At 43.9% G+C, this 72,089-nt stretch overlaps 2 gene segments (V, D, J or C); both read left to right on the forward strand.

The window, feature by feature from the left end:
* Nucleotides 1-23,298: 23,298 nt before the first annotated feature.
* LOC134975920 (Ig heavy chain V region 6.96-like) lies at nucleotides 23,299-23,842 on the forward strand. The segment is given in 2 exon segments: nucleotides 23,299-23,344; nucleotides 23,463-23,842. Coding segments are annotated over 2 exon segments (426 nt in total).
* A 5,307-nt stretch (nucleotides 23,843-29,149) lies between these two features.
* On the forward strand, nucleotides 29,150-54,199 carry LOC134976529 (immunoglobulin heavy variable 3-33-like). The segment is given in 3 exon segments: nucleotides 29,150-29,163; nucleotides 51,074-51,129; nucleotides 53,841-54,199. Coding segments are annotated over 3 exon segments (429 nt in total).
* The last annotated feature ends 17,890 nt before the right edge of the window (nucleotides 54,200-72,089 follow it).

Raw genomic sequence — 72,089 nt, forward strand, 5'->3', positions numbered from 1 at the left:
CTATTTTGCTCACTTACAGTACCGTACTGTAGGTTGCATTTAGCGTAAAGAATCGCTCCTGCAGATGTACTTTGATTTATGTGAAACCTGTGTGCATCCTTCCATTGGATGTACTGTATTGGAGAGAAAAAAAAAAATGTTAAAGTGAATGTCACGGGAACACATTAAAAATAAGGTTGGCACTTCCTTCCCATTGGTGTTGGTTTACAGTATGCCGTAGTGTACTCGGACGCTCATGTAATTGCATTTCAAAGGCACAGTATTTTCCATCGTCTCCCCCCTACCCCCATCGCCCTTCCCCCCTGGGGGCCTGCACAGGGAGGAAATTCAGGTCCTGTGCAATGCACAAACGCTGAAGATCTACAGTACTGTTTTGCTTAGTTGGTAGCGTCAGAATACACTCATTTCATTCACGCTGTTTGGGTGCATTTAGCGTAAAGAATCGCTCCTGCAGATGTACTTTGATTTATGTGAAACCTGTGTGCATCCTTCCATTGACTGTCTTACAATGTAAATAAAATAATACAGTGCATTATTACAGAAAAAAAAAAAAAAAGAAAGAAAGCACATCATGTCTCGAACCCTGGACCCCCAGTGAGGGAGGTGGGAGCCTTCACCCCTAGCCCACGATGCCTCATGAGAGATTTCTAATTTCATGTGTGAAAGTACTGCAAACAGCGCCCGGCCCTCGCCCCATTGCTGTTGGTTTATGCCTTAGAGGACTCGGACGCTCGCATTTGTAAAGCACGGTGTTTTCCTCCGCCTCCTGCTAGCCTGTTGCCCTTCCCCCATGGGAGCCTGCACAGATCATGCAGTAGACAGGGAGGGAATGCAGGTCATGTGCAATACACAAACGCCCACTGTAGTACTATTTTGCTCACTTACAGTACCGTACTGTAGGTTGCATTTAGCGTAAAGAATCGCTCCTGCAGATGTACTTTGATTTATGTGAAACCTGTGTGCATCCTTCCATTGGATGTACTGTATTGGAGAGAAAAAAAAAATGTTAAAGTGAATGTCACGGGAACACATTAAAAATAAGGTTGGCACTTCCTTCCCATTGGTGTTGGTTTACAGTATGCCGTAGTGTACTCGGACGCTCATGTAATTGCATTTCAAAGGCACAGTATTTTCCATCGTCTCCCCCCTACCCCCATCGCCCTTCCCCCCTGGGGGCCTGCACAGGGAGGAAATTCAGGTCCTGTGCAATGCACAAACGCTGAAGATCTACAGTACTGTTTTGCTTAGTTGGTAGCGTCAGAATACACTCATTTCATTCACGCTGTTTGGGTGCATTTAGCGTAAAGAATCGCTCCTGCAGATGTACTTTGATTTATGTGAAACCTGTGTGCATCCTTCCATTGACTGTCTTACAATGTAAATAAAATAATACAGTGCATTATTACAGAAAAAAAAAAAAAAAGAAAGAAAGCACATCATGTCTCGAACCCTGGACCCCCAGTGAGGGAGGTGGGAGCCTTCACCCCTAGCCCACGATGCCTCATGAGAGATTTCTAATTTCATGTGTGAAAGTACTGCAAACAGCGCCCGGCCCTCGCCCCATTGCTGTTGGTTTATGCCTTAGAGGACTCGGACGCTCGCATTTGTAAAGCACGGTGTTTTCCTCCGCCTCCTGCTAGCCTGTTGCCCTTCCCCCATGGGAGCCTGCACAGATCATGCAGTAGACAGGGAGGGAATGCAGGTCATGTGCAATACACAAACGCCCACTGTAGTACTATTTTGCTCACTTACAGTACCGTACTGTAGGTTGCATTTAGCGTAAAGAATCGCTCCTGCAGATGTACTTTGATTTATGTGAAACCTGTGTGCATCCTTCCATTGGATGTACTGTATTGGAGAGAAAAAAAAAATGTTAAAGTGAATGTCACGGGAACACATTAAAAATAAGGTTGGCACTTCCTTCCCATTGGTGTTGGTTTACAGTATGCCGTAGTGTACTCGGACGCTCATGTAATTGCATTTCAAAGGCACAGTATTTTCCATCGTCTCCCCCCTACCCCCATCGCCCTTCCCCCCTGGGGGCCTGCACAGGGAGGAAATTCAGGTCCTGTGCAATGCACAAACGCTGAAGATCTACAGTACTGTTTTGCTTAGTTGGTAGCGTCAGAATACACTCATTTCATTCACGCTGTTTGGGTGCATTTAGCGTAAAGAATCGCTCCTGCAGATGTACTTTGATTTATGTGAAACCTGTGTGCATCCTTCCATTGACTGTCTTACAATGTAAATAAAATAATACAGTGCATTATTACAGAAAAAAAAAAAAAAAAGAAAGAAAGCACATCATGTCTCGAACCCTGGACCCCCAGTGAGGGAGGTGGGAGCCTTCACCCCTAGCCCACGATGCCTCATGAGAGATTTCTAATTTCATGTGTGAAAGTACTGCAAACAGCGCCCGGCCCTCGCCCCATTGCTGTTGGTTTATGCCTTAGAGGACTCGGACGCTCGCATTTGTAAAGCACGGTGTTTTCCTCCGCCTCCTGCTAGCCTGTTGCCCTTCCCCCATGGGAGCCTGCACAGATCATGCAGTAGACAGGGAGGGAATGCAGGTCATGTGCAATACACAAACGCCCACTGTAGTACTATTTTGCTCACTTACAGTACCGTACTGTAGGTTGCATTTAGCGTAAAGAATCGCTCCTGCAGATGTACTTTGATTTATGTGAAACCTGTGTGCATCCTTCCATTGGATGTACTGTATTGGAGAGAAAAAAAAAATGTTAAAGTGAATGTCACGGGAACACATTAAAAATAAGGTTGGCACTTCCTTCCCATTGGTGTTGGTTTACAGTATGCCGTAGTGTACTCGGACGCTCATGTAATTGCATTTCAAAGGCACAGTATTTTCCATCGTCTCCCCCCTACCCCCATCGCCCTTCCCCCCTGGGGGCCTGCACAGGGAGGAAATTCAGGTCCTGTGCAATGCACAAACGCTGAAGATCTACAGTACTGTTTTGCTTAGTTGGTAGCGTCAGAATACACTCATTTCATTCACGCTGTTTGGGTGCATTTAGCGTAAAGAATCGCTCCTGCAGATGTACTTTGATTTATGTGAAACCTGTGTGCATCCTTCCATTGACTGTCTTACAATGTAAATAAAATAATACAGTGCATTATTACAGAAAAAAAAAAAAAAAGAAAGAAAGCACATCATGTCTCGAACCCTGGACCCCCAGTGAGGGAGGTGGGAGCCTTCACCCCTAGCCCACGATGCCTCATGAGAGATTTCTAATTTCATGTGTGAAAGTACTGCAAACAGCGCCCGGCCCTCGCCCCATTGCTGTTGGTTTATGCCTTAGAGGACTCGGACGCTCGCATTTGTAAAGCACGGTGTTTTCCTCCGCCTTCTGCTAGTCCTCCATTCCCATTATGCATTAGCGAACTCAGACGCTCATATATTTTAAAAGCACGGTGTTTATACATTGTACTGTACATTCTTCCTTTTACACAATTACTGTAGTTGCGTCTCCATACACATACAGTACTGTACTCCATACTTTTTCCACCGCCTCCCGTTACGCCTACAGTATTGCCAGAGCTGTAGATCAATCCGCCGCTATACTGTACGATCGAAAGTACTGGATTAGTGGAGCATTAGCCACACAGTGGTGGAGATGTGTAATGCATGATGAGTATCTAGATCGTCTCAACGCGCCTGCCTGTGATTAAACTCAGCTATCGCCTTAGCGTGGCTAAACGCCCGTCTCGGCGGAGAAACAGTCAAGATAAAGGTGGCTACATCTGTACATACATAGTTTAGGTTCACTAGATCTACAGTAGGATGCTCTACAATCAGTAGGTTGACAGTGAAAAGGTAGACAACATATATATATTTTTTTGTGTCAGTTTTCGACGCCAGGGCACAGGGAACCCCAATTAGTGTACCGCATCCCCTTGCTTCGTGTAAATTACTATTCCCAATCGTAGTTCACGTGGATGATTTAAAAAAAAAAAAAACTATTTGAGACTGTTGACCTTATGCATGTATATTAGAGATGTGCACTTGAAATTTTTCGGGTTTTGTGTTTTGGTTTTGGGTTCGGTTCCGCGGCCGTGTTTTGGGTTCGACCGCGTTTTGGCAAAACCTCACCGAATTTTTTTTGTCGGATTCGGGTGTGTTTTGGATTCGGGTGTTTTTTTTTAAAAACACTAAAAAACAGCTTAAATCATAGAATTTGGGGGTCATTTTGATCCCAAAGTATTATTAACCTCAAAAACCATAATTTCCACTCATTTTCAGTCTATTCTGAATACCTCACACCTCACAATATTATTTTTAGTCCTAAAATTTGCACCTAGGTCGCTGGATGACTAAGCTAAGCGACCCTAGTGGCCGACACAAACACCGTGCCCATCTAGGAGTGGCACTGCAGTGTCACGCAGGATGGCCCTTCCAAAAAACACTCCCCAAACAGCACATGACGCAAAGAAAAAAAGAGGCGCAATGAGGTAGCTGTGTGAGTAAGATAAGCGACCCTAGTGGCTGACACAAACACCGTGCCCATCTAGGAGTGGCACTGCAGTGTCACGCAGGATGGCCCTTCCAAAAAACACTCCCCAAACAGCACATGACGCAAAGAAAAAAAGAGGCGCAATGAGGTAGCTGTGTGAGTAAGATAAGCGACCCTAGTGGCCGACACAAACACCGGGCCCATCTAGGAGTGGCACTGCAGTGTCACGCAGGATGGCCCTTCCAAAAAACATTCCACAAACAGCACATGACGCAAAGAAAAATTAAAGAAAAAAGAGGTGCAAGATGGAATTGTCCTTGGGCCCTCCCACCCACCCTTATGTTGTATAAACAGGACATGCACACTTTAACCAACCCATCATTTCAGTGACAGGGTCTGCCACACGACTGTGACTAAAATGACGGGTTGGTTTGGACCCCCACCAAAAAAGAAGCAATTAATCTCTCCTTGCACAAACTGGCTCTACAGAGGCAAGTTGTCCACCTCATCATCAATCTCCGATATATCACCGTGTACATCCCCCTCCTCACAGATTATCAATTCGTCCCCACTGGAATCCACCATCTCAGCTCCCTGTGTACTTTGTGGAGGCAATTGCTGCTGGTCAATGTCTCCACGGAGGAATTGATTATAATTCATTTTAATGAACATCATCTTCTCCACATTTTCTGGATGTAACCTCGTACGCCGATTGCTGACAAGGTGAGCGGCGGCACTAAACACTCTTTCGGAGTACACACTTGTTGGAGGGCAACTTAGGTAGAATAAAGCCAGTTTGTGCAAGGGCCTCCAAATTGCCTCTTTTTCCTGCCAGTATAAGTACGGACTGTGTGACGTGCCTACTTGGATGCGGTCACTCATATAATCCTCCACCATTCTTTCAATGGTGAGAGAATCATATGCAGTGACAGTAGACGACATGTCCGTAATCGTTGTCAGGTCCTTCAGTCCGGACCAGATGTCAGCATCAGCAGTCGCTCCAGACTGCCCTGCATCACCGCCAGCGGGTGGGCTCGGAATTCTGAGCCTTTTCCTCGCACCCCCAGTTGCGGGAGAATGTGAAGGAGGAGATGTTGACAGGTCGCGTTCCGCTTGACTTGACAATTTTGTCACCAGCAGGTCTTTCAACCCCAGCAGACTTGTGTCTGCCGGAAAGAGAGATCCAAGGTAGGCTTTAAATCTAGGATCGAGCACGGTGGCCAAAATGTAGTGCTCTGATTTCAACAGATTGACCACCCGTGAATCCTTGTTAAGCGAATTAAGGGCTCCATCCACAAGTCCCACATGCCTAGCGGAATCGCTACGTGTTAGCTCCTCCTTCAATGTCTCCAGCTTCTTCTGCAAAAGCCTGATGAGGGGAATGACCTGACTCAGGCTGGCAGTGTCTGAACTGACTTCACGTGTGGCAAGTTCAAAGGGCATCAGAACCTTGCACAACATTGAAATCATTCTCCACTGCGCTTGAGACAGGTGCATTCCACCTCCTACATCGTGCTCAATTGTATAGGCTTGAATGGCCTTTTGCTGCTCCTCCAACCTCTGAAGAATATAGAGGGTTGAATTCCACCTCGTTACCACTTCTTGCTTCAGATGATGGCAGGGCAGGTTCAGTAGTTTTTGGTGGTGCTCCAGTCTTCTGTACGTGGTGCCTGTACGCCGAAAGTGTCCCGCAATTCTTCTGGCCACCGACAGCATCTCTTGCACGCCCCTGTCGTTTTTTAAAAAATTCTGCACCACCAAATTCAAGGTATGTGCAAAACATGGGACGTGCTGGAATTTGCCCATATTTAATGCACACACAATATTGCTGGCGTTGTCGGATGCCACAAATCCACAGGAGAGTCCAATTGGGGTAAGCCATTCCGCGATGATCTTCCTCAGTTGCCGTAAGAGGTTTTCAGCTGTGTGCGTATTCTGGAAAGCGGTGATACAAAGCGTAGCCTGCCTAGGAAAGAGTTGGCATTTGCGAGATGCTGCTACTGGTGCCGCCGCTGCTGTTCTTGCGGCGGGAGTCCATACATCTACCCAGTGGGCTGTCACAGTCATATAGTCCTGACCCTGCCCTGCTCCACTTGTCCACATGTCCGTGGTTAAGTGGACATTGGGTACAACTGCATTTTTTAGGACACTGGTGAGTCTTTTTCTGACGTCCGTGTACATTCTCGGTATCGCCTGCCTAGAGAAGTGGAACCTAGATGGTATTTGGTAACGGGGGCACACTGCCTCAATAAATTGTCTAGTTCCCTGTGAACTAACGGCGGATACCGGACGCACGTCTAACACCAACATAGTTGTCAAGGCCTCAGTTATCCGCTTTGCAGCAGGATGACTGCTGTGATATTTCATCTTCCTCGCAAAGGACTGTTGGACAGTCAATTGCTTACTGGAAGTAGTACAAGTGGGCTTACGACTTCCCCTCTGGGATGACCATCGACTCCCAGCAGCAACAACAGCAGCGCCAGCAGCAGTAGGCGTTACACTCAAGGATGCATCTGAGGAATCCCAGGCAGGAGAGGACTCGTCAGAATTGCCAGTGACATGGCCTGCAGGACTATTGGCATTCCTGGGGAAGGAGGAAATTGACACTGAGGGAGTTGGTGGGGTGGTTTGCGTGAGCTTGGTTACAAGAGGAAGGGATTTACTGGTCAGTGGACTGCTTCCGCTGTCGCCCAAAGTTTTTGAACTTGTCACTGACTTATTATGAATGCGCTGCAGGTGACGTATAAGGGAGGATGTTCCGAGGTGGTTAACGTCCTTACCCCTACTTATTACAGCTTGACAAAGGCAACACACGGCTTGACACCTGTTGTCCGCTTTTCTGTTGAAATACCTCCACACTGAAGAGCTGATTTTTTTGGTATTTTCACCAGGCATGTCAACGGCCATATTCCTCCCACGGACAACAGGTGTCTCCCCGGGTGCCTGACTTAAACAAACCACCTCACCATCAGAATCCTCCTGGTCAATTTCCTCCCCAGCGCCAGCAACACCCATATCCTCCTCATCCTGGTGTACTTCAACACTGACATCTTCAATCTGACTATCAGGAACTGGACTGCGGGTGCTCCTTCCAGCACTTGCAGGGGGCGTGCAAATGGTGGAAGGCGCATGCTCTTCACGTCCAGTGTTGGGAAGGTCAGGCATCGCAACCGACACAATTGGACTCTCCTTGTGGATTTGGGATTTCGAAGAACGCACAGTTCTTTGCAGTGCTTTTGCCAGCTTGAGTCTTTTCAGTTTTCTAGCGAGAGGCTGAGTGCTTCCATTCTCATGTGAAGCTGAACCACTAGCCATGAACATAGGCCAGGGCCTCAGCCGTTCCTTGCCACTCCGTGTGGTAAATGGCATATTGGCAAGTTTACGCTTCTCCTCTGACAATTTTATTTTAGGTTTTGGAGTCCTTTTTTTACTGATATTTGGTGTTTTGGATTTGACATGCTCTGTACTATGACATTGGGCATCGGCCTTGGCAGACGACGTTGCTGGCATTTCATCGTCTCGGCCATGACTAGTGGCAGCAGCTTCAGCACGAGGTGGAAGTAGATCTTGATCTTTCCCTAATTTTGGAACCTCAACATTTTTGTTCTCCATATTTTAATAGGCACAACTAAAAGGCACCTCAGGTAAACAATGGAGATGGATGGATACTAGTATACTTATGGATGGACTGCCGAGTGCCGACACAGAGGTAGCTACAGCCGTGGACTACCGTACTGTGTCTGCTGCTAATATAGACTGGATGATAATGAGATGAAATCAATATATATATATATGTATGTATATATAATATCACTAGTACTGCAGCCGGACAGGTAGATAATATATTTATTAGGTAATGATGACTGATGACGGACCTGCTGGACACTGTCAGCTCAGCAGCACCGCAGACTGCTACAGTAAGCTACTATACTATAGTAGTATGTACAAAGAAGAAAGAAAAAAACCACGGGTAGGTGGTATACAATTATGGATGGACTGCCGAGTGCCGACACAGAGGTAGCTACAGCCGTGGACTAACGTACTGTGTCTGCTGCTAATATAGACTGGATGATTGATAATGAGATGAAATCAATATATATATATATGTATGTATATATAATATTACTAGTACTGCAGCCGGACAGGTAGATAATATATTTATTAGGTAATAATGACTGATGACGGACCTGCTGGACACTGTCAGCTCAACAGCACCGCAGACTGCTACAGTAAGCTACTATACTATAGTAGTATGTACAAAGAAGAAAGAAAAAAAAAACCACGGGTAGGTGGTATACAATTATGGATGGACTGCCGAGTGCCGACACAGAGGTAGCTACAGCCGTGGACTAACGTACTGTGTCTGCTGCTAATATAGACTGGATGATTGATAATGAGATGAAATCAATATATATATATGTATGTATATATAATATCACTAGTACTGCAGCCGGACAGGTAGATAATATATTTATTAGGTAATGATGACTGATGACGGACCTGCTGGACACTGTCAGCTCAGCAGCACCGCAGACTGCTACAGTAAGCTACTATACTCTATAGTAGTATGTACAAAGAAGAAAGAAAAAGAAAAACCACGGGTAGGTGGTATACAATTATGGATGGACTGCCGAGTGCCGACACAGAGGTAGCTACAGACGTGGACTAACGTACTGTGTCTGCTGCTAATATAGACTGGATGATTGATAATGAGATGAAATCAATATATATATATGTATGTATATATAATATCACTAGTACTGCAGCCGGACAGGTAGATAATATATTTATTAGGTAATGATGACTGATGACGGACCTGCTGGACACTGTCAGCTCAGCAGCACGCAGACTGCTACAGTAAGCTACTATACTATAGTAGTATGTACAAAGAAGAAAGAAAAAAAAAAACCACGGGTAGGTGGTATACAATTATGGATGGACTGCCGAGTGCCGACACAGAGGTAGCTACAGCCGTGGACTAACGTACTGTGTCTGCTGCTAATATAGACTGGATGATTGATAATGAGATGAAATCAATATATATATATGTATGTATATATAATATCACTAGTACTGCAGCCGGACAGGTAGATAATATATTTATTAGGTAATGATGACTGATGACGGACCTGCTGGACACTGCCAGCTCAGCAGCACCGCAGACTGCTACAGTAAGCTACTATACTCTATAGTAGTATGTACAAAGAAGAAAGAAAAAAAAAAAACACGGGTAGGTGGTATACAATTATGGATGGACTGCCGAGTGCCGACACAGAGGTAGCTACAGCCGTGGACTAACGTACTGTGTCTGCTGCTAATATAGACTGGATGATTGATAATGAGATGAAATCAATATATATATATGTATGTATATATAATATCACTAGTACTGCAGCCGGACAGGTAGATAATATATTTATTAGGTAATGATGACTGATGACGGACCTGCTGGACACTGTCAGCTCAGCAGCACCGCAGACTGCTACAGTAAGCTACTATACTCTATAGTAGTATGTACAAAGAAGAAAGAAAAAAAAAAAAAACACGGGTAGGTGGTATACAATTATGGATGGACTGCCGAGTGCCGACACAGAGGTAGCTACAGCCGTGGACTAACGTACTGTGTCTGCTGCTAATATAGAGTCTAGACTGGATGATAAATTATTGATAATGAGATGAAATCAATATAATATCACTAGTACTGCAGCCGGACAGGTACTATATATATTTATTATGTAATGACTGATGACGGACCTGCTGGACACTGTCATGTCAGCACAGCACCGCAGACTGCTACAGTAAGCTACTATAGTAGTATGTATAAAGAAGAATGAAAAAAAAAAACCACGGGTAGGTGGTATACAATATTATATATATATATATATATATATATATATATATATTATATACAATTATATATATATATATATATATATATATATATTAAACTGGTGGTGATTGATTATTAAACTGGTGGTCACTTCAGGTCACGTTGCAACTTGCAACTAGTACTCCGAGGCCTAAGCAGACAATCACAAAATATATTATTATACTGGTGGTCAGTGTGGTCACAACAATGGCAGTGTGGCACTGACTCTGGCAGCAAAAGTGTGCACTGTACGTTATATGTACTCCTGAGTCCTGCTCTCAGACTCTAACTGCTCCCCACTGTCAGTGTCTCCCCCACAAGTCAGATAATACACTTACAGTCACACTATCTATTATCTAATCTAGTATAAAATATCACTTCAGCAGCAAGTAGTATAGTAGTATACAGTATAGTAGTACTCCTCCTAATAATGCTCCCCAAAATACTGTGTCTCTCTCTTCTCTAAACGGAGAGGACGCCAGCCACGTCCTCTCCCTATGACTCTCAATGCACGTGTGAAAATGGCGGCGACGCGCGGCTCCTTATATAGAATCCGAGTCTCGCGATAGAATCCGAGCCTCGCGAGAATCCGACAGCGTGATGATGACGTTCGGGCGCGCTCGGGTTAGCCGAGCAAGGCGGGAAGATCCGAGCCTGCTCGGACCCGTGTAAAAAACCTGAAGTTCAGGTGGGTTCGGATTCAGAGGAACCGAACCCGCTCATCTCTAATGTATATATGACCATATATATATATATATATATATATATATATTATACTGTATGTGTGTGGAGCCAGCACTCACAACTGGTATAAGGTAGTATTCAGTTGTCAATAACGTAACAGGTGGTGTATGCTTCATATAAGCAAAGGGTGGAGGGAGATTGAGTTGGTTGAAGGTAGGTGGGTAGCTATGCCCTCCATGGTGCTAGCCACACCCCACGGCACAGACCACACCCCATGGCAAAGACCACACTTCCATATCTATAGTCACACCCCCACAATGCTGGGCACACACCCCAGTGGCAGCGCACAATAGGCCTTTTATAAAATTCAGCTCCAGGCCAATGAGGACCTTAATCAGGCAGTGTGTGCGTGTACATATATATCCACACTCACATTTCTATATATGCTGAGTCCAAATATATTAATTATATATGCACATATAAATATATATATGTAAATAAATATATACGGAAATATATATATACCTTTATTAAACAGTGTCTCAGACTGGAAGACTGTGACCTCATCTCAGTTGGGACTTGGGGGGGATCAGACACGCTGCTTCTGCCAGGTCGCCTTCATGGAGCTGTTGCAACTGACTTGGCTCAGGGCTATGCGCACGGTGGAGTATGTAGTCTGTACTTAGTATGCTACAGCCAGCTGCCAGAATGCTGCTAGCCTTCTGGGCATAGTAGAGACAGGGTGGCTCATTTTTTACATCAAATGCCATGACATCATGTGGCACGGAGGTGCCGAGGCTCTTTGCGTATGTGGTGTAGGGAGGGCTTGGGAAGACTTCCACTGTGTCACCATCGTAGGGAAAATATCTACGGTGGTGGAGGGGGGGAGTGGGGGTGTTGGGGGCGGGGCTCTGTGCACTCATCATACTGGGCTAGTGCCTTCTCTGTTCCCATCACACTGCACCAATATCTCAGGTGTCAACCTGCACACTGGAAGAGTACCCCTGTGCGCACACAAAACTGGCACCAGCCCCTCTGATACCACAATCACACTGCACTAGTTCCCCCTGTGCCACAATCACTCTGTGCAAGCCCCTCCATTACTCGCATCACATTACGCAACCCCCCCCCCCCCCCCCTGGGACCCTATCACATTACAGCAGACCTTCCTGGGCCACAATCACACTTTCCAAGTTCCTTCTGAACCTCCATCAACTGCGCCAGCCCCTCCTGTGCCCAGAAAATTATATTGTACCCCTTTTCCCTACAATCACATTATCCCATCCCAACCTATGTTGCCATCACACTGCACCAGCCCCTCCTGTTTTCCTACTACATTTATTACCTTTCACATTACATTTCTTGACAGCCACACTGCACAGTATTGCATGTGTGTGATGGCAGCAGTGCCAAGTGCTTGTCCCGCCCCCTGCATGATATCATGCAGAAGGTGGGGCTTGCAATATGAGGAAGAGGATGTTCTGCACAGCTCAGACAGGGAGCATGAACAGTTAGCTGCACGATCAGTGATACTGACTGCGTGGCTACGGAGTTTTGTTACAAAATGCTGCCCGATCGCTGCAGCCAGTCCAGTTTAGGGGTGAGCACAAGCTACTGTGGGGACAACGCAATGCTGCCAGTGTTTTTTTCTGTCAACACTGGCTGCATTCCAGGGGAGCATGTGTGCCTATTTTCAATGGGGGTCCTGGAGCTGTAGCTCCATCCGCCCCATTGTTAATCCGGGCCTGGTTCCATACACTTATTCAGTCTCCACCACCGACTGATAGTTCTGTTCATTTTGGGGGTAAGCTGGTACTGTTGCCAGTGTCATAAGTCCTGGTGGGCATCCCAGTACCGGTAGACATATAAAGTCTTAAGGGAAAAGTGGCTCTTATAGGCAAGAAGACCTGCTGTGTGTTACTCTACGAGTCTTACACCCAGGCGTCCAGAGCTATCGTCAGAAGATCGACTGCGTGTCAAGTTATTCCTCATCCGTCATGTCAAGATTCTCATCTCTCCATCAACTCTCTTCAAGATTCTATTCAGGTACATCTCTCCATTCATAACAATAACTCACTACAAAATCTCTAATCTTTGCACTCATCATCTCCCATATTGATTATTGCAGTAGTCTCCTAACTGATCTTCCCAAAAATAGACTCTCAGCACTACAACCCATTGAATGCAGCTGCAAAGCTGATCTTCTTCACCAACTGTTCATCATCTGCTGATCTGCTCTATCAGTCTCTAACTTGGTCACTGGTACTGTATTCTCCCATATTCAATATTAAATACTATGTAAAACTGCACTAATAATTTAAGCGTCTGTTCAATCAGCTGGATCAAGTTAACAAAATTACTGCCTGCATGCAAGAGAAAAAGTGGAAGTTTCACTCATGCTGTACCCCTTTTACATCGATCTTTTGAACTGGGTTATTGCCAGGTCAAAAGGGGTCTGTCCTGGGTCTGACCCAGTTTGGAACCATGTTCCAAATCATGGGTCAGACCATGGACTTTGGTGTAAAAGGTGGTATAACATACTTATATCCAGTATTAAAGGAGGAAATTGCACTGGAGTGCTGTTTGCATACTGTACTAACAAGAAATTTTCAATTAGATTATTATTTGCTTTAATAAGCTAATTAACATTTGTGTATGATTGCTTTAACTCTGGCTTGCATTGCTGCATAATAATTGCTTACATCCAGGGCCGTAACTACGTGTGTGCCAAGTGGGCTTGGCACACAGCGCAATTGCCCTGAGGGCGCACGGCCAGCGGCATGTAATGAGTCAAATTGACTCATTACATGCCGCCTGTTCTGTGCTGTGTGCTGCCACGCTGTGGAGGGAGAAGAGAGCAGCGCCGGGCAGGTGCGAAGGAGGAGGAGGGAGGGGGACTGGAGCGCAGCAGCTCTATTTCATTGGTAGTAAGATGTGGTTCCTCCATCCCAGCATCCACAGCAGCGCCAGGCAGCCAATACGGAAGAAGAGGGGACTGCTGCAGCGGCGCTTACTACCAATGAAATAGCGCTGCTGCGGCTCCAGTCCCCCTCCCTCCTCCTCCTTCTCACCTGCCTGCACCGAGGAAGCTGCACGAGGAGCCAGTCAGCGGGGAGATGGTAAGTCTCTCTCTCTCTCTCTCTCTCTCGGACACCGTCTGCCATAATGTGTAAAAAGGGGGCCTGGCTGCTGCAATGTGTAAAAAGGGGGCCTGGCTGCCGCAATGTGTAAAAAGGAGGACCGGCTGCCGCAATGTGTAAAAAGGGGTACACCATCTGCCGTAATATGTAAAAAGGGGGTCTGGATGCCTCAATGTGTAAAAAGGGGACTGGCTGCCGCAATGTGTAAAAACGGGACTGGCTGCCGCAATGTGTAAAAAGGGGGACTGGCTGCCGCAATGTCTAAAAAGGAGGACTGGCTGCTGCAATGTGTAAAAAAAAGGGCCGTCTGCCGCAATGTGTAAAAAGGGGCTGGCTGCCGCAATGTGTAAAAAGGGGGACTGGCTGCCGCAATGTGTAAAAAGGGGGACTGGCTGCCACAATGTGTAAAAAGGGAGACTGGTTGCCGCAATGTGTAAAAAGGGGACTGGCTGCCGCAATGTGTAAAAAGGGGGAATGGCTGCTGCAATGTGTAAAAAGGGGGACTGGCTGCTACAATGTGTAAAAAGGGGGACTGGCTGCCGCACCGTGTAAAAAGGGGGACACCATCTGCCGTAATGTGTAAAAAGGGGGACGCTGTCTGCCGTAATGTGTAAAAAGGGGGACTGTCTGCCGTAATGTGTAAAAAGGGGGCCTGGCTGCCGCAATGTGTAAAAAGGGGGCCTGGCTGCCGCAATGTGTAAACAGGGGGACTGGCTGCCGCAATGTGTAAAAAGGGGGACTGGCTGCGGCAATGTGTAAAAAGGAGGATGCTGGCTGCTGCAATGTGTATAAAGGGGGACACCATCTGCCATAATGTGTAAAAAGGGGGACGCTGTCTGCTGTAATGTGTAAAAAGGGGGACTGTCTGCTGTAATGTGTAAAAAGGGGGACGCTGTCTGCCGTAATGTGTAAAAAGGGGTACTGTCTGCCATAATGTGTAAAAAGGGGGATGCTGTCTGCCGTAATGTGTAAAAAGGGGGACGCTGTCTGCTGTAATGTATAAAAGGGTCTCTACCTGGTGTAGTGGCGCTACTGTGCAGCGTAATTTGAATAATGGAGACTACTGTGCACCGTAGTATGAATTGCTATTATTTTGTGGCCACGCCCCTTCCCCATAAAGCCACGCCCCTATATATTTTTCACGCGCCTATGCTGCCCCTATCTTACATGGGGGGGGGGGTGCCAATGTCGTTTCTTGCACACAGCGCTAAAATGCCTAGTTACGCCACTGCTTACATCTCTGCGGATTTATACTGGTTTTCCACCTAAATCCTGGGTCTAATCCAAGATTAGGCACACAGTTCCCAGTTCCAGATTAACCTCCACATGGGCCTGGAGCTGATATTTATAAAGGGTCTATTGTGTGCTGCACAGTGGGTGTGATTAGCGCCACAGAGAATTTCTCTCCGTGTGGGCAGGGGTGTGTGGTGGCATACTCACTACATCACTACAGTGCATCAGTCCTTGGGTGACTGGCTTAGGTGTGCGCAGGATCTAGAAACTGGGGTGTGTGGGACATACTCCCTCCCCCAACACATACTGACCTGACCTTCTCATCCTCTGCAGGGCTCCCCTGCATGTCAGGCACTCTGATGTCTCCTTGATGAAAATGCTGCTATGCTTTTTTCATCAGGCACTGCTGCAGAAATAACCTCTTTTCTTCACAGCTGGTGAGAGGTACAGGTGGCGAGAGGGGCAGAAACACAGGTGGTGAAGGGAGCAGAGCCACAGGTGGAGAGGGGGGCAGAGATATATTTGGAGAGGTAGACGGAAGTGTAGATTGAGAGAAGGTAGAGACACAGGTGGAGAGGGGGGCAGAAATAAAGGTGGAAAGTGTGCAGCGATATAGGTGGCGGCGCAATGTGCACACGCGACGTACTTTCACAACAGCCGATGTAGTTTTACACAAGATCTAGCGAGGCTTTTCATTCGCAATGTCCGCCAATGTCCGCCGCAGAGTGATTGACATGAAGTGGGCATTTCTGGGTGTCAACTGACCATTTTCAGGGAGTGTTCGGAAAAACACAGGCGTGCCAGGAAAAACGCAGGCATGGCTGGGAGAACGCAGGGTGTGTTTGTGATGTAAAATCCAGAACTGAACAGTCTGAAGTGATCGCAAGCGCTGAGTAGGTCTGGAGCTACTCTGAAACTGCACAATTTTTTTTTGTAGCCACTCTGCGATCTTTTCGTTCACACTTCTGCTAAGCTAAAATACACTCCCAGTGGGCAGCGGCATAGCGTTTGCACGGCTGCTAAAAACTGCTAGCGAGCGATCAACTCTGAATGACCCCCACAGTTTGCTATATTGCAAAAAAACATCAAACACTTTTGGATTTCCTTTTGCTAGACTCTAATGGGAAGAAATCCCTTTGTGCCTTTTTCCGGGCTTTCTCAATACCTGTTGCAAAATTGAGACAAACTCCTCACTGCTTATTGTGGGGTATTCGCAGTCTGGGTGATGCCACTCTGGGAAAGCCAAGTCACAGTCTCCTTAGTATTTTGCAGGAACCTGAGTTTCAGACATTGACATAGCTAGATCTGATGCATTGATTTCGGGAGGAACCCCCAAACTCTGCGCTGCAGTCGTGTTGATCACTTCCTCAGTGTGCTTTCTTGGTCAGCTGCACTGAAGTCAGCATGATCAAGGTAGAAGGCTGTTGTTGATAAAAACATTCCATCACACTTTTCGCCTCCCTGGACTCTTCTCCATCTTCATCATATTGGTCTGGTTGCTGGTAATTAGGTGAATAACCTCTGCGATGTGGATAGCGCCAATAACACTTGCGTTTTGATGCATATCTGCTGCCTTTTACCGAAACACCACCAGGACCAGTGACATTTGTTACCTATAGATCTTTTTCTCCATTGATGACATCAAATTCCACAATTTCAGAGTCAGCCAGAATGGCACTTAAAAAAATAGTCCCCAAACAGCACATGGTGCAAAGAAAAAAAGAGGCGCACCAAGGTCGCTGTGTGACTAAGCTAAGCGACACAAGTGGCCGACACAAACACCTGGCCCATCTAGGAGTGGCACTGCAGTGTCAGACAGGATGGCACTTAAAAAAATAGTCCCCAAACAGCACATGATGCAAAGAAAAAAAGAGGCGCACCAAGGTCGCTGTGTGACTAAGCTAAGCGACACAAGTGGCCGACACAAACACCTGGCCCATCTAGGAGTGGCACTGCAGTGTCAGACAGGATGGCACTTAAAAAAATAGTCCCCAAACAGCACATGATGCAAAGAAAAAAAGAGGCGCACCAAGGTCGCTGTGTGACTAAGCTAAGCGACACAAGTGGCCGACACAAACACCTGGCCCATCTAGGAATGGCACAGTTCTTTGCTGTGCTTTTGACAACTTAACTCTTTTAAGTTTTCTAGCAGGAGGATAAGTGCTTCCATCCTCATGTGAAGCTGAACCACTAGCCATGAACATAGGACAGGGCCTCAGCCGTTCTTTGCCACTCCGTGTGGCATATTGGCAAGTTTACGCTTCTCATCAGACGCTTTCGATTTTGATTTTTGGGTCATTTTACTGAGCTTTATTTTTTTGGATTTTACATGCTCTCTACTATGACATTGGGCATCGGCCTTGGCAGACGACGTTGATGGCATTTCATTGTCTCGGCCATGACTAGTGGCAGCAGCTTCAGCATGAGGTGGAAGTGGATCTTGATCTTTCCCTATTTTACCCTCCACATTTTTGTTCTCCATTTTTGAATGTGTGGAATTATATGCCAGTAATATATCAATAGCAATGGCCTACTACTATATATACTGCGCACAACTGAAATGCACCACAGGTATGGATGGATAGTATACTTGACGACACAGAGGTAGGTAGAGCAGTGGCCTTCCGTACCGTACTGCTATATATACTGGTGGTCACTGTCAGCAAAACTCTGCACTGTACTCCTCCTATATAATATACTGGTGGTCCCCAGTGCCCACAATAAAGCAGTGTGAGCACAGATATATGCAGCACACTAGCCACAGATATGGAGTGTTTTTCAGGCAGACAACGTATACTGGTGGTCACTGGTCAGCAAAACTCTGCACTGTACTCCTCCTATATAATATACTGGTGGTCCCCAGTCCCCACAATTAAGCAGTGTGAGCACAGATATATGCAGCACACTGAGCACAGATATGGAGTGTTTTTCAGGCAGACAACGTATACTGGTGGTCACTGGTCAGCAAAATTCTGCACTGTACTCCTCCTATATAATACAGCTGATCCCCAGTCCCCACAATTAAGCAGTGTGAGCACAGATATATGCAGCACACTGAGCACAGATATGGAGTGTTTTTCAGGCAGACAACGTATACTGGTGGTCACTGGTCAGCAAAATTCTGCACTGTACTCCTCCTATATAATACAGCTGATCCCCAGTCCCCACAATTAAGCAGTGTGAGCACAGATATATGCAGCACACTGAGCACAGATATGGAGTGTTTTTCAGGCAGACAACGTATACTGGTGGCCACTGGTCAGCAAAACTCTGCACAGTACTCCTCTTATATAATATACTGGTGGTCCCAAGTGCCCACAATTAAGCAGTGTGAGCACAGATATATGCAGCACACTGAGCACAGATATGGAGTGTTTTTCAGGCAGACAACGTATACTGGTGGTCACTGGTCAGCAAAACTCTGCACAGTACTCCTCCTATATAATATACTGGTGGTCCCCAGTGCCCACAATTAAGCAGTGTGAGCACAGATATATGCAGCACACTGAGCACAGATATGGAGTGTTTTTCAGGCAGACAACGTATACTGGTGGTCACTGTCAGCAAAACTCTGCACTGTACTCCTCCCATATAATACAGCTGCTCCCCAGTCCCCACAATTAAGCAATAAGCACAAATATTATTAATAAACGGAGAGGACGCCAGCCACGTCCTCTCCCTAACATTTCCAATGCACAAGTGAAAATCGTGGCGACGCGCGGCTGCTTATATAGAATCCGAATCTCGCGAGAATCCGACAGCAGGATGATGACGTTCGGGCGCGCTTGGATTAACTGAGCCATACGGGAGAATCCGAGTATGCCTCGGACCCATGTAAAATGGGTGAAGTTCAAGGGGGTTCGGTTTCCGAGGAACCGAACCCGCTCATCACTATTAATTATACAGGTAAGTGGTTGTGACATCTCTTTTCCCTTAGAACTTCCCGGTTCTTGATTCTTCACAAAGAGGTGAGTATAAAAGCTTCCAAAGTATGAACTACTTATATAACTCTAAACATTAGTTTATTTAGCACGCAGTTTGCAATAGTAAACTTTGCGAAAATGAATAAACACAAGTAAAAGACCATTTACAGTACCATTCATCAATTTCAAATTGTAACAATGTATTTCACACTAAGGTCGATAAACTCATTTTATTAAACCTCATCCAGTTGTCTGGACTCCTTTGTTCTCTTCTTAATGAGTAGATACCTAAATTTAGACATTTAAGCATATACAGTAGGCTGTATGTGACCATAAATGCAATCTTACATAACCCTCTTGAGGCTATATGAAACAGTATTACTTTACAAATATACTTTACCTTTACATCAATACTTTTCTATTAGCTTCTACGATTACCCGAAGACTTCCCACACAATGGAGTTTGGTTGGGTACTGCTTTGCCAGTGTCATTTAGAATACCCGTGTAATAAATGAAGAAACTGTTGGGGTTATTCCAAATAATCCATTTTCAGTTACTGCTTATTAACACTTTAGTTCCTTCCTTTTAAATTACTGTAGTATGCAATAGGAGGATTTATTATTCTGGAAAGACTAGAATAGGATTAACAAATGTAGATAATAGTCACTCTGTGGCTGTGGCTAGGGCCATCCGAAATGCTTCCACAGGAAAGAGTTAGTCTGTATTGCTAATCCTGACATTAACTGAGAGGGGTATTCTTAAGGTCAAACTCTCTTCTCCCATTATCTTGCATACTGTTGGTACCAACTTAATTATCCAAGAATTTATGGATACACTGGTTTACCAAATAACTGCTGTTATAGTTGAATTATCACAGGCAAAAGGTTCCTGACAGAAATGCAGAATGCTGTAGACTAAGAGTATGACATACTGTAGGTTCACTATGGATTCTGTCTGCTGCAGCTTTTCCGGCACTGATATATGAGATAAATTTGCTATAGTATTTTTATACACTGCAGTGTAAGTTCTAGCTGATCTAATTAACAGTCAATGTAATAAGTGCACTTATTAATACTGAGGTGTTTAAAGGTGACTTGCTGGGAAAATAGTGTTTCTACACTGAAGTATAGCATTAATGCTGCTTTCAATATACCTCTCCACAGTGGCGGAACAAGCAAGCGGTGGGCCCAGGTGCGACAAAATGCTTTGGGCCCCCCCCCCCCCCCATCCAAGTCCACCCCAGGGGCAGTGCGCGCCGTAGGCGCGCGCAAAAATACATAGTGGCGTGGCTTCGTGGGGAAGGGGTGTGGCCACAAAATAATACCAACACAGTAGTCTCCATTATTCAAATTACGCCGCACAGTAGCACCACTACACCAGGTAGAGACCCTTTTACACCTTACAGCGAACAGATTCCTCTTTTTACACATTACTGCAGACAGCGTGCCCTTTTTACACATAACGGCAGACCGCGTGCCCTTGTTACACATTACGGCAGACAGCGTGCCCTTTTTACACATTACAGCAGACAGCGTGCCCTTGTTACACATAGCGGCAGACAGCGTGCCCTTTTTACACATTACGGCAGACAGCGTGCCCTTGTTACACATTACGGCAGACCGCGTGCCCTTGTTACACATTACGGCAGACAGCGTGCCCTTGTTACACATTACGGCAGACAGCGTCCCCATTTTTACACATTACGGCTGGCAGATTCCCCATTTTTACACATAGCAGCAGGCAGATTCCCCATTTTTACACATAGCGTCAGGCAGTCCCCCTGTTTTACACATAGCGTCAGGCAGTCCCCCTTTTTTACACATTACGGCAGGCAGATTCCCCTTTTTACACATTGCGTCGGGCAGATTACCCCTTTTTACACATAGCGGCAGGCAGTCCCCCATTTTTACTCCTTGCGGCAGGCTGATTCCCCCTTTTTACACATTGCGGCAGGCAGTCCCCCCTTTTTACACATTGCGGCAGGCAGTCCCCCCTTTTTACACATTGCGGCAGGCAATCCCCCCTTTTTACACATTGCTGCAGGCAGTCCCCCCTTTTTACACATTGCTGCAGGCAGTCCCCCCTTTTTACACATTGCGGCAGGTATGCCCCCCTTTTTACACATTGCGGCAGGTAGTCCCCCCTTTTTACACAGTGCAGCAGGTAGTCCCCCATTTTTACACAGTGCGGCAGGTAGTCCCCCATTTTTACACATTGCGGCAGGCAGGCACAAGAAAGAAGGAAAGAAAGAAGGAAAGAAGGAAAGAAAGAAAGAAAGAAAGAAAGAAAGAAAGAAAGAAAGAAAGAAAGAAAGAAAGAAAGAAAGAAAGAAAGAAAGAAAGAAAGAAGAATTATACTTACCCTCTCCGCTGGCTCAGGCTCCTCGGTGCAGCGTCAGAGACGATTCCCGGGCTGGAGAGAAGGAGGAGGAGGGAGGCTGAGAAGGGAGCCGCAGCAGCGCTGTGTTACTGGTGGAGGCGCTGCTGCTGCTGCCCCTCTGCTTCCCTATAGGCTGTTCTCGGAAGACAGCCTATAGGGAAGCAGAGGGGCAGCAGCAGCAGCGCCTCCACCAGTAACAAAGCGCTGCTGCGGCTCCCTTCTCAGCCTCCCTCCTCCTCCTTCCCCCGTCTGTAGTACCGCTGCTCCTCTCCTCTCCTCTCTTCGCCGGGCGGCTGTGCGCTGCGGGCAGCGGTTGCCCGCAGCGCACAGCGGCATGTAATGAGTCAGTTTGACTCATTACATGCTTGGGCCCCTGGACAGAGGCGGGCCCCAGTGCAGTGCACTGCCTGCACTGCCGGTAGTTCCGCCTCTGCCTCTCCACTTGCTACGGCTGTAACTGGATTCCTGCAGCCTTATATGGCGAGTGGCTCCACCTCACAGTCTGCCTCTCCAAGTCTCTCTCTGTGATGAGGCAGTTGTCTATCTGGAGCAGGCCACTTCTCCGCACTATCAACAGGCTCCACCTCTGGGGCAGATCAGCGACACCTCACGCCCAATGTCACCAGGGCCCCCAAGAGGGTCACGGCTCTGCTTTCACTCACAAGCATTGCCAGCCATCAACTCACAGCTCAACCAGTCTCTCACAGTTTTACATCAGGACCACTCTGCCCAACTGTCACTTGCTGTACCACCTGACACCGGTCATGTGATGTTTACCTGACTTCCTGAGCAGCTGCAGAGGCTGCTTGGAATTGTCGCCTGTCTCTGTAATGAAACACTGCATACAATTCATGCGCAGAAGCCAACCCCTCTTGTTCTGACCTGGCTGCTGCCTCCCAGAGTCGGCAGCCACAAAGTTGGCAAGTACATTGTCATTAAAATCTGAGTTTATGACACATATAATATCTAATATATATCAGCTGCCTGTAAGTAAGCTAATACAAATTATTATTTCAAATACCTAGTATTGTTTCACTTCAGTGTGTCTGATGGTGTCAATGTAATGAAATATTCTTCTGAATGGGAGCACTTGGAAAACCCAGTGAGATGCAGTTACTGTAAGAGTGTTTTATTAGTTGACAACAAGATAACAAAATGTTTGCTCTTTCACATATGGATTTTAGCAGTACCTAGGATCTCCTGGAATTTATCTGTGGGCTGAGCTTTTAGCCATGTGGCTCTGACTCTATGGAACTCACTACCCCTCATAGCACGAGAGGCCCCCACTCTAGAATCCTTCAAAACAGACTCAAGACTTTTCTGTTTACTCAAACATTTCCTTAATGTCCCTTTAGTATCTCCATGCTCTCTGTATTTTACGAAAAGCTTTTTGGAGCTCCATTGTTTCTGTACTGTATTATGTTCATTCTTTCTGTTAAGCACCTTGAGTCCTATTCGAGAAGAGCTATAAGGAAAGGTTATATGCAAATCATGTAACATCATTTCCTATTCAGGAACATCTTGTTATACTTAAAGACAGAGCTAATGTTATACTGATCATCTCATAAAGTGTCAATTACAGCTAAACACAGCAACAATGAAGGCTGCACTGGGCTTATTTATATCACTAACATGTTTATCAGGTGAGACCCATATGAGACTTTTCCTTGGTGATTAAAACAGTTTGCTAATAAATACATTATCATTATTACTATAGAGATGAGTTTGTGACGCTATCAATTTCTATTGTTTATATTCCAGGTGGTGTCCAGTGTGATGCCCAACTTGTCCAGTCATCAGACCCAGTGCTGGTAAAGCCTGGAAACTCCCATAAACTGTCCTGTGAAGGATCTGGATACACTTTCAGCAGCTATTGGATGTACTGGGTTAGACAGTTTCCTGACAGAAGGTTACAATGGGTGTCTGCTATTAGTGGTGACGGGTCGAGCACACGCTATCTTGATTCTGTTAAAGAACGATTTACAATCTCCAGAGATAATAATAAGAACATGCTACATCTGCAAATGGCCAACATGAAAGCTGAAGACACTGCTGTGTATTACTGTGCTAGAGACACACTGGTAGAAAACATCCCATGTCTGTGTCAAAAACTTTATGACAATTCTTTGTTATATCTGTAGGTGGCAGCACATACTGTATAAAGAGGATATTATAGGATAAAGTGGATGAAAACACAAATGTGGAATGAACAGAATAATTGCAGTATATATATATTTAAATTCATGCAGCAATACATTTGTAGTTGTAATATATATTACCACATGTATTTTATTGGTTGTACTTACTGTACAAGCATTATAATTTGTACAAAACAATTAACACATGTAGACAAAACAAAGATTGGATATCTTATGCGCCCAACATTTGATAAGATAAAACAGATACTTATTCATAAGAGAGTTCTCAAGTCGCAAGTCCAAAACAACAGTTCTCCTTCGTCCTTCCTTTAGGTTAGAAGACCCAAGTCTTTTCCTCCAAACATGAATACCGTAAAAGGCAATATAGGGAGAGAAAAGGAAAATCCAATGTGTAGTACAGTCTCTTTTACTGGTCAGAGATGAAATCAATTCTGAAAGGATGGGGTCCTTTGAAGTGAATTCCCACTCTGTGTACGGTCTGTATTAGAGGACCACCCAAATCAACGTGATGGTGTATATTATATCATGCTCACTTTGTGGCTTACATAAAACAAGTGTTCTCATGCACATAAAGGTATCTTTTTCTTTATATGTTACTTCTCCCAGTTAATTCCCATGTGATGCTCAAATGGTCGACTAGAGGGTCAGCTTACATGTGGCTTACTTGTAACAAGTAGATGTAATCATATAAAGGTATCTTTTAGTTATATTTCTCCAGAAGGTCTGGTGTTTCCATGGACTCCCCTCCAATGGATGTTCAATACAATTGGTAAATGAGAATAATGGTACCAGGTGTTTTCTAATAATCAAGAGAAGCGATTTCTAATGAGCTTACACTTAAGCTTACTTGTGACAATTCGATACAATCATGTAGCGTTTTCTTTTCCTCTCTGCTCGAAAACAGCCAAACTCCAAATAAACGTTCACCGTATGACAATCATACAACGATAAATTTATTGATAAAAAAATGTAATTAAAAACATGAAACTATAAAAACAAATGATAACACCACGATGTTAAGACCAAACTTAACCAAGGGAAGATGTAACAACAAAACCCAGCTGGATAGGTAAATCACACAATAGGGCCCTCATGTGCTCACCATTCCTGCCGAGTACCTTAGGTAGATGGTCTGGGTGTATCTGAGAATGAAAAAAACTCCACCAACGCGTTTCGACTAGTAATGTCTTCCTCAGGGTGGATATCAGATCCAAGAGCAGTCTATTTAACCTCTGGAGAGCCCGCCCATTTAATTGGAATGATTGATACATATTGCAAATATTATAGTGTCTGGGGTGCCCAGATTAGGGTTATTGTTATTAAAAGGTGATTACACCTACTAATAGACGAGTGAGCGTGTTAAGTCATAAGTAAATCGTGATCAGAGAAACATAAATGACAATAAATCTAAACGACATAGTTGTCATAGCAACCCCTGTTAAATAGTGTCGCTCCGTTGTTAATCCAATCGGAGCGGGCCTTTCATACCTAAGTCCGGATGTTGTCTCCGGAGAACGGTGACATACTTTCATAGTATGCCTTTCACCGATCTCCGGAAGTTAAACGGAAGTGCGTCAGACTTCCGGGGAAATCACGAAGGCGGAAAAACACATAGATTCTGTGCGTTCCACATACAAATTGCGTTCCACCTCATTACGGAAGTGGTGATCGCCACCAGGGTGGACAATACAAGGCATATTATGTGGTTCACATGTCCCCGGAAGTATAATAGATGTTCCATTAAACGGAATAGCAAAACCAACATAAACATTACATATTTCACATAAAGTGTATGAAAACCAGGGCAATAAAGTACATGAATGAATGAGATGGGATAAATGGAAAGTAGATAATCAGAGGAACCATTTCAATTCAAACTCTGCATTTAAACCTGTAGGGATAAGTGATTTCATCATATGTATACATTTCATTTCTGATTGGGCTAATAAAGTTTGAGTATCTTTTTTCCTCCAGTTGCCAATTACTTTCTTAATGCCTATAACCATAGATATGGAATCCAAAGAACAGTTGTGGTGATTTTTGAAGTGGTTGGATAAATTATGTTTATCCAAACCTTTCTTAATATTGCGTGAGTGTTCTCCCCACCTTTCTTTGAGTGATCTTGAGGTACGTCCTATATATTGTAGATTACAACTGCACTGGATCATATATATGCAGTTTTTAGTATCACATGTCATAAATTCCTTAATGGGATATTTAATACCGGTTACTGTTGAGATGAATTCAGTGACCTTTTTAGGTGTTCCTTTATGTGTTCTACACATGATACAATTTCCACACCTGTGGAACCCGAGGGTTTTTATTCTCCCCATTTTCTTCTCGTGGAGTGCACTTTTAACCAGATGGGATTTAATATTTTTAGCCCTTCTGTATACAAATTGTGGTCTGGCCGGAATCAGTTCCTTTAATAATGGATCACTGGTAAGTATGTGCCAGTGTTTTTTGATTACTTTTTCTATGTCCTTATGTTGGTTGTTATATTGGGTAATAAAAGGAACTGTTTTAATGGTGGTAACCGTTTTATTTTTATATTCTAATAAGGGTAAACGGTCCAAAACTTTGAAATCCTCAACTGTTTTCTGTATCTCCTCTTCTGTATATCCTTTTTCTACAAACCTCATTTTCATCTCTGATGCTTGTTCCTCAAATATTTGTTTATTAGACCAATTTCTTTTAATTCTCTGTATCTGACTTCTCGGGATCCCCTTTAGCCAACTCGGATGATGATTACTATCTCTTGGTATGTACGTATTGTTGTCAGTCGGTTTGATGTAATTTCTTGTTTCTATTTGATTATTTTCAATATATATACAGAGATCCAAAAAATGAACTTCCTTTGGACTTATTTCAAAGGTGAGGTTGATGTTGTAGGTATTGTTATTTAGGGTTTCACAGAAGTTCTTTAATTCTATCTCATCCCCAGTCCAAACAAACAGGATATCATCAATATACCTTCTCCACATTTTTATATTCTTTAAATAGATATTATTATTCCAAATGTGGTGGTCTTCCCAATATCCCATGAACATATTTGCATAGGCAGGTGCAAATCGTGTGCCCATAGCAGTGCCTAATATCTGCTGGTAATAGTGGTCCTTAAACCAGAAAAAATTGTTCTTCAAAATAAATTCAATAGATTCTTTCAAAAAATCAATTTTTGTTTTCTCCATTGTGCTTTTCTGTAAAAAATATTCCACTGCATTAATGCCCATATTGTGATCGATAATGGAGTACAGGGAACTTACGTCTGCCGTTACTAAGAGACATCCCTCCTCCCACGTTAGAGCATTAAGAATATTTAATATATTGATGGTGTCCTTCAGGTAGGATTTAATACCAACTACCTCTGGTTGAAGATGGTGGTCGACGAATTCCGAAAGGTTGGCTGTGATGGAATCCGTGCCAGCAACAATCGGTCGTCCTGGAGGATTGTTCACATCCTTATGGATTTTCGGAAGTAAATAGAACACTGGAAGGCTTGGATTCTGGTTGATGATATATCCCGCTTCTTTTTCAGTAATGGTATTGATAGACTTGTATTTATTGATTAATGATTCTATTTCCTTTTGTATTCTTAAACTCGGGTCTCCTCTTAATACTTTATATGTGGTTCTGTCATTTAATTGCCTTAGGGCTTCCTGTTCATATTTCTCTTTGTCCATAACGACAATACTACCCCCCTTATCCGCCGGTTTAATAATGATGGTTTCATTTTCCTCCAAGGATTTCAATGCCTCCCTTTCCTTTCTAGTGATATTCGGATGTCTTTTGTTTTTAGGTAGAATCTTTTCCAAATCTTCCCCTACCAGCTTATTGAAAGTTTCCACATAACAACCTTTTGAATGAGTTGGAAAAAATATGGATCTCGGTTTAAAGATGTTTCTGATTTCTGAACTGGCTTCTCTTTGCGTGACGAAAAACCTCTTAAGGGTCAAATTTCTAGTGAATTTTTGCAAGTCCACGTAGGTGTTGAATTTATTCATTCTGTTGTCCGGGGCATATTTCAAGCCTTTCTGTAGTACTGTGATTTCGTCTTCCTTCAAGGGATAAGAACTGAGGTTGAAGATCCTATTATCTACGGTCCTTATTATGGGGGGGTGAGTAGTAGTATTGGTACTTTCCAATGCTGCTATAGGGAGGGTATTGATGGGATTATTTTTCTTTTCAATCCCTTTCCCTCTTTTCCCCCTCTTTTTGCGTTTGTTTGTGCGGATTATCTTCTTATCATTCTCCCTCTGTTCCGCCCTAAAAAAGCCTCCTGTCCTAATTTCTCGTATCTATTCCTGGTGGGTACCGGAGACACAATTTCCTCATTGGCATGATATTCATCCATTACGATGAAATCCCTAGAATTAATTTTCTCAAAATTCCTTCTGCCTGCTCTGGATCTCTATCTCTGAGGTTCTTCGTGGCTTTCTTCATAACGATTTCTATAGGTTTTAGGGATATATTTTCTTTCATAATGTTGGTTATTTCTACGACTATTCTCATATCTCCAATTATTACTCCTATCATCAAATCTGTTGTAATTTCTATGTCGTGTAGTGCGAATAGGAGTCCGTGAAATACGATGGTTGTCCTCCATCCGTAGGTTTTTTGTTTTATGTGGTTGTCGTGGGACGGTAGTTTCTTGATATCTCCGTGGCATGATCTCTGGTTCCACAGTGGCTCTGCTGGAAGTGCAACTACAACTTCTAGATCTAATAGATATACAGTCTTCTTCCCTGGTTTCCTCTAATAATTTCTTATCTCTGAAGAATTTTCTTTGTTTTCGCTGAATGATTTCTCGTTCCTTAGTCTTAACCTTTTGTTCTAAAATGTTCTCCATTTTTTTGTATTCCTCCTTTTTATTGAAGGGCTCTACCAGAACGGTTAATTCTTTGATCTTATCTTCTGTTTGTTCTAAAATCCTTTTTCTCTCCCTTATAATTAGGTACATTAATGCGAAAGAACATGTATCAAGGATCTTTTTCCAAGCCTTTTTGAAATCTTCAGTTTCAAATTGGTTGGACGATTCTTTGTGTAATACTAAGCCCTTCGGTATCATATTCACTCCCATGTATTTCTCTAGCGTGGCAATTTCCCACCAAATGTTACTTTCTTTTATGAGTGTTTTCTCTAGACTATACATATTTCTCTCTAGGCTCGGTTCTATAGGTTCGTTAGCATCATTCCTTTCAGTCAAAAACATGTTATCTAAAAGAAATTTCCTTTTTTCTCTGTATCCTAACATCCTGCCGCAGGTGAGCACTATTGATAACACAGATAATGGCAAATAACAAGTAAGTGGACCCCTGCGCTGGATAATGTAGGCAGCAATTGGATATCTACCAGTGTTATCAAAACTGGAAAAGGCAATAATAGACAAAACAAAGATTGGATATCTTATGCGCCCAACATTTGATAAGATAAAACAGATACTTATTCATAAGAGAGTTCTCAAGTCGCAAGTCCAAAACAACAGTTCTCCTTCGTCCTTCCTTTAGGTTAGAAGACCCAAGTCTTTTCCTCCAAACATGAATACCGTAAAAGGCAATATAGGGAGAGAAAAGGAAAATCCAATGTGTAGTACAGTCTCTTTTACTGGTCAGAGATGAAATCAATTCTGAAAGGATGGGGTCCTTTGAAGTGAACTCCCACTCTGTGTACGGTCTGTATTAGAGGACCACCCAAATCAACGTGATGGTGTATATTATATCATGCTCACTTTGTGGCTTACATAAAACAAGTGTTCTCATGCACATAAAGGTATCTTTTTCTTTATATGTTACTTCTCCCAGTTAATTCCCATGTGATGCTCAAATGGTCGACTAGAGGGTCAGCTTACATGTGGCTTACTTGTAACAAGTAGATGTAATCATATAAAGGTATCTTTTAGTTATATTTCTCCAGAAGGTCTGGTGTTTCCATGGACTCCCCTCCAATGGATGTTCAATACAATTGGTAAATGAGAATAATGGTACCAGGTGTTTTCTAATCACAAGTAAGCTTAAGTGTAAGCTCATTAGAAATCGCTTCTCTTGATTATTAGAAAACACCTGGTACCATTATTCTCATTTACCAATTGTATTGAACATCCATTGGAGGGGAGTCCATGGAAACACCAGACCTTCTGGAGAAATATAACTAAAAGACACCTTTATATGATTACATCTACTTGTTACAAGTAAGCCACATGTAAGCTGACCCTCTAGTCGACCATTTGAGCATCACATGGGAATTAACTGGGAGAAGTAACATATAAAGAAAAAGATACCTTTATGTGCATGAGAACACTTGTTTTATGTAAGCCACAAAGTGAGCATGATATAATATACACCATCACGTTGATTTAGGTGGTCCTCTAATACAGACCGTACACAGAGTGGGAATTCACTTCAAAGGACCCCATCCTTTCAGAATTGATTTCATCTCTGACCAGTAAAAGAGACTGTACTACACATTGGATTCTCCTTTTCTCTCCCTATATTGCCTTTTACGGTATTCATGTTTGGAGGAAAAGACTTGGGTCTTCTAACCTAAAGGAAGGACGAAGGAGAACTGTTGTTTTGGACTTGCGACTTGAGAACTCTCTTATGAATAAGTATCTGTTTTATCTTATCAAATGTTGGGCGCATAAGATATCCAATCTTTATTTTGTCTATTATTGCCTTTTCCAGTTTTGATAACACTGGTAGATATCCAATTGCTGCCTACATTATCCAGCGCAGGGGTCCACTTACTTGTTATTTGCAATTAACACATGTAACACATGTAAACTTTCACGAGCAGGGCCCTCTTCCCTTGTGTTCTTACGTCTCTTACAAAACCTATCTTCTTTTCAATACTCCTTTTGATGGTACCACTCTGATACTTATTTCAGTGTTGTCTGCTGATGCAGCCATATTTATATACCCTATACTTGTTCTATATTGTATTGTACTGTAAGTCACTGTTTTCTTGTTTTTACTTATTTGTTTATGTACTCTGTAATTGGGTGCTGCGGGTCCCATCTGGCGCCATATAAATAAAGGATAATAATAATAATAATAATAATAATAATAATAATAATAAAATACTTAACATAAATGCAGTGTATTAAATGTTATTGGGAAAGAAGGATACTTGGGTGCACTAGGAAGGTGATAGTGCAATTTAAAACATATTAACCTTTATTGGTATTTATTAATATACGTAGTCACACAGACAAAGATTGCAAAATATGTAAAAAAAAAGAAGGTTAAAATAAAATATAACAAATATACTGGTACGGTATATGCAAAAGAAAAAAACTAATTAAAATTCGAAAAATAGCCATAAATCTTCTGCCTGTAAATCAGCTGAACAGGACTGTAGCAGGGCGACCAGAGCACCCTAAGGATGCTTTGGGTGACTTAGTTTCTAGAGTATAGGGTGCTATTCCAGACATGCTGCAAGTTAAACATTGGTGTTATGGGGGAACAATAGTGCAACCTTCTAGGCCCTAGTTATGCCCCTGAGAATAAGAGTAAAACTGGGTAGACACTGGCTGAAATATTGTCTGTTCAAGCAAATGGCTGATATATCATGAGCCGTTGATGGGTGTGTACACCCATCCGATATGTCTGTGAATGACGATCACAAACATATTGCTACGTTGTGCAGGACAGCCAATGGCAGATATGACTGAAGATATATCGCCACATATGGCAGGGTGTACCGCAGTCTGCAAATCACTCATACACTTGCTGCAGGGGAGCAGATGTCACAGTTGGGCATGCAAATTCAAATGCCCACCCAGCTGGGGATCCTGACTAACATGTCAAGCGTCTGATCGATAAGTGTGCACACTTACCTTGATTGGCTGCTTAGGTGGAGCAATGGCGGGTCTGCAGATGTGTAGGTCAGGTGTGTAACCAGCCTAAGTTAGATGACTGGATTTCTAAGTACTGAATAAAATATAATGATTCTGGTTCTATTCACTGAAGTGTAAGCTATACACATATATGTCTAATGTGGTGAATCTCTCTAAAGACCTGCTAACAAACTGTGTAGTCAAATAAAATTGCCTCATAGAAGATATCACTGTCTGATGTGACTTACAATTACCCACCAGATCAGTGAAGTATGTAGACAGCAGTGACGTGCGGTCAGGGTAGGTAGCGGAAACAGACCCTCACCTGTCATACTCCAGTATACTCAAGAGTTTTTACTTTAAAAATTATTAGAATAATAGAAGGAAGATATTTAGAACTTATAAATATCAGCGTTATATTATTCTAATCATTTTTATATTTAAAATTCACCACGGGCCTGATTCAGAGATGGACGGAATTGCAGAGCTGCACACAAGCGGCTTTGTAATACTGTCCACCAGAATACAAATGCTGCAGGAGGCGTCTATATGAAATAGTGATGAGCGGGTTCGGTTTCCGAGAAACCGAACCCTCCCGAACTTTACCCTTTTTACACGGGTCCGAGCCATACTCGTATTCTCCCGTATGGCTCGGTTAACCCGAGCGTGCCCGAACGTCATCATCCCGCTGTCGGATTCTCGTGAGATTCGGATTCTATATAAGCAGCCGCGCGTTGCCGCCATTTTCACACGTGCAGTGGAGATGATAGGGAGAGGACGTGGCTGGCGTCCTCTCCGTTTATTTATTGTAGAAGAGACAGTTGATTGCTTGTTTATTACTAATTGTGGGGAGGATAGGGAAGCAGCTGTTAGGAGTACAGTGCAGAGTTTTGCTGATAAGTGACCACCAGTTTTTATCCGTTCTCTGACTGAAAAAAATGCTCCATACCATATCTGTGCTCAGTGTGCTGCATGATATATCTGTGCTGAGTGCTCACACTGCTTAATTGTGGGGACTGGGAAGCAGCTATAGCAGGAGTACAGTGCAGAGTTTTGCTGACAGTGACCACCAGTATACGTTGTCTGCCTGAAAAACACTCCATATCTGTGCTCACAGTGTGCTGTTTTATTGTGGGGACTGGGGACCACCAGTATAATTAATATTATATAGGAGGAGTACAGTGCAGAGTGCACTGCTGTACCTACCTCTGTGTCGTCACTCGTCATCCATTAAGTATACTATCCATCTACATTGTATACCTGTGGTGCATTTTAGACTAGTTTAGCAGTTTGCTGACAGTGTCCACCGGTATACTATATATAGCAGTACGGTAGGCCACTGCTGTACCTACCTCTGTGTCGTCACTCGTCATCCATTAAGTATACTATCCATCTACATTGTATACCTGTGGTGCATTTTAGACTAGTTTAGCAGTTTGCTGACAGTGTCCACCGGTATACTATATATAGCAGTACGGTAGGCCACTGCTGTACCTACCTCTGTGTCGTCACTCGTCATCCATTAAGTATACTATCCATCTACATTGTATACCTGTGGTGCATTTTAGACTAGTTTAGCAGTTTGCTGACAGTGTCCACCAGTATACTATATATAGCAGTACGGTAGGCCACTGCTGTACCTACCTCTGTGTCGTCACTCGTCATCCATTAAGTATACTATCCATCTACATTGTATACCTGCAGTGCATTTTAGACTAGTTTAGCAGTTTGCTGACAGTGTCCACCGGTATACTATATATAGCAGTACGGTAGGTCACTGCTGTACCTACCTCTGTGTCATCACTCGTCATCCATTAAGTATACTATCCATCTACATTGTATACCTGTGGTGCATTTTAGACTAGTTTAGCAGTTTGCTGACAGTGTCCACCAGTATACTATATATAGCAGTACGGTAGGCCACTGCTGTACCTACCTCTGTGTCGTCACTCGTCATCCATTTAGTATACTATCCATCTACATTGTATACCTGTGGTGCATTTTAGACTAGTTTAGCAGTTTGCTGACAGTGTCCACCGGTATACTATATATAGCAGTACGGTAGGCCACTGCTGTACCAACCTCTGTGTCGTCACTCGTCATCCATTAAGTATACTATCCATCTACATTGTATACCTGTGGTGCATTTTAGACTAGTTTAGCAGTTTGCTGACAGTGTCCACCAGTATACTATATAGCAGTACGGTAGGCCACTGCTGTACCTACCTATGTGTCGTCACTCGTCATCCATTAAGTATACTATCCATCTACATTGTATACCTGTGGTGCATTTTAGACTTGTTTAGCAGTTTGCTGACAGTGTCCACCGGTATACTATATATAGCAGTACGGTAGGCCACTGCTGTACCTACCTCTGTGTCGTCATTCGTCATCCATTAAGTATACTATCCATCTACATTGTATACCTGTGGTGCATTTTAGACTAGTTTAGCAGTTTGCTGACAGTGTCCACCAGTATACTATATATAGCAGTACGGTAGGCCACTGCTGTACCTACCTCTGTGTCGTCACTCGTCATCCATTAAGTATACTATCCATCTACATTGTATACCTGTGGTGCATTTTAGACTAGTTTAGCAGTTTGCTGACAGTGTCCACCGGTATACTATATATAGCAGTACGGTAGGCCACTGCTGTACCTACCTCTGTGTCGTCACTCGTCATCCATTAAGTATACTATCCATCTACATTGTATACCTGTGGTGCATTTTAGACTAGTTTAGCAGTTTGCTGACAGTGTCCACCGGTATACTATATATAGCAGTACGGTAGGCCACTGCTGTACCTACCTCTGTGTCGTCACTCGTCATCCATTAAGTATACTATCCATCTACATTGTACACCTGTGGTGCATTTTAGACTAGTTTAGCAGTTTGCTGACAGTGTCCACCAGTATACTATATATAGCAGTACGGTAGGCCACTGCTGTACCTACCTCTGTGTCGTCACTCGTCATCCATTTAGTATACTATCCATCTACATTGTATACCTGTGGTGCATTTTAGACTAGTTTAGCAGTTTGCTGACAGTGTCCACCGGTATACTATATATAGCAGTACGGTAGGCCACTGCTGTACCTACCTCTGTGTTGTCACTCGTCATCCATTAAGTATACTATCCATCTACATTGTATACCTGTGGTGCATTTTAGACTAGTTTAGCAGTTTGCTGACAGTGTCCACCGGTATACTATATATAGCAGTACGGTAGGCCACTGCTGTACCTACCTCTGTGTCGTCACTCGTCATCCATTAAGTATACTATCCATCTACATTGTATACCTGTGGTGCATTTTAGACTTGTTTAGCAGTTTGCTGACAGTGTCCACCAGTATACTATATATAGCAGTACGGTAGGCCACTGCTGTACCTACCTATGTGTCGTCACTCGTCATCCATTAAGTATACTATCCATCTACATTGTATACCTGTGGTGCATTTTAGACTAGTTTAGCAGTTTGCTGACAGTGTCCACCGGTATACTATATATAGCAGTACGGTAGGCCACTGCTGTACCTACCTCTGTGTCGTCACTCGTCATCCATTAAGTATACTATCTATCTACATTGTATACCTGTGGTGCTTTTTAGACTAGTTTAGCAGTTTGCTGACAGTGTCCACCAGTATACTATATATAGCAGTACGGTAGGAAACTGCTGTAACTACCTCTGTGTCGTCACTCGTCATCCATTAAGTATACTATCCATCTACATTGTATACCTGTGGTGCATTTTAGACTAGTTTAGCAGTTTGCTGACAGTGTCCACCGGTATACTATATATAGCAGTACGGTAGGCCACTGCTGTACCTACCTCTGTGTCGTCACTCGTCATCCATTAAGTATACTATCCATCTACATTGTATACCTGTGGTGCATTTTAGACTAGTTTAGCAGTTTGCTGACAGTGTCCACCAGTATACTATATATAGCAGTACAGTAGGCCACTGCTGTACCTACCTATGTGTCGTCACTCGTCATCCATTAAGTATACTATCCATCTACATTGTATACCTGTGGTGCATTTTAGACTAGTTTAGCAGTTTGCTGACAGTGTCCACCGGTATACTATATATAGCAGTACGGTAGGCCACTGCTGTACCTACCTCTGTGTCGTCACTCGTCATCCATTAAGTATACTATCCATCTACATTGTATACCTGTGGTGCATTTTAGACTAGCTTAGCAGTTTGCTGACAGTGTCCACCAGTATACTATATATAGCAGTACGGTAGGCCACTGCTGTACCTACCTCTGTGTCGTCACTCGTCATCCATTAAGTATACTACCCATCTACATTGTATACCTGTGGTGCATTTTAGACTAGTTTAGCAGTTTGCTGACAGTGTCCACCAGTATACTATATATAGCAGTACGGTAGGCCACTGCTGTACCTACCTCTGTGTCGTCACTCGTCATCCATTAAGTATACTATCCATCTACATTGTATACCTGTGGTGCATTTTAGACTAGTTTAGCAGTTTGCTGACAGTGTCCACCGGTATACTATATATAGCAGTACGGTAGGCCACTGCTGTACCTACCTCTGTGTCGTCACTCGTCATCCATTAAGTATACTATCCATCTACATTGTACACCTGTGGTGCATTTTAGACTAGTTTAGCAGTTTGCTGACAGTGTCCACCGGTATACTATATATAGCAGTATGGTAGGCCACTGCTGTACCTACCTCTGTGTCGTCACTCGTCATCCATTAAGTATACTACCCATCTACATTGTATACCTGTGGTGCATTTTAGACTAGTTTAGCAGTTTGCTGACAGTGTCCACCAGTATACTATATATAGCAGTACGGTAGGCCACTGCTGTACCTACCTCTGTGTCGTCACTCGTCATCCATTAAGTATACTATCCATCTACATTGTATACCTGTGGTGTATTTTAGACTAGTTTAGCAGTTTGCTGACAGTGTCCACCAGTATACTTTATATAGCAGTACAGTAGGCCACTGCTGTATCTACCTCTGTGTCGTCACTTGTCATCCATTAAGTATACTATCCATCTACATTGTATACCTGTGGTGCATTTTAGACTAGTTTAGCAGTTTGCTGATAGTGTCCACCAGTATACTATATATAGCAGTATGGTAGGCCACTGCTGTACCTCCCTCTGTGTCGTCACTCGTCATCCACTAAGTATACTATCCATCTACATTGTATACCTGTGGTGCATTTTAGACTAGTTTAGCAGTTTGCTGACAGTGTCCACCAGTATACTATATATAGCAGTACGGTAGGCCACTGCTGTACCTACCTATGTGTTGTCACTCGTCATCCATTAAGTATACTATCCATCTACATTGTATACCTGTGGTGCATTTTAGACTAGTTTAGCAGTTTGCTGACAGTGTCCACCGGTATACTATATATAGCAGTACGGTAGGCCACTGCTGTACCTACCTCTGTGTCGTCACTCGTCATACATTAAGTATACTCTCCATCTACATTGTATACCTGTGGTGCATTTTAGACTAGTTTAGCAGTTTGCTGACAGTGTCCACCAGTATACTATATATAGCAGTACGGTAGGCCACTGCTGTACCTACCTCTGTGTCGTCACTCGTCATCCATTAAGTATACTATCCATCTACATTGTATACCTGTGGTGCAGTTTAGACTAGTTTAGCAGTTTGCTGACAGTGTCCACCGGTATACTATATATAGCAGTACGGTAGGCCACTGCTGTACCTACCTCTGTGTCGTCACTCGTCATCCATTAAGTATACTATCCATCTACATTGTACACCTGTGGTGCATTTTAGACTAGTTTAGCAGTTTGCTGACAGTGTCCACCGGTATACTATATATAGCAGTATGGTAGGCCACTGCTGTACCTACCTCTGTGTCGTCACTCGTCATCCATTAAGTATACTACCCATCTACATTGTATACCTGTGGTGCATTTTAGACTAGTTTAGCAGTTTGCTGACAGTGTCCACCAGTATACTATATATAGCAGTACGGTAGGCCACTGCTGTACCTACCTCTGTGTCGTCACTCGTCATCCATTAAGTATACTATCCATCTACATTGTATACCTGTGGTGCATTTTAGACTAGTTTAGCAGTTTGCTGACAGTGTCCACCAGTATACTTTATATAGCAGTACGGTAGGCCACTGCTGTATCTACCTCTGTGTCGTCACTTGTCATCCATTAAGTATACTATCCATCTACATTGTATACCTGTGGTGCATTTTAGACTAGTTTAGCAGTTTGCTGACAGTGTCCACCAGTATACTATATATAGCAGTATGGTAGGCCACTGCTGTACCTACCTCTGTGTCGTCACTCGTCATCCATTAAGTATACTATCCATCTACATTGTATACCTGTGGTGCATTTTAGACTAGTTTAGCAGTTTGCTGACAGTGTCCACCATATAATTCCACACATTAAAATATGGAGAACAAAAATGTGGAGGTTAAAAAAATAGGGAAAGATCAAGATCTACTTCCACCTCGTGCTGAAGCTGCTGCCACTAGTCATGGCCGAGAAGATGAAATGCCATCAACGTCGTCTGCCAAGGCCGATGCCCAATGTCATAGTAGAGAGCATGTAAAATCCAAAACACAAAAGTTCAGTAAAATGACCCAAAAATCAAAATTAAAAGCATCTGAGGAGAAGCGTAAACTTGCCAATATGCCATTTACGACACGGAGTGGCAAGGAACGGCTGAGGCCCTGGCCTATGTTCATAGCTAGTGGTTCAGCTTCAAATAAGGATGGAAGCACTCATCCTCTCGCTAGAAAAAAGAAAAGACTTAAGCTGGCAAAAGCACAGCAAAGATCTGTGCGTTCTTCGAAATCACAAATCCCCTAGGAGAGTCCAATTGTGTCGGTTGCGATGCCTGACCTTCCCAACACTGGACGGGAAGAGCTTGCGCCTTCCACCATTTGCACGCCCCCTGCAAGTGCTGGAAGGAGCACCCGCAGTCCAGTTCCTGATAGTCAAATTGAAGATGTCAGTGTTGAAGTACACCAGGATGAGGATATGGGTGTTGCTGGCGCTGGGGAGGAAATTGACAAGGAGGATTCTGATGGTGAGGTTGTTTGTTTAAGTCAGGCACCCGGGGAGACACCTGTTGTCCGTGGGAGGAATATGGCCATTGACATGCCTGGTCAAAATACAAAAAAAATCAGCTCTTCGGTGTGGAATTATTTCAACACAAATGCGGACAACAGGTGTCAAGCCGTGTGTTGCCTTTGTCAAGCTGTAATAAGTAGGGGTAAGGACGTTAACCACCTCGGAACATCCTCCCTTTTACGTCACCTGCAGCGCATTCATCATAAGTCAGTGACAAGTTCAAAAACTTTGGGTGACAGCGGAAGCAGTCCACTGACCACTAAATCCCTTCCTCTTGTAACCAAGCTCCTGCAAACCACACCACCAACTCCCTCAGTGTCAATTTCCTCTTTACCCAGGAAAGCCAATAATCCTGCAGGCCATGTCACTGGCAAGTCTGACGAGTCCTCTCCTGCCTGGGATTCCTCCGATGCATCCTTGAGTGTAACGCCTACTGCTGCTGGCGCTGCTGTTGTTGCTGCTGGGAGTCGATCGGCATCCCAGAGGGGAAGTTGGAAGACCACTTGTACTACTTCCAGTAAGCAATTGACTGTACAACAGTCCTTTGCGAGGAAGATGAAATATCACAGCAGTCATCCTGCTGCAAAGCGGATAACTGAGGCCTTGGCAGCCTGGGCGGTGAGAAACGTGGTTCCGGTATCCATCGTTAATTCAGAGCCAACTATAGACTTGATTGAGGTACTGTGTCCCCGGTACCAAATACCATCTAGGTTCCATTTCTCTAGGCAGGCGATACCGAAAATGTACACAGACCTCCGAAAAAGACTCACCAGTGTCCTTAAAAATGCAGTTGTACCCAATGTACACTTAACCACGGACATGTGGACAAGTGTAGCAGGGCAGACTCAGGACTATATGACTGTGACAGCCCAGTGGGTAGATGTATTGCCTCCCGCTGCAAGAACAGCAGCGGCGGCACCAGTAGCAGCATCTCGCAAACGCCAACTCGTTCTTAGGCAGGCTACGCTTTGTATCACCGCTTTCCAGAATAGGCACACAGCTGAAAACCTCTTACGGCAACTGAGGAAGATCATCGCAGAATGGCTTACCCCAATTGGACTCTCCTGGGGATTTGTGACATCGGACAATGCCAGCAATATTGTGCGTGCATTACATCTGGGCAAATTCCAGCACGTCCCATGTTTTGCACATACCTTGAATTTGGTGGTGCAGAATTATTTAAAAAAACAACAGGTGCGTACAAGAGATGCTGTCGGTGGGCCGAAGAATTGCGGCCCACTTTCGGCGTTCAGGCACCGCGTACAGAAGACTGGAGCACCACCAAACATACCTGAACCTGCCCTGCCATCATCTGAAGCAAGAGGTGGTAACGAGGTGGAATTCAACCCTCTATATGCTTCAGAGGATGGAGGAGCAGCAAAAGGCCATTCAAGCCTATACATCTGGCCACGATATAGGCAAAGGAGGTGGAATGCACCTGACTCAAGCGCAGTGGAGAATGATTTCAACGTTGTGCAAGGTTCTGCAACCCTTTGAACTTGCCACACGTGAAGTCAGTTCAGACACTGCCAGCCTGAGTCAGGTCATTCCCCTCATCAGGCTTTTGCAGTAGAAGCTGGAGACATTGAAGGAGGAGCTAAAACAGAGCGATTCCGCTAGGCATGTGGGACTTGTGGATGGAGCCCTTAATTCGCTTAACCAAGATTCACGGGTGGTCAATCTGTTGAAATCAGAGTACTACATTTTGGCCACCGTGCTCGATCCTAGATTTAAAACCTACGTTGTATCTCTCTTTCCGGCAGACACAAGTCTGCAGAGGTTCAAAGACCTGCTGGTGAGAAAATTGTCAAGTCAAGCGGAACGTGACCCGTCAACAGCTCCTCCTTCACATTCTCCCGCAACTGGGGGTGCGAGGAAAAGGATAAGAATTCCGAGCCCACCCGCTGGCGGTGATGCAGGGTAGTCTGGAGCGAGTGCTGACATCTGGTCCGGACTGAAGGACCTGCCAACGATTACTGACATGTCGTCTACTGTCACTGCATATGATTCTCTCACCATTGAAAGAATGGTGGAGGATTATATGAGTGACCGCATCCAAGTAGGCACGTCAGACAGTCCGTACTTATACTGGCAGGAAAAAGAGGCAATTTGGAGGCCCTTGCACAAACTGGCTTTATTCTACCTAAGTTGCCCTCCCACAAGTGTGTACTCCGAAAGAGTGTTTAGTGCAGCCACTCACCTTGTCAGCAATCGGCGTACGAGATTACTTCCAGAAAATGTGGAGAAGATGATGTTCATTAAAATGAATTATAATCAATTCCTCCGTGGAGACATTCACCATCAGCAGTTGCCTCCAGAAAGTACACGGGGACCTGAGATGGTGGATTCCAGTGGGGACGAATTAATAATCTGTGAGGAGGGGGATGTACACAGTGAAAGGGGTGAGGAATCGGACGATGAGGAGGAGGTGGACATCTTGCCTCTGTAGAGCCAGTTTGTGCAAAGAGAGATTGATTGCTTCTTTTTTGGTGGGGGCCCAAACCAACCAGTCATTTCAGTCACAGTCGTGTGGCAGACCCTGTCACTGAAATGATGGGTTCGTTAAAGTGTGCATGTCCTGTTTATACAACATAAGGGTGGGTGGGAGGGCCCAAGGACAATTCCATCTTGCACCTCTTTTTTATTTCATTTTCCTTTGCATCATGTGCTGTTTGGGGACTATTTTTTTGAAGTGCTATCCTGCCTGACACTGCAGTGCCACTCCTAGATGGGCAAGGTGTTTGTGTCGGCCACTTGTGATGCTTAGCTTAGCCATCCAGCTACCTTGGTGCCCCTCTTTTTTTCTTTGCATCATGTGCTGTTTGGGGACTATTTTTTTGAAGTGCCATCCTGTCTGACACTGCAGTGCCACTCCTAGATGGGCCAGGTGTTTGTGGCGGCCACTTGTGTTGCTTAGCTTAGTCACACAGCGACCTTGGTGCGCCTCTTTTTTTCTTTGCATCATGTGCTGTTTGGGGACTATTTTTTGGAAGTGCCATCCTGTCTGACACTGCAGTGCCACTCCTAGATGGGCCAGGTGTTTGTGTCGGCCACTTGTGTCGCTTAGCTTAGTCACACAGCGACCTTGGTGCGCCTCTTTTTTTCTTTGCATCATGTGCTGTTTGGGGAGTATTTTTTTGAAGGGCCATCCTGCCTGACACTGCAGTGCCACTCCTAGATGGGCCAGGTGTTTGTGTCGGCCACTTGGGTCGCTTAGCTTAGTCACACAGCTACCTCATAGCGCCTCTTTTTTTCTTTATATAATGACGGACCTGCTGGACACTGTCTGTTTATAGAATAAAAAAAAAAACAACACACAAGTGAAGTCACACGACGAGTGTTTAACTTTTTCAGGCAATCACAATATAAGTATACTACTAACTATACTGGTGGTCAGTGTGGTCAGGTCACTGGTCAGTCACACTGGCAGTGGCACTCCTGCAGCAAAAGTGTGCACTGTTTAATTTTAATATAATATTATGTACTCCTGGCTCCTGCTATAACCTATAACTGGCACTGCAGTGCTCCCCAGTCTCCCCCACAATTATAAGCTGTGTGAGCTGAGCAGTCAGACAGATATATAATATATATAGATGATGCAGCACACTGGGCTGAGCCTGAGCAGTGCACACAGGTATGGTATGTGACTGAGTCACTGTGTGTATCGCTTTTTTCAGGCAGAGAACGGATATATTAAATAAACTGCACTGTCTGGTGGTCACTCACTATATAATATTATGTACTCCTGGCTCCTGCTATAACCTATAACTGGCACTGCAGTGCTCCCCAGTCTCCCCCACAATTATAAGCTGTGTGAGCTGAGCAGTCAGACAGATATATAATATATATAGATGATGCAGCACACTGGGCTGAGCCTGAGCAGTGCACACAGATATGGTATGTGACTGAGTCACTGTGTGTATCGCTTTTTTCAGGCAGAGAACGGATATATTAAATAAACTGCACTGTCTGGTGGTCACTCACTAGTAAACTCTCTGCACTCTCTACACTTCTACAGTACTCCTCCTAGTCCTAAACTCCAGTAAATCTCTCTCTCTTATAATCTAAATGGAGAGGACGCCAGCCACGTCCTCTCCCTATCAATCTCAATGCACGTGTGAAAATGGCGGCGACGCGCGGCTCCTTATATAGAATCCGAGTCTCGCGATAGAATCCGAGCCTCGCGAGAATCCGACAGCGTCATGATGACGTTCGGGCGCGCTCGGGTTAACCGAGCAAGGCGGGAAGATCCGAGTCACTCGGATCCGTGTAAAAAAAGCTGAAGTTCGGGCGGGTTCGGATTCCGAGGAACCGAACCCGCTCATCTCTATGAAAGACTAGGCATGTTTACATTGGAAAAGCGGAGACTAAGAGGGGATATGATCAACATCTACAAATATATAAGGGGACAATACACAGAGCTTGCGCGGGACCTGCTTTTGGTTAGATCAACACAGAGGACTCGTGGACACTCGCTCAGGTTAGAGGAGAGGAGATTCCGCACAATACGGCGTAAAGGCTTTTTCACGGTAAGGACAATACGTGTTTGGAATTCCCTGCCCGAGGGAGTTGTAATGGCGGAATCTGTCAACACCTTTAAGAATGGGTTGGATAAATTCCTATTGGAAAAGGATATCCAGGGGTATGGTGCATAGTCATGCATTATAGTTACTATAAATAGGGATAAAATGCAATGGCTGACAGCAGCATCAGTCAGAAATTTTAGTCAAATCATCATGCATAGGACACCACAAATAGGTTGAACTCGATGGACAATTGTCTTTTTTCAACCTCAGATACTATGTTACTATGTTACTATGTATGTTACTTGTGTCGCTTAGCTTAGTCACACAGCGACCTTGGTGCGCCTCTTTTTTTCTTTGCATCATGTGCTGTTTGGGGACTATTTTTTTGACGTGCCATCCTGTCTGACACTGCAGTGCCACTCCTAGATGGGCCAGGTGTTTGTGTCGGCCACTTGTGTCGCTTAGCTTAGTCACACAGCGACCTTGGTGCGCCTCTTTTTTTCTTTGCATCATGTGCTGTTTGGGGACTATTTTTTTGAAGTGCCATCCTGTCTGACACTGCATTGCCACTCCTAGATGGGCCAGGTGTTTGTGTCGGCCACTTGTGTCGCTTAGCTTAGTCACACAGCGACCTTGGTGCGCCTCTTTTTTCCTTTGCATCATGTGCTGTTTGGGGACTATTTTTTTGAAGTGCTATCCTGCCTGACACTGCAGTGCCACTCCTAGATGGGCAAGGTGTTTGTGTCGGCCACTTGTGATGCTTAGCTTAGCCATCCAGCTACCTTGGTGCCCCTCTTTTTTTCTTTGCATCATGTGCTGTTTGGGGACTATTTTTTTGAAGTGCCATCCTGTCTGACACTGCAGTGCCACTCCTAGATGGGCCAGGTGTTTGTGGCGGCCACTTGTGTTGCTTAGCTTAGTCACACAGCGACCTTGGTGCGCCTCTTTTTTTCTTTGCATCATGTGCTGTTTGGGGACTATTTTTTGGAAGTGCCATCCTGTCTGACACTGCAGTGCCACTCCTAGATGGGCCAGGTGTTTGTGTCGGCCACTTGTGTCGCTTAGCTTAGTCACACAGCGACCTTGGTGCGCCTCTTTTTTTCTTTGCATCATGTGCTGTTTGGGGAGTATTTTTTTGAAGGGCCATCCTGCCTGACACTGCAGTGCCACTCCTAGATGGGCCAGGTGTTTGTGTCGGCCACTTGGGTCGCTTAGCTTAGTCACACAGCTACCTCATAGCGCCTCTTTTTTTCTTTATATAATGACGGACCTGCTGGACACTGTCTGTTTATAGAATAAAAAAAAAAAACAACACACAAGTGAAGTCACACGACGAGTGTTTAACTTTTTCAGGCAATCACAATATAAGTATACTACTAACTATACTGGTGGTCAGTGTGGTCAGGTCACTGGTCAGTCACACTGGCAGTGGCACTCCTGCAGCAAAAGTGTGCACTGTTTAATTTTAATATAATATTATGTACTCCTGGCTCCTGCTATAACCTATAACTGGCACTGCAGTGCTCCCCAGTCTCCCCCACAATTATAAGCTGTGTGAGCTGAGCAGTCAGACAGATATATAATATATATAGATGATGCAGCACACTGGGCTGAGCCTGAGCAGTGCACACAGGTATGGTATGTGACTGAGTCACTGTGTGTATCGCTTTTTTCAGGCAGAGAACGGATATATTAAATAAACTGCACTGTCTGGTGGTCACTCACTATATAATATTATGTACTCCTGGCTCCTGCTATAACCTATAACTGGCACTGCAGTGCTCCCCAGTCTCCCCCACAATTATAAGCTGTGTGAGCTGAGCAGTCAGACAGATATATAATATATATAGATGATGCAGCACACTGGGCTGAGCCTGAGCAGTGCACACAGATATGGTATGTGACTGAGTCACTGTGTGTATCGCTTTTTTCAGGCAGAGAACGGATATATTAAATAAACTGCACTGTCTGGTGGTCACTCACTAGTAAACTCTCTGCACTCTCTACACTTCTACAGTACTCCTCCTAGTCCTAAACTCCAGTAAATCTCTCTCTCTTATAATCTAAATGGAGAGGACGCCAGCCACGTCCTCTCCCTATCAATCTCAATGCACGTGTGAAAATGGCGGCGACGCGCGGCTCCTTATATAGAATCCGAGTCTCGCGATAGAATCCGAGCCTCGCGAGAATCCGACAGCGTCATGATGATGTTCGGGCGCGCTCGGGTTAACCGAGCAAGGCGGGAAGATCCGAGTCACTCGGATCCGTGTAAAAAAAGCTGAAGTTCGGGCGGGTTCGGATTCCGAGGAACCGAACCCGCTCATCTCTATGAAAGACTAGGCATGTTTACATTGGAAAAGCGGAGACTAAGAGGGGATATGATCAACATCTACAAATATATAAGGGGACAATACACAGAGCTTGCGCGGGACCTGCTTTTGGTTAGATCAACACAGAGGACTCGTGGACACTCGCTCAGGTTAGAGGAGAGGAGATTCCGCACAATACGGCGTAAAGGCTTTTTCACGGTAAGGACAATACGTGTTTGGAATTCCCTGCCCGAGGGAGTTGTAATGGCGGAATCTGTCAACACCTTTAAGAATGGGTTGGAAAAATTCCTATTGGAAAAGGATATCCAGGGGTATGGTGCATAGTCATGCATTATAGTTACTATAAATAGGGATAAAATGCAATGGCTGACAGCAGCATCAGTCAGAAATTTTAGTCAAATCATCATGCATAGGACACCACAAATAGGTTGAACTCGATGGACAATTGTCTTTTTTCAACCTCAGATACTATGTTACTATGTTACTATGTATGTTACTTGTGTCGCTTAGCTTAGTCACACAGCGACCTTGGTGCGCCTCTTTTTTTCTTTGCATCATGTGCTGTTTGGGGACTATTTTTTTGACGTGCCATCCTGTCTGACACTGCAGTGCCACTCCTAGATGGGCCAGGTGTTTGTGTCGGCCACTTGTGTCGCTTAGCTTAGTCACACAGCGACCTTGGTGCGCCTCTTTTTTTCTTTGCATCATGTGCTGTTTGGGGACTATTTTTTTGAAGTGCCATCCTGTCTGACACTGCATTGCCACTCCTAGATGGGCCAGGTGTTTGTGTCGGCCACTTGTGTCGCTTAGCTTAGCCTTCCAGCAACCTCGGTGCAAATTTTAGGACTAAAAATAATATTGTGAGGTGTGAGGTGTTCAGAATAGACTGAAAATGAGTGGAAATTATGGTTATTGAGGATAATAATACTGTGGGATCAAAATGACCCCCAAATTCTATGATTTAAGCTGTTTTTTAGGGTTTTTTGAAAAAAACACCCGAATCCAAAACACACCCGAATCCGACAAAAAATTTTCGGTGAGGTTTTGCCAAAACGCGTCCGAATCCAAAACACGGCCGCGGAACCAAACCCAAAACCAAAACACAAAACCCGAAAAATTTCCGATGCACATCACTAATATGAAATAGACACCTCCTGCATTGCACATGCAACCACAGTGCAGCATCCATAGACTCTGCCTCGGATCACCATCGTTACCATCGGTTGTTATGGTTGCAGGTTTGGCAAGGCTGCATAAGCTGAGGCTTACTCAGCCTGGCCAGTTTCTTGCAGCTTGCAATAAATATGCATGCAGCCACGCAGACCTTGGCCTCGTCCCTTCCGTAAAATGGGAGAGACACCCCCCATTTCCGGGATACCCCTCTCCGCCTCCAAAAGGGCGGGATGTACTAAAGAGAAAATGTGCTAAAACCCCCATTTTGGGGTTTTACCACATTTTCACATATACTAAGACCCAGCTGCCGGGTTTATGCCACCGAGGGTATTGCCATCTTTTTATGGCGATACACTATAGAAGCCTATGGGCTTTTTTTGCACCTGCCACCACATCCCGCCACCAAGTGCCGCAGCCACCGAACGGCGCCACACCCACCAACTCCCCCCCCCCCTCACCTGTGTCCAGGTGCCGTTTCACGATCCCCTAGCTTCAAAATATGCAGTGCTCATCTGGAAATACAAGTATGTCAGGCAGAGACTAAAGGTGAGGGAGGTATGAGCTCAGCCTCCCCACTGGTATATTCAGAAATTAGCCAGTGCCTCCCTAGCCACTGACCTAAGACAGGTCAAAAAATCCAGGATATCAACCAAAATCCCATTTTCAGGAGGTACTGTACCTGCAACTAATAATCATCCCCAGGATTTAATGTGGAGGGACCGCAGCAGTTATCACATTTTCGACAGCAAATCAGTTTCAAGATACTGTAAAATTTATCTTTTCACTGCTTTGGCATTAAAAATGTTATGCAAGGCATACCTTCCAACTGTCCCGATTTTCGCAGGACAGTCCCGTTTTTTTGGGACTGTCCTGTTATCCCACCCGCGGGCCGCAGTGTCCCGCAGTGCGGGGGGGGGGGGGGGGAGGGTGCAGTTGGGAGGCTCCTGCCTATTCACAGCCCCTTTTCCATAGGCCACACCCCTTTTTCAGACGGCCGTGTGCTTCGCGTGCGCAGATGTCCCTCCTTCCCATAAACAGAAGTTGGGAGGTATGTTTCTGCATTGTTACTTGAAACAAATGTGAAAACTTGATTTAAAAAATCGTAATTGATAAAAATTTATAAAAACAGCTCTCAAATCATATCTAATTCGCAATCTGAATTTCTGATTTCAAATTTTGAATTCCGAACCACAGGAAAATTTGAACCGGGACTCAGTTTGGATTGCATCTCCCAGACCAGGTTTTGGTTCGGTACAGATACACAAAATTCAGGTGAATTCAGATTTCTGGAGAACCGAACCGCACATCTCTAATCAAGATTCCTTTGTAATGACCTCTCTATCTTAAAGAAAAATTAAATGAATGATGGCTCCTATTTGACTTGTCAAGGAGGAATAGAACAGAGGCTAGTGTCTTACTTAAGTTGAATTTGCCCATTGTATTTGTGATTTGTATTTAATTACATTTATTAGAGATGTGCCGAGTTTATTATTCCTGCTTATTTATATGCAAACAACTGTATGCTTTATGCTGGGTACACAATTGGCAATATATCATTCATACAGCTGATGAATGATATATATCATTATTGTCATTAGTCGGTGTGTACGTCCAATACAGTATATTGCAGTTGGCCATGCAGTATGACATATGCAACATATCTTTTATATATATCTGCCTGTTTGTATGGGCAACTGACTGACCCATATGCTGGGTGTAGAAAAAAACAGCAATTACATCATCACTAATTCCTGTGGCTAGACATATAAGTCGGCTGATTGGTAAGTGTCTATGCTGGGCCACATACTTACCAAGTCGTTTGGTCTATCGGTGGGACGGGCAGATGGCCGATCCATTGCTTAAGAGTGTGCCCCACATTACAATTGTGATAAATCTAGTGCATTCAGAAAGTATTCACAGTGCTTCATTAATTTATTAAAAATAAAAAACTAAGAATTCACGTGTACATAAGTATTCACAGCCTTTGCTCAATAATTTGTTGATGCACCTTTGGCAGTAATTACAGCCTTGTCTTTTTGCATATGATGCCACAAGCTTGGCACACCTATCTTTGGGCAGTTTCGCGCATTCCTCTTTGCAGCACCTCTCAAGCTCCATCAAGTTGGATGAGAGGCGTCGGTGCACAGCCATTTTCAGATCTCTCCAGAGATGTTCAATTGGATTTAAGTCTGGGCTCTGTTTGGACCACTCAAAGACATTCACAGAGTTGTCTTGAAGCCACTCCTTTGATATCTTGGCTGTGTGATTAGGGTCGCTGTCCTTCTGAAAGATGAACCGTCTCCCCAGTCTGAGGTCAAGAGTGCTCTGGGGCAGGTTTTCATCCAGGATGTCTCTGTACATTGCTGCATTGAACTTTCCCTCTATCCTGACTAGTCTTCCAGTTCCTGCCACTGAAAAACATCCCCACAGCATGATGCTGCCACCACCATGCTTCACTGTAGGGATGGTATTGGCCTGGTTATGAGCGGTGCCTGGTTTCCTCCAAACATGACGCCTGGCATTCATGCCAAAGAGTTCAATCTTTGTCTCATCAGACCAGAGAATTTTGTTTCTCATGGACTGAGAGTCCTTCAACTGCATTTTGGTAAACTCCAGGTGGGCTGCCATGTGCTTTTTACTAAGGAGTGGCTTCTGTCTGGCCACTCTACCATACAGGCCTGATTGGTAGATTGCTGCAGAAATGGTTGTCCTCCTGGAAGGTTTTCCTCTCTCCACTGAGGAATGTTGTAGCTCTGACTGAGTGACCATTGGGTTCTTGTCACCTCCCTGACTAGGGCCCTTCTCCCCGATCGCTCAGTTTAGACGGCTGGCTAGCTCTAGGAAGAGTCCTGGTGGTTCCGAACTTCTTCCATTTATGGATAATGGAGGCCACTGTGCTCATTGGGACATTCAAAGCAGCAGATATTTTTCTGTACCCTTCCCCAGATTTGTGCTGAGACAATCCTGTCTTGGAGGTCTACAGACAATTCCTTTGACTTCATGCTTGGTTTGTGCTCAGACATGCACTGTGTGGGACCTTACATAGACAGTTGTGTGCCTTTCCAAATCATGTCCAATCAACTGAATTTACCACAGGTGGACTCTAATTAAGCTATAGGAACATCTCAAGGATGATCAGTGGAAACAGGATGCACTTGAGCTCAATTTTCAGCTTCTTGGCAAAGGCTGTGAATACTTATGTACATGTGATTTCTTTGTTTTCTATTTTTAATAAATTTGCAAAAATCTCAAAAAAAACTTCTTTCACATTGTCATTATGGGGTATTATGTGTAGAATTTTGAGGGAAAAAATTAATTTATTCCATTTTGGAATGAGGCTATAACATAACAAAATGTGGAAAAAGTGAGCCGCTGTGAATACTTTTCAGATGCACTGTAAATACACAATAATCAGAATTTCTCTTGTCTTTACTTTAAACAGAGGAGAGGAAGGATGTTAGTGCACAGGATCGCTGGTATGGTGATAGAGTGCCAGGGCAAAAAATAGTGTCATAGAAAAAAGGGATGGTTCCAGAGGACAGGACATAGGGGGGCTGATTCAGAGGCGGACACTAGCGGCACAGCTGCTGCATCTCTCTACACAGCAGCTGTTTCCAAATAATGAAAAATCTGCAGGAGGTTTCTTAAGTAAAAAAACACCCACTGTCAACTTCTGTGATCTCATGCTGCATCCAAAGATGCAGCATCAGATCAACCATGTGAACATGATTGGACATCTGAGTTACCATCATAATGGTCAGGATGGTTGGCAAAATCATGCAGCAGTGGCTTCAGAACCCCAGATAATAATGAGGTCAACACGCCTCCATTTTCTAGAAAGTTCCCCATAGCCACCCCCAAATGCCAGCAGCATGTCAATCATGCTGATGCTTTCACAGCACTGCGAGTGATGTCGCCAGACGAGATATGCTCATACGTAGATTATTAAACAACAGAGATTTACGTAAGTATCGGATTTATGTAAATCTCTGAAACGGGCCCAGAGTTACATGGACAGGATCTCAGGAGAATATATGAGAAGGACCAAAGAGACAGGGATTCTCAATATGAAATAGACTAATAAAGAATTGTTGACATTTATATATAAGTATCGAGAACCATGTAAAATAAAATCATAATTCCAAATGTTTCCTAAAATTACTAAAAATGAAACACAGAAATAATATAATTTTTAAAGCTGTATTAATGTGACTTTTAAATTATACAGACGCAATATATTAACTCAGAAATTTCACAATGGGGCTTATTTAGAGTTGCTTGCAGGTAAGTGAAGATGCAGCTGCTTTGCATGCTTGGAAATGAATGTGAATCATCACATGTATTCTGAATTGGCTGCCAGGGCCGTCATTTTTGTATGGGCTCAATGGGCACTTGTCCAAGGGCCCCCAGGAGTATAAGAGCAGGGTATATGGGCTGATAGATGAGGGTCTACTCTTTCCAGAGGTACCAGATTATTGAAAATCATCCCTGGGGAACTGGAGATATCCAACTTCAAAGCAGTGGTCCCCATCCAAGCCTGTTAATTGCTATTCCCAGCCAGATATCTCAGGTTCTGTCTGACGTATAGTTTTTAGGAGGGAATCCTCCAAAAGATGGCACTCTCCCCTTTTGGTGGACATTGGCAGCCTGTCTCTACTATGCCCAGAACCAGAGATATCAACCTTCAATCAGCTGGTCCCTGCTCCAGCTCAACACGCCTAATATGCAGTTTTATATTTATGTTGGTGGATTGCTCTGGATCCTGAACTCTTATCCCCAAGACCCCAGTACCATCTGAATGGTGGGGATCTCTATTTTTTTCCCATTCAAAGCTAAGAAATCTATATCCATGAACTGGAGATATCTGCAGTCAAGCAAGCTGCCCTCCCACCAGAAAATGATGAATATTAATCCCACTCCACTATCCACCCCTCCCCTACGTACTAAACATGCGCTACCACACTGGAAGTCATGTACCAGAGCCCCTTTGTTCAGCTCAGTGCCCCCTTCTACAGTTTAGTGTTCTCCCTCCTGTCCTGTCTGTGCAGGAAAGGAGTATTAGCAGAAATTACTCCTGCAGGTCCTACATGCTGAGCGGAACATAGAACACCCCCTACTGCCCACAGTATATCAAAGCTGCCACTGACAGCACCCCCCACCCCTACCGCTGGAGGATGGGTAGGGGCCCCAGTGCATTGCTGTGCCCAGGGGCCTACACTGCTCTTAAGACGGCCCTGTTGGCTGCCTCTACTTAGGCACACTGCTCCTACCTGTCCACTTGTGAATGTAGCCAACATCACTATCAGCTCCCATTTACATCAGCCCTACTGTATACTTGGTACAAGAAATTCATCTGAAAACAGAAGGATCTCTGCATACTGCACATGCACTCAGCATAGCCTCCCGTTCAATCTGCAGTACACACCATGACATGGGATCCGGTCTTTAGGTGGACTGCACTTTGGTCTACACTCATTAGGTTGACCTCTATTGGTCGACATGCATTAGGTCGACGTAGTCTATAGGCCGACATGGATAAGGTCAACACATGAAAAGGTCGACATGAGTTTTTTTTTTTAAATAATAATTTATGATCCACGTGGACTACAATTGGGAACGGTAACCTGTGCTGAGTGCAGCGGTAGTGGAGCAAGGCATCTTGCCAGCATGATGGCGAGCGAAGCGACTTGGGGTTCCCGGTCACTTTACGAAGAAAGCAGCACCAAAATAAAATAAAAACCTCATGTCTACCTTTTAACATGTCGACTGAATGACCGTGTTGACCTATTTCAGGTGTCTATCTAGTCACTGTCGACCAATAGTGGTCGACCTAATTACTGTCAATCCTATGATCCACACCCCTATGACATGACCTCAGACAGATAGTCTACATGCGAATGCTCAGTTTCTGCCCTGTTACACACATTCAGCTGCAAGTGGAGATGTGGCTGAATTAAATATGGCTCTGAATTGCCAGTAGTTTTTCAAAGTTGCGTAGTTGTATGTTCAGCTTGGATGCATTCGCAGTGCAAAAATTGGTGGATGCTCTGGCTTCAATTTAATAAGGAAATATAAATACCTCTCTGTCTTTGTGAAGTCATTCAGTATGAAAAAATGAGGAAAGGGCTCTGCAAACAAGTCAAAGATACTGCACGAGTATAGCAACACAAGGGCAGAGATTTATTGCAAAGGCATCAAATACCACTCAGAGGTTAATGCAGACCATTGCACAGAAATGAAGGGGTTGCTTTTAAAATGCAGGGTGTCAGGATCCTGGCGTTCAGGATACCGATGTCGAAATACCGACAGCCAACAATGACGGCAGCCGGAATCCCGGTGCACCAGGGCTATTTCCACTCACTACACCCATAGAGTGGGAATAGATCCTGTGGTGAGCGCAATGAGCCACCGAGCCCCCAGCGCGGCATGCGAAGCGAGCCCACAGGGGGACTGTTAGCTCGCATCCTGTCTACCGGTAAAACATATGTAATCCAGATGAAGCAGCATGGAGCACAGAAAGACTGCTACTGTAGATGCCAGTGATACAGAGATCACCAGGCTAAAACACAAAGTGCTTATAAAATCCTGTAAATGTATTTCTCATTCTGTAATTACAAGTGTAGTTAGATTGTTAAACATAAACTTTACTCTGTGAAACATACTTTGTTAATTGTTGCGCTAATCTAAGATCTACAATGCATATGCAAATTACAATATTCAAATGATTCATCTTCGGTATGAATATTATGTCTCCTTGGATCTCTGTTTGGTATCTTCCTGTCTTCTGTATCACATCAGCAGCATTATGGATATGTCATTAATATGGGTCTTTCTGCTATTTTTGGTTCCAGGTAAGTGAGTCTTTCTGATTCATTTTGTTTTGTATTACCCTGTCACTGTATGTATGTATTCTATGGCAAGAGCAACAATTCTAACTACAAAGTCAAAATACTGTAACCAGTAAATTAACATTTCTGAATGTTTCTCTGTTGCAGGGATTCAGTCCGATGCCGCATTAACACAGACACAGTCCCAAATACTGAGAAAGCCTAACGATTCTTTTAAATTAACTTGCCGAGGATCTGGGTTTGATTTCAGCCAATATGGGATGCACTGGATCCGCCAGGCACATGGGAAAGGACTAGAATGGTTGTGGGTAATTTGGTATGATGCCAGAAAAACAGTATATGCCAAATCTGTGGAAGGACGTGTGGAAATAACAAGAAACAATGCTGACAATGTGACATTTCTAGAAGTGAAAAGCCTGATTACTTCAGATACTGCAACATATTTCTGTGCTAAGACACAGTGTTTAAAACTTTCTAAACATATTACAATATCCTGCTTGCATTAGATTTTGAAGAAAGGAAATTATCCAGGAAGACAGATGTTTTGTGGCAGAGTTATTTAACCCACAGCACATCTCTCTCAGCTGTACTCATGGCAGAATGAGTGTTGAGGGTATGGTTGTTATGGGGCTTGGAGGTGGGGGAGAGGGGATCTGGCAATGGTTGTCCATCACTACAAACTCTCCCCCAGAGGGCTTAACTGTACATGCACCGACGCCTGCGTGAAAGGGGAATACCAAACCCAAGCCTACTGCTGGGCACCCTTTTATACTGATAATTTAACAACGGAAAGTTGGTTATTCAGTATATATTCTACAATGTTGTACTTGTTACCTTTAACAAACACATTTCCTTCTTACTAGAGATGTGCAGCAGGCATTTTTCAGGTATTGTGTTTTCGTTTTGGATTCGGTTCCGCGGTCGTGTTTTGGATTCGGACGCGTTTTGGCAAAACCTCCCTAAAAAATTTTGTCGGATTCGGGTGCCTTTTTGGATTCGGGTGGGTTTTTTTTTCAAGAAACCCTCAAAAACAGCTTAAATCATAGAATTTGGGGGTAATTTTGATCCTATAGTATTATTAACCTAAAAAAAACATAATTTCCACTCATTTCCAGTCTATTCTGAACACCTCATACCTCACAATATTATTTTTAGTCCTAAAATTTGCACCGAGGTCGCTGGATGACTAAGCTAAGCGACCCAAGTGTCCGGCACAAACACCTGGCCCATCTAGGAGTGGCACTGCAGTGTCAGACAGGATGGCACTTAAAAAATAGTCCCCAAACAGCACATGATGCACAGATAAATTAAAAAAAAGAGGTGCAAGATGAAATTGTCCTTGGGCCCTCACACCCACCCTTATGTTGTATAAACAGGACATGCACACTTGAACAAACCCATCATTTCAGCAACAAGGTCTGCCACACGACTGTGGCTAAAATGACTGGTTGGTTTGGGCCCCCACCAAAAAAGAAGCAATCAATCTCTCCTTGCACAAATTGGCTCTACAGAGGCAAGATGTCCACCTCCTCCTCATCGTCCGATTCCTCACCCCTTTCACTGTGTACATCCCCCTCCTCACAGAGTATTAATTCGTCCCCACTGGAATCCACCATCATAGGTTCCTGTGTATTTTCTGGAGGCAATTGCTGGTAAATGTCTCCACGGAGGAATTGATTATAATTCATTTTGATGAACATCATCTTCTCCACATTTTCTGGAAGTAACCTCCTACACCGATTGTTGACAAGGTTACCGGCTGAACTAAACACTCTTTCGGAGTACACACTGGGGGGGGGGGGGACTTAGGTAAAATAAAGCCAGTTTGTGCAAGGGCCTCCAAATTGCCTCTTTTTCCTGCCAGTATACATACGGACTGTCTGACATGCCTGCTTGGATGCGGTCACTCATAATATCCTCCACCATTCTTTCAATGGTGACAGAATCATATGCAGTGACAGTAGACATGTCAGTAATCGTTGACAGCTCCTTCAGTCCGGACCAGATATCATCAATTGCTCCTGACTGCCCTGCATCACCACCAGCGGGTGGTTTTGGAAATGTTATCCTTTTCCTGGCAGCTCCAGTGACGGTAGAAAATGAAGGAGGAGCTGTTGGTGGGTCACGTTCCACTTGACTTGACAATTGTCTCACCAGCAGATTTTTGAACATCTGCAGACTTGTGTCTGCCAGAAAGAGAGATACAACATAGGCTTTAAACCTAGGATCGAGCACAGTGGCCAAAATGTAGTGCTCTGATTTCAACAGATTGACCACCCGTGAATCCTGGTTAAGCGAATGAAGGGCTCCATCCACAAGTCCCACATGCCTAGCGGAATCGCTCCGTTTTAGCTCCTCCTTCAATCTTTCCAGCTGCTTCTGCAAAAGCCTGATGAGGGGAATGACCCGACTTAAGCTGGCAGTGTCTGAACTGACTTCACGTGTGGCAAGTTCAAAGGGTTGGAGAACCTTGCACAACATGGAAATTATTCTCCACTGCACTTGAGTCAGGTGCATTCCCCCTCCTTTGCCTATATCATAGGCAGATGTATAGGCTTGAATGGCCTTTTGCTGCTCCTCCATCCTCTAAAGCATATAGAGGGTTGAATTCCACCTCGTTACCACCTCTTGCTTCAACTGATGGCAGGGCATGTTCAAGAGTGTTTGCTGGTGCTCCAGTCTTCAGCAAGTAGTGGCTGAATGCCGAAAGTAGCGCGCAATTTTTCTGGCCAACGACAGCATCTCCTGCACGCTCCTGTCGTTTTTCAAAAAATTATGCACCACCAAATTCATTGTATGTGCAAAACATGGGACGTGCTGGAATTTGCCCACATGTAATGCACGCACAATATTGGTGGCGTTGTCCGATGTCACAAATCACCTGGAGAGTCCAATTGCGGTAAGCCAATCTGCGATGATGTTCCTCAGTTTCCGTAAGAGGTTGTCAGCTGTGTGCCTCTTATGGAAAGCGGTGATACAAAGCATAACCTGCCTAGGAACGAGTTGGCATTTTTGAGATGCTGCTACTGGTGCCGCTGCTGCTGCTGCTGTTGCTGTGGTAGGCAATACATCTACCCAGTGGGCTGTCACAGTCATATAGTCCTTAGTCTGCCCAGCTCCACTTGTCCACATGTCCGTGGTTAAGTGGACAGTGGGTACAACTGCATTTTTTAGGACACTGGTGACTCTTTTTCTGACGTCTGTGTACATTCTCGGTATAGCCTGCCTAGAGAAGTGGAACCTAGATGGTATTTGGTACCGGGGACACACTACCTCAAGCAATTCTCTAACTTCCTGTGAACTAATGGCGAATACCGGACGCACGTCTAACACCAACATAGTTGTCAAGGCCTGAGTTATCCACTTTGCAACAGGATGACTGCTGTGATATTTCATCTTCCTCGCAAAGGACTGTTGGACAGTCAATTGCTTAATGGAAGTAGTACAACTGGTCTTCCAACTTCCCCTCTGGGAAGACGATCGACTCCCAGCAGCAACGACAGCAGTGCCAGCAGAAACAGCAGCAGTAGGCGTTACACTCAAGGATTCATCGGAGGAATCCCAGTTAGGAGAGGACTCGTCAGACTTGCCAGTGACATGGCCTGCAGGACTATTGGCGTTCCTGTCTAAGGAGGAAATTGACATTGAGGGAGTTGGTGGGGTGGTTTGCAGGAGCTTGGGTACAAGAGGAAGAAGGGATTTAGTTGTCAGTGGACTGCTTCCGCCGTCACCCAAAGTTTTTGAACTTGTCAATGACTTCTGATGAATGCACTACAGGTGACGTATGAGGGAGGATGTTCCTAGGTGGTTAACATCCTTTCCCCTACTTATTACAGCTTGACAAAGGCAACACATGGCTTGACACCTGTTGTCCGCATTTCTGTTAAAATAAATCCACACCGAAGATGTGATTTTTTTTGTATTTTGACCAGGCATGTCAATGGCCTTATTCATCCCACGGACAACAGGTGTCTCCCTGGGTGCCTGACTTAAACAAACCACCTCACCATCAGAATCCTCCTTGTCAATTTCCTCCTCAACGCCAGCAACACCCATATCCTCATCCTGGTGTACTTCAACAGTGACATCTTCAATTTGAATATCAGGAACTGGAATGTGGGTGCTCCTTCCAGCACTTGCAGGGGGCGTGCAAATGGTGGAAGGAGCCACCTCTTCCCTTCCAGTGTTGGGAAGGTCAGGCATCGCAAACCGACACAATTGGACTCTCCTTGGGGATTTGTGATTTTGAAAAATGCACAGTTCTTTGCTGTGCTTTTGCCAGCTTAACTCTTTTAATTTTTCTAGCGGGAGGATGAGTGCTTCCATCCTCATGTGAAGCTGAACCACTAGCCATGAACATAGGCCAGGGCCTCAGCCGTTCCTTGCCACTCCGTGTCATAAATGGCATATTAGCAATTTTACGCTTCTCCTCGGACGATTTTAATTTAGATTTTTAGGTAATTTTACTGAACTTTTGTTTTTCGTATTTTACATGCTCTCTACTATGACATTGGGCATCGGCCTTGGCAGACGACGTTGATGGCATTGAATCATCTCTGCCATGACTAGTGGCAGCAGCTTCAGCACTAGGTGGAAGTGGATCTTGATCTTTCCCTATTTTACCCTCCAAATTTTTGTTCTCCATTTCTTAATGTGTGGAATTATATGCCAGTAATATATCTGGAATTAAACGGCAGTAATGTCTGAAATTAGATACCACTAGATAGATACCAGATACCACTGTGACTGGAATGATGATTACCTATGCATAGTGACAGGACACTATCACAGCACACTACAGCAGCAAGATGCAGCACAAGACACTGGACTTTTAGTAATGTACTGTAGTATACTGATCACCACAATGCAGCACAAGACAATGAGCAGTGATCCTGAGTACTGATGAGGATAATACTGAGAAGAACTGAAACTGAGCAGCAAGATGCAGTGCTGGAGTATTAGTAATGTACTGTAGTATACTAAGCACCACAATGCAGCACAAGACAATGAGCAGTGATACTGAGCACTGATGAGGATACTAGAACTGACACAGAGCAGCAAGATGCAGCACTGGACTATTAGTAATGTACTGTAGTATACTGAGCACCACAATGCAGCAAAAGACCATGAGCAGTGATACTGAGCACTGATGAGGATACTAGAACTGACACAGAACAGCAAGATGCAGCACTGGACTATTAGTAACGTACTGTAGTATACTGGTCACCACAATGCAGCACAAGACAATAGTGGTCATTCCGAGTTGTTTGCTCGCTACCGATTTTCACAGTGCAGCGATTAAGTAAAAAAATGGCAAAAATACGCATGCGCATGGTACACAGCGCGCATGCGCTCATTACTTTCACACAAAACTTTGTAGATTTACACAATGTCGAGCAACGTTTTTCCATCGCTCGAGTGATCGTAGTGTGATTGACAGGAAGTGGGTGTTTCTGGGCGGAAACTGGACGTTTTCAGGGAGTGTGCTAAAAAACGCAGGCGTGCCAGGTAAAAACGCAGGAGTGGCTGGAGAAACGGGGGAGTGGCTGGCCGAACGCAGGGCGTGTTTGAGACGTCAAACCAGGAACTAAACGGACGGAGGTGATCGCAGTCTAGGAGTAGGTCTGGAGCTACTCAGAAACTGCAGGGAATTATTTAGTAGCAGTTCTGCTAATCTTTCATTCGCTATTCTGCTAAGCTAAGATACACTCCCAGAGGGTGGCGGCCTAGCGTTTGCAATGCTGCTAAAAGCAGCTAGCGAGCGAACAACTCGGAATGAGGGCCAATGAGCAGTGATCCTGAGCACTGATGAGGATACTGAGAACTGACACTGAGCAGGAGAGACACACTACTAGTATTACTGAGCAGCAATAAGTAAGTACTGATAGTGAGCACTGATATTGAAATTGAGATTTCCACTGAGAGAACGTAGCCACATCCTCTCCGCTCTCTCTACAATGCACAAGTGAAAATGGTGGCGACAAGAATCCGACAGCGGGATAATGACGTTTTGCCTCATTCGGGTTTTTCGATTCAGGGGGAGATTGAGAAAATAGCCAATGACTTAAAGAATTTTGAAAAACAGACAGGCTATGAGGAGAGAGATTTAAAAATGAATAGGAGAATTGAGGACTTTGAGAAAAGTCTAATACTTAAAAAGGATGAGAAATTGAACAGAGACAGGACAGACTATGAGAGGGATAGAGTACGGACATATAATAAGAGACAGGGTTCTTCATCCGATAGAAGAAAATTTAGTACCCCATCTAGACAAAGAAATCAGAGATTCATTGAAACCAAGAAGGGATTAGATTACTATCAAAGAGGACAAAGGAGACAATTCACACCCACAAGAGACCATAGGAACACCATGAGATACAGGAAATCCTCATGGGGGGACTATGAGCATACCAATAGGTTTGAAAGGTTGAGAAATTTTGGGGTACAGGAACCACTAGATCAATTGTCTAATGAAACCAGACAGCTTGATTTTTTAGGGAGAAACAGGGCGACGAATCACCAGAGATCCCCAGTTCAGACACCCCTCTCAGTGACAAGAGGGGAGCACGATGTAGGACAGTGGAACAGAAACAACAAAAAAAGAGACAGAGATATAGAAAGAGGGGAACTAGAGGGGGAAGACAATGCAAAACATCCAAGCAAAAATACCCGATGGAATTAGGACCAAAGAGTATATTTAATTTGTCCTCCAAATCCCTTTCTTCTGAGTAAACACCATTATTGAATAAAGGACTGAGTTTTGCTCCAGTCATGAAGCCCAACATGTTCGATCTTTTTGTGGATCTCAATAAATTCGTGAGAACACTTAGTAGAAAAAGGTATTTTGCCATCAAGGATCTTCAGAAGAAAGGGATTGAAGGGACTCCTATCACCCTAGATAAGAATGATCAGGTGCCACTAGAAATTCTAGAATCCCTGTTTTTAGAGAATGATGAATTAAAAACAAAAAAAAATGATGATGCTAAGGGAGTACCAAATAGGTTATTTAGGAATCCATCTAATTTTTACCCCCTTCAATACCAAGGTCCATTCGTGGAAAGTTTTTATGCATCCACAATAGAAGAATTCAAAAACTTATGTAAAAATCCGGGTTCATTTAGAAGCAAGGATAATCTGTCAAGAAAAGAAAGTCAGGCATTGAAAAAACTAATGGGGGACAGGGATATAATCATCAAACAGGCCGATAAGGGGGGGGGGGGGGGTCTCATGATACAGAACACACAAGATTATTTAGAGGAAGCCTGGAGACAGCTGAATAATGTTAAATTTTATAAGAAACTTTGCAATAACCCTACAGTACAATTTCAGATAGAATTAAAGGACATGCTAGATAAGGCACTTGAACAACATGTGATATCTAAAGAGGAGTGGCAATTCTTATTCAATCGTTATCCAGTAACACCGATCTATTACCATCTACCAAAAGTGCACAAGTGCCTTGAGCACCCCCCAGGATGCTCGATTATTTCGGGAATAAATTCAATGACATCAAACCTGTCGGCCTATGTGGATGCCCAGTTACAGGAACATGTGATATCCTTGGAATCCCACATTAGGGACACCACACATATTTTTTACAAAAGCTGGCAAGTGTGGAATGGAAGAGCACATACAAACTCCTCACATGTGATGTTGAGGCATTGTACACGAATATCCCGCACTCCACAGGACTGGCCGCTGTCGATTATTATTTATAACAGGACACATCATGGTCAGATTTATCAGGACAATTTATTTTGAAAGCAATTAATTATATTCTCACTCACAATTATTTTTTTGACACACAATATTATTTACAGACTCACGGGACCGCTATGGGGACCAGGTTCGCTCTGAGTTTCGCCAACCTCTATATGGGGCGACTGGAGGATGACCTCATTTGGGGTGGTGATTTCGGGGCGAACCTGGTCCTTTACAGCCGATACATAGATGATTTGTTTTTTGTTTGGAACAGAGATTTTGACTCCATCACAAGTTTTGTGGAGCACCTTAATACCAATGATTATGGTTTGAAATTCACAAGCACTTCCAGTGACAATATTATAAATTATTTAGATATTTCGGTCAGGATTGTGGATGGCGGGATATGTACATCAACCTATACTAAAACTGTAGATTGTAATAAGTATCTTAACTTCCAAAGCTGTCATCATAAGAAATGGAAGGAAAATATCCCGAAGGGACAGTTTCTTCGGTTGAAGAGAAACTGTTCCCGGAAGGAGGATTATGCAAGACAATCTCTGTCTATGTACAATTCCTTTGTGGAACAAGGATATCCAGATGGCCTGTTACAAAGAGCAATAAAGGAAGAGGAGAAAATAGATAGGTCAATGCTCTTGATGAATAAAGATTGTAGGAAAAATGTAGAGAGTATAAGCAAGGGTTCCCTGTCCTTTGTAACCCAATACAATTCAGCGGCACAACAGATTAAACATATTGTTGAAAATAATATGTCATTGTTAAAACATGATACATTTCTGGCCCCCCTATTGGAGGAAAAATGGAAGGTAGTTTTCAGGAAATCCAGGAATTTGAAACATAAATTGGCACCTAGTATGCTACGGAAAAAGAGATTAGAAGATATACGTGGTTCAAATGAGACACTGAGTTGGTTACCACCGAAGCCGAAAGGGTTCTTTAAATGTAGACGGAATGGATGTTTAACATGTCCACATGCAGAGCATAGAAGCACTGTGACCATCTCACACTCAGATGGCAATTCCCATCCGATAGAGGAATTTATGAACTGTCAGTCCTCATACGTAATCTATGTTCTGACATGTGGATGTGGAATACAATATGTGGGTCGAACGATCCGTTGCCTAAATGTCAGATTCTTGGAACATAGACGAGGGGTGATAAATAATTCCAAAACACATAGTCTGACAAGACATATCTTGAATTGTGGGAAAAGCAGCCTAAGGGACCTAAAAGTGAAGGCGATCGAACAGATCAAAGCTACAATAAGGGGAGGGGATAGATACCGGGAATTATGCAAGAAAGAAGCCTTTTGGATCTTCAAGTTAGGGACGTTGGTACCGTGTGGTCTTAATGACACAATTGAATTGAATAATGTATAGATAAGGGTGTACCTGTTGGTATTCTCTATATATCCACATATATCACACTATGTGTATATATACTATTTAACCTATGTTACTGAGTTGCCTACCCTGTCTGGGTCGGAACCGAGGTGGTGAGCCATTAGGGCCCCATTTCCCATATAAGGGATGCGGTACATATGGGTAATTGCCAAGGGCCACCCTATGGTATCCTGTCTTTTTTAATTATTAATATTATTAGTATTAATAATATTATTATGCTGTTTTTTGTTTTTGGGATATTAGTAATTGGTTAACTATCAACATCAATTATGGGTGTACTGTGAATTTGTGTCTCCAGTCTATAATGAACCTACAATATAATGAACCTTTAATAATCAGGTCCTCGATAAATTAATACAGCATGTCCGTCCATGTGTAAATGCACATTGTGGGTATTTCCCTATGTTTAAAATTTTATGTTGTGGGAAAGAGGAGGATAAAAATTTCCACAAAATAGATTTTAGTTCTAAATGATTCATAGTCTGTCTATAATTTATAACTTTGATATATTGTATAACCTTGATGTCTGATTTTATATAGCCTGCTCATGATAATACGGGTTATGAATAGATATAAAATACTGGATGGTTGATCTAAGTGGAAAACATCTATTTTAATTGAGTTGGTTTTTCATTCAATTTAATTTATTTTATTTTTATGTGATGTAGAGGATGTCCTATAGTGTGTATCAGCTGTGTGATAAAACAGTTCCTATATAGTTTGATATTAGAGATGTTCAATACTGTTTAGGTTTTTAGGATCAATACTTTAAGGTTGCTATTAGCAACTATAGGTTTAAGAATGGATCATGAAAGTGAAAGGGTTAATGAACATAAGGACCCTATTAAAATGTTGATTGATACCCCACTGAGGATAAAAGCAGTGAATAGGAAGGGGAGTACATTCTTCTGAGGAAACAGCCATAGACATACGGCTGAGAAACGCGTCAAGAGTGCTCCTTGCGTGTGTGGACCTAATCGTGAAAACAGCCCATGAGTTCCCCCTTGTCGGCAAGGCACCTGGTAAAGTCTCGGGAACTGTGAAAACAGCGCGCAGTCGCTGACAGATACCGCCGGAGCAAACTGGTCCGACAGGCTGCATCATCACAAGCTTTCTGTGACACTGTCTTAGGAGAGGCGGTCCGCGAGATCTTTGGTGCAAGTGAAGCAGCTGTGTGCTGCCTATGATACCGACAGACGCCCGGCGAGAGCAGTAGCCGAGGCTAACAGGGGTGAGACTACCCGTGTATGCGGCCTCCATTTACTGAATACGAATTTATGAATAAACTGTGGAGCATGCTTATTATCTAACAGGAGCCCTACTGTATTTATTTAAATTTTCATCACCAGACGGGGACGCCCGTCAGAACTGTCTACTAATTCAGTTTCAGTAGCCTCCAATTAAGAGACTGTATTACGAAAAGTGGCAACTGTATCTCTTACAACTCAGATATTGCGTGCTTCAAATCTGTGGTTTTGGATGGATTATTGTCCCAGCGGGAGGAGATATATATAAATATCCTGTAAAATTAATTTCGATTTGTGGTGATCATATCTCTCCAGATATGTCTGGGACTGTGAACATTTAAATCCTTAAATTTACTTCTATTTTGCAGGAGGCTGCTCAAAGGAGATAATTACTAGGGGAAAAAACACTGAGTGGAATAATATATGACATCTGATACAATTGTTTCACTTGGATTAGAGTGTGACAATTTAATGTAAGTGTATCCACTGTGTTTAAACGGTTTCACTATTAGGTACCACTGGAAAATAGTTATGGTCCGCAATATGCTTTGATGTCTAAACTTTTAGATCAGTATTGATTAGTGATTATATGTGAACTAGTGATTTTAATTTTTTAACCAAATAAAAAAACTCTTTTATTGTGGATAGCGCTTTCAACTTTTTTTCTTTGATTTATATAATAACTATTGGGAGTCAACTACCCATTATTGAAAGCAGCAGTGCACAATTGGGAGGAGGTGTATTTTAATATTAAGGAGCTGCACAGCTGACACACACAAGAGCATAGCGCTTTCTAAGTTTGAGGTTGCTTTTTGGTTTCTGGGCGGAAACTGGACGTTTTCAGGGAGTGTGCTAAAAAACGCAGGCGTGCCAGGTAAAAACGCAGGAGTGGCTGGAGAAATGGGGGAGTGGCTGGCCGAACGCAGGGCGTGTTTGTGACGTCAAACCAGTAACTAAACGGACTGAGGTGATCGCAGTCTAGGAGTTGGTCTGGAGCTACTCAGAAACTGCAAGGAATTATTTAGTAGCAGTTCTGCTAATCTTCGTTCGCTATTCTGCTAAGCTAAGATACACTCCCAGAGGGCGGCGGCCTAGCGTGTGCAATGCTGCTAAAAGCAGCTAGCGAGCGAACAACTCGGAATGAGGGCCAATGAGCAGTGATCCTGAGCACTGATGAGGATACTGAGAACTGACACTGAGCAGGAGAGACACACTACTAGTATTACTGAGCAGCAATAAGTAAGCACTGATAGTGAGCACTGATATTGAAATTGAGATTTCCACTGAAAGAATGTAGCCACATCCTCTCCGCTCTCTCTACATTGCACGAGTGAAAATGGTAGCGACGTGCGGCTCTTTATATGGAATCCGAATCTCACAAGAATCCGACAGCGGGATAATGACGTTTTGCCTCATTCGGGTTTTCCGAGTCAGGCGGGAATAACCGAGCCAGACTCGGAAACATGTTTGACACGTAGAGTTCGGTAGGGTTCGGTTCTCGGCGAACCGAACCCGCCCATCTCTACTTCTTACTATTGTTCACTTTCAAAATATGCTGTAGCTACAAATAAAGTTTAAGAGGCCATGTTAATGTCTTTCTTGTTTATATTTGCCTGATATAAACATTATGCCTGAAATGACTTACAAAAATTAGGGATGAGCGGGTCTTGTTCTCTGAGAACAGGACCCACCCAAACTACGTGATACAAGCTGGGATCAGAGACCAGCTTGGGTTTTCCCACCTTACTCAGACCCTAAAATGAGACAAAATGTCATCCTCCCGTTGGATTCTCGTAGGTTTTGGATTCTATATTAGGTTCCCCAGTGATCGCAGCATTTCACTCCGGCTGTGGAGTTGTGTAAGTGAAGATGTGCTTGTGCTGTGTCAATGCTGTGTCCTCCAAGGGTATTCTGCATGTCTATAAAGGGGCTGCTGTGTCCTCCAGAGGTGCTCGGTCCGTTCAAGTGTGCTCTGTTCATCCATCCAGGGGTGCTCTTTCCATCCATCCAGGGGTGGTCTTTCCATCCATCCAGGGGTGCTCTTTTCCATTCAAGGGTGCTATTTCCATCCATTCTGGAGTGCTCTGTCCATCCATCCAGGCGCTCTGCCCCAGTATAAAATAAAAATAATAAAAGCTAAATATACAATAAAAAAGTGCTGTACCCCAGTGTACTATAAATTTTTTGTTCGTAAAAACTGTGGCACTGCCAGTTAGACTGCAGTCTAATAGTCTTTCTCATACATGTATTGTGTGACATGATCAGGGCTCTGTGGTGGTAATATCAACACTTCCAGGACTCTTTGTTCTTTTTACACTGAAGATAGTTCTTAATAACATTGGCTGCATGTTTGGGGTTGTTGTCCGGCTACAGAATAAATTTGCAGTTAACAGGATGTCTCTCTGATGGTATTGCATGATGGATTCGTACCTGCCTGTACTGTATTTCTCAGCATTGAGGATACCATTGATCATGACCAAATCCCCAACTCCATTTGCTGAAATGCATCTCCAAACTTGCAAGGAACCTTTACCATGCACTGTTGCCTGCATACACCCATTATTGTACCACTCTCCAGCCATTCAGCAAACAAACTGCCTTTTGTTACAGCCAAATATTTAAACTTTTGACTCATCAGTCCAGAGCACCTGCTGCCATTTTTCTGCACCCCAGTTCCTATATTTTCGTGCATAGTTACATAGTTACATAGTTGTTGAGGTTGAAAAAAGACAAATGTCCATCGAGTTCAACCTATATTACATTTTATATATACTGTATATGTATATGTGTGTATGTATATATATATATATATATATATATATATATATGTCTAGAAACAGATTATTGATGCGCCACATGTGATGGGAACACGTTTCAGATATGCTATGTATGTAATAATGATAAATAGTTTTTCAAAACACTCCCCTACAGTATTCACGGGGCGTCAGCTTAAACCCTCAATAAAAAACAAGGGTGGTACCTTCCCTGAAATAAATAGTAATGATAAACAAGGGATGAGGGATATGTAGCGACCACTGGTGTTAAATCAATGTAGCAGATATCAATGCAAATTAAATAATAAATAACAATTTATTAATAATAAAAAACAATCCAATAACAGTAAAACATATAACGTAAAAAATGGGACATCAATACAAACCACAGCTGGACAAAAACACTTAAAATGTATAAAAACTACAATAGAATCAATAAAAAGGTAATTCCTTATCTGGATATGAGGTAGGTACAGGTCTCCCAACGTGTTTCGTCAAACAGACTTCATCAAGGGGCTGGGGTGTAATGGGACTGACTGGTTATTTATAGTAGTGATAATTAGGAGTCCATGGTGACATCACTTCCTGTTTCAGAATTAGCATATATTGGTGACATCACTTCCTGTTTCAGAATTAGCATATCTTGGTGACATCATTTCCTGTTTCAGAATTAGCATATATTGGTGACATCACTTCCTGTTTCAGAATTAGCATATCGTGGTGACATAATTTCCTGTTTCAGAATTAACATATCTTGGTGACATCACTTCCTGTTTCAGAATTAGCATATCTTGGTGACATCACTTCCTGTTTCAGAATTAGCATGTCTTATGGTACACTTCATATTGGATAGATGTAACCAAGATATCCCATTTTTTACGTTATATGTTTTACTGTTATTGGATTGTTTTTTATTATTAATAAATTGTTATTTATTATTTAATTTGCATTGATATCTACTACATTGATTTAACACCAGTGGTCACTACATATCCCTCATCCCTTGTTTATCATATATATATATATATATATATATATATATATATTAATTAAATGATGTATCCCTGGATATTTTTTTTAACTAGGAATTTATCTAATCCATTTTTAAATTTCTTGATTGAGTCCACCATTACTACCTTCTCTGGCAGAGAATTCCAAATCCTTACTGCTCTTACTGTGAAGAACGCTTTTCTCCATTGAGTATGGAATTTTTTCTCTTCTAACCTCAGGGGATGTCCTCGTGTCCTATGTAGTGTTTTTTTGGTTTTTTTTTGTAAACAAATCGTTTGATAAATCCTTGTAATGTCCCTTAATGTACTTATACATATTAATAATGTCCCCTCTCAGTCGTCTCTTTTCCAGTGTGAACATATCAAGCCTTTTAAGTCTTTCCTCATAATCCAGTGCCTCTAACCCCTTAACCAGTTTAATGGCTCGCCTCTGAACCCTTTCGAGTTCCAAGATATCTTTTTTATAGTATGGTGCCCAAAACTGCACACAATATTCCAGGTGTGGCCGCACCAATGATTTATACAGAGGCAGGATTACATTCTCATCCTTTGGGGGAAATTTACTAAGCTCCCGATTTTGACCGAGATGCCGTTTTTTCATCAAAGTGTCATCTCGGTAATTTACTAAGCAATAATCACGGCAGTGATGAGGGCATTCGTAATTTTTTGCAAGTCCAAGAAAAAAATTACGAATGAATACACCATCGGTCAAAACGCGGCTGTTTAAGTATGAATCTCGGTAATTTACTAAGAAGTGCAAAGCAAAAAAAAAACAAACACTGCCGTGAAAAATTACAACTCGTAAAAAAGTGCTAAAAAAAAACAGACCTGCTTTTTTTTTCCGTGATTGGATAGGCATGCAGGGATCCATGAGATCCGTGCATGTATATCAGTGGGAAGGGGTGGGAAAGTTGTTATTTTATTTAAAAAAATTGCGTGGGGTCCCCCCTCCTAAGCATAACCAGCCTCGGGCTCTTTGAGCCGATCCTGGTTGCAGAAATATGGGGAAAAAATTGACAGGGGTTCCCCCATATTTAAGCAACCAGCATCGGGCTCTGCGCCTGGTCCTGGTTCCAAAAATACGGGGGACAAAAAGAGTAGGGGTCCCCCGTATTTTTAAAACCAGCACCGGGCTCCACTAGCTGGACAGATAATGCCACAGCCGGGGGTCACTTTGATATAGTGCCCTGCGGCCGTGGCATCAAAAATCCAACTAGTCACCCCTGGCCGGGGTACCCTGGGGGAGTGGGGACCCCTTCAATCAAGGGGTCCCCCCCCCCCAGCCACCCAAGGGCCAGGGGTGAAGCCCGAGGCTGTCCCCCCCCCATCCAATGGGCTGCGGATGGGGGGGCTGATAGCCTTTGTTGTCAAAGAAAATATATTGTTTTTAGTAGCAGTACTACAAGTCCCAGCAAGCCTCCCCCGCATGCTGGTACTTGGAGAACCACAAGTACCAGCATGCGGCGGAAAAACGGGCCCGCTGGTACCTGTAGTACTACTACTAAAAAAATACCCAAAAAAACACAAGACACACACACCGTGAAAGTATAATTTTATTACATACATACACACATACATACATACTTACCTTATGTTCCCACGCAGGTCGGTCCTCTTCTCCAGTAGAATCCATGGGGTACCTGTTGAAGAAATTATACTCACGAGATCCAGGGGTCCAGGGTCCTCGGGGAATCCAGGTGTAATCCACGTACTTGAAAAAAATAACAAAACGGACACCCGAGCCACGCACTAAAAGGGGACCCATGTTTGCACATGGATCCCCTTTTCCCGACTGCCAGAAACCCACTCTGACTGATGTCTAAGTGGGTTTCTTCAGCCAATCAGGGAGCGCCACGTTGTAGCACTCTCCTGATCGGCTGTGTGCTCCTGTCCTGACTGACAGGCGGCACACGGCAGTGTTACAATGTAGCGCCTATGCGCTCCATTGTAACCAATGGTGGGAACTTTCTGCCCTGCGGTTGACCTAAAGTGACGTCACCGCTGAGCAGAAAGTTCCCAGCATTGGTTACAATGTAGCGCATAGGCGCTACATTGTAACACTGCCGTGTGCTGCCTGTCAGTGAGGACAGGAGCACACAGCTGATCAGGAGAGTGCTACAACGTGGCGCTCCCTGATTGGCTGAAGAAACCCACTTAGACAGAAGTCAAAGTGGGTTTCTGGCATTCGTGGAAAGGTGACCCATGTGCAAACATGGGTCCCCTTTCAGTTCGTGGTCGGGACACCGTTTTGTTATTTTTTTCAAGTACGTGGATTACCCCTGGATTTCCCGAGGAGCCTGGACCCCTGGATCTCGTGAGTATAATTTCTTCAACAGGTACCCCTTGGATTCTACTGGAGAAGAGGACCGACCTGCGTGGGAACTTAAGGTAAGTATGTATGTATGTGTGTATGTATGTAATAAAATTATACTTTCACGGTGTGTGTGTCTTGTCTTTTTTTGGGTATTTTTTTAGTAGTAGTACTACAGGTACCAGCGGGCCCGTTTTTCCGTCGCATGCTGGTACTTGTGGTTCTCCAAGTACCAGCATGCGGGGGAGGCTTGCTGGGCCTTGTAGTACTGCTACTAAAAACAATATCTTTTCTTTTACAACAAAGGCTATCAGCCTCCCCATCCGCAGCCCATTGGATGGGGGGGGACAGCCTCGGGCTTCACCCCTGGCCCTTGGGTGGCTGGGGGGGGGGACCCCTTGATTGAAGGGGTCCCCACTCCCCCAGGGTACCCCGGCCAGGGGTGACTAGATGGATTTTTGATGCCACGGCCGCAGGGCACTATATAAAAGTGACCCCCGGCTGTGGCATTATCTGTCCAGCTAGTGGAGCCCGGTGCTGGTTTTAAAAATACGGGGGACCCCTACTCTTTTTGTCCCCCGTATTTTTGGAACCAGGACCAGGCGCAGAGCCCGATGCTGGTTGCTTAAATATGGGGGAACCCCTGTCATTTTTTTCCCCATATTTCGGCAACCAGGATCGGCTCAAAGAGCCCGAGGCTGGTTATGCTTAGGAGGGGGGACCCCACGCAATTTTTTTTTTAAATTTTACAGTGTTTAATTAAAAAAAAAAAAGAACCCCAGCACGGATCACACAGATCCGGCCGAGATTAATTGTAAAAAAGTCGGCAGTGTTTTGCTAATCACTGCCGTAAAAAACACAAAAAAAACACGAATGACATCGACATCGGAAGAAAAGAAAAACCCGAATACGACAGCTTAGTAAATCCATCGTAACAAATTCAAAAAGTTGCAGTTTTACACTTTCGAAGTCATTCGTGATTGAACTTTGACCTGAAACGGGAAAATACGAATCTTAGTAAATTTACCCCAGAGGGGGAAATTTACTAAGCTCCCGATTTTGACCGAGATGCCGTTTTTTCATCAAAGTGTCATCTCGGTAATTTACTAAACACTAATCACGGCAGAGATGAGGGCATTCGTAATTTTTTGCAAGTCCAAGTAAAAAATTACGAATGAATACACCATCGGTCAAAACGCGGCTGTTTAAGTATGAATCTCGGTCATTTACTAAGAAGTGCAAAGCAAAAAAAAAAAAAACACTGCCGTGAAAAATTACAACTCGTAAAAAAGTGCTAAAAAAAAACAGACCTTATTTTTTTTCCCGTGATTAGATAGGCATGCACGGATCCATGAGATCCGTGCATGTATATCAGTGGGAAGGGGTGGGAAAGTGCTTATTTTTTCAAAAAAAATTGCGTGGGGTCCCCCCTCCTAAGCATAACCAGCCTCGGGCTCTTTGAGCCGATCCTGGTTGCCGAAATATGGGAAAAAAAATGACAGGGGTTCCCCCATATTTAAGCAACCAGCATCGGGCTCTGTGCCTGGTCCTGGTCCCAAAAATACGGGGGACAAAAAGAGTAGGGGTCCCCCGTATTTTTAAAACCAGCACCGGGCTCCACTAGCTGGACAGATAATGCCACAGCCGGGGGTCACTTTTATATAGTGCCCTGCGGCCGTGGCATCAAAAATCCAACTAGTCACTCCTGGCCGGGGTACCCTGGGGGAGTGGGGACCCCTTCAATCAAGGGGTCCCCCCCCCAGCCACCCAAGGGCCAGGGGTGAAGCCCGAGGCTGTCCCCCCCCATCCAATGGGCTGCGGATGGGGAGGCTGATAGCCTTTGTTGTAAAAGAAAAGATATTGTTTTTAGTAGCAGTACTACAAGGCCCAGCAAGCCTCCCCCGCATGCTGGTACTTGGAGAACCACAA

Source organism: Pseudophryne corroboree, chromosome 1 (assembly GCF_028390025.1).
Source record: "Pseudophryne corroboree isolate aPseCor3 chromosome 1, aPseCor3.hap2, whole genome shotgun sequence".
Lineage (NCBI taxonomy): Eukaryota > Metazoa > Chordata > Amphibia > Anura > Myobatrachidae > Pseudophryne > Pseudophryne corroboree.